The 71629-nt window shown below is 49.9% G+C and overlaps 3 protein-coding genes across 3 annotated transcripts in view; all 3 read right to left on the bottom strand.

Moving 5' to 3' along the window:
• Nucleotides 1–44230: 44230 nt before the first annotated feature.
• Nucleotides 44231–51835, bottom strand: LOC144942207 (dehydrogenase/reductase SDR family member 4-like). The gene is made up of 8 exons (XM_078868963.1): nucleotides 51680–51835; nucleotides 49214–49391; nucleotides 47832–47933; nucleotides 47301–47371; nucleotides 46434–46485; nucleotides 45474–45608; nucleotides 45151–45206; nucleotides 44231–44724 (listed from the first exon to the last, which is right to left on the bottom strand). Exons 1-8 carry the CDS (start codon nucleotides 51763–51765, stop codon nucleotides 44610–44612), a joined length of 795 nt encoding a protein of 264 aa, XP_078725089.1. The 5' UTR covers nucleotides 51766–51835; the 3' UTR covers nucleotides 44231–44609.
• A 6176-nt stretch (nucleotides 51836–58011) lies between these two features.
• AHCY (adenosylhomocysteinase) lies at nucleotides 58012–68319 on the bottom strand. Its single transcript, XM_078868758.1, has 10 exons — nucleotides 68182–68319; nucleotides 65351–65541; nucleotides 64823–64898; nucleotides 63315–63467; nucleotides 62095–62207; nucleotides 60963–61170; nucleotides 60501–60588; nucleotides 60227–60344; nucleotides 59023–59217; nucleotides 58012–58638 (listed from the first exon to the last, which is right to left on the bottom strand). Exons 1-10 carry the CDS (start codon nucleotides 68207–68209, stop codon nucleotides 58507–58509), a joined length of 1302 nt encoding a protein of 433 aa, XP_078724884.1. The 5' UTR covers nucleotides 68210–68319; the 3' UTR covers nucleotides 58012–58506.
• Nucleotides 68320–71595: 3276 nt separating this feature from the next.
• IST1 (IST1 factor associated with ESCRT-III) overlaps nucleotides 71596–71629 on the bottom strand; it is a 9303-nt gene continuing 9269 nt past the window's right edge. Inside the window, exon 9 of the mRNA XM_078868757.1 lies at nucleotides 71596–71629. This exon is cut by the window's right edge and continues 2089 nt beyond it. The gene's annotated coding sequence lies outside the window, so the exon portion shown is untranslated.

The following is a 71629-nucleotide window of genomic DNA, read 5'->3' as shown; positions in this document are numbered from 1 at the left end:
ACAGTGGGTTTTGAGGGATCACGTTGGGGGGGGGGGGGGGGGTTGTGGTGGGATGGCTGGTGCTGGGTGATGGGAGGAGACAAGGGACGCTATGTGACCGTCCGTGTACGAGGGTCAGGATCGCCACCTCTGACATACACAACCTGGGACACATCTTGGGAAGAAGGATCTCTCAAAACCCGAAGAGGGGAGAACTACATGGAAAAGCATTGTCTTGAGCAATACAACCTCAATAAAACTAGGACAGGAGGACATTTGAATTTGCACAAGGGGACAAACAGGGGTTGGAGTCATGTTCTTCGTATGGCTGACATTGATGTAGAGCAAAAACTATATTGTATTGAGGTAGTTGAGCCAGATAATTACGTAAGGAGTAGAGGAGTGGTACATCGGTGTGATGATGCCTCCTTTGAATTTGTGAATCGGACATTGAATTGTCATATGTTCCATAGTCTGTTCAGGCTTTGAGTTAGGGATAGGGCTACAGATTCGCTGCAGAAATATTTTTCAGAGCGTCAGTGTTTGGCACTACATGTAGGGCAGTTCCACATATTAGGCAAACATCACAATTTCAGCATCATCCTAATTTTATATATTTATATTGGTTATTATTATGAAGGTAATTATTGCTTTATAAATTAATTAGATCTAAATCTCTTGGTTGAAATACTTTGTCCAAGGTAAAATAACTGTTCGATTATGGGAATGAGTATCCACGTTTGCCTGAGATCGTGGAACCGCTTTCCAGTGCCGCCGCTCACATCAGGGGACGCAGGAACGACGATGGTTCCTGGTTCCACTGTGGCCAACTAGTTTATTCATGGACATCTCCTCCTCCTCGCCATCCTAAATTGCCACCACCATCACCACCTCCACAACATTGTGCTTGTCGCCCCCTACTCAAGCTGTGCAAACCCCTTGGAAGGCTGGCATTTCCCAAGGAACACAGAACTCTGCCTCACATGTGGTTTCTAGAAGCTCCGCAACAGCCACACTGTGGACTTAGAGTGTCTGGGACACGCCACTGGCGTGTCCCAGACACTCAAAAGCATTGAGACGAGGCGATAATATTAAATACAAACCTTTATTATTAAAACGCAACGCCCTGTAAGGACGAAGGGGAGGTGCTGGTGGGGGTGGGTGGTGATAATCTATATGTAGCGGGCGTATGTGACACAGGAGAAGTTGATGGAGACAACACGTATTTATTACAATTAAATTCAATACAGCAGAGTAACGACTCTAACACTCGAAGAGGTATTCGGCCTCTTCACCCGGTCTATTAGAGGAAGTGTTCCCCAGCTAACGCTCCCCGTTAACTCCTTACTTCCCTCTATCCCAGACCTTAATGTAGGCTAGCTAACCTGGCCCAGCTTCGGCGCAGGTTCCGACCCTCAGCCACACGAGTCTGGCCCTTACAAGGACATCAGACCTCGCTGCTCTGAGGTTGCCCACTGGCTTGCTCTGCAAGGTTTTTACAAGAACAGCGAGTCAGGGTAGTTCCAGGTCTAGCTAGCTGGCCTTCAGTCTTCACTGGCTCTTCATCTTGATCTGTACCCAACGACTGCCTCGAGCTCTCTCGCTCTCCGCCTTATATACCAACATGCCCTCGAGGGCCTGGGCTGTGTGGGATCCCAGCCTCCCTCCCCACACAGCCCCCCAGGGTGGTAACCGTTTGCGGACGTGGATGTAGACACCCCAGTGTAACTGCCCATTTCTCCCCGTTACGTAACACCTCTACATCACCCCCCCCCCCCTGCATAGCTCACAGCCGACCCGGCTGCAACAACATTTTCCAATAAGGAATACAACAAAAACCAGAACCGTATGTGTGCCTCATAACAACAACAATAACACAACAACGACAACAACAACCGAATGCCCCAATAAATAACCCAACCCACCAACATACTCAACATCATGAACATATACAGTGAGGGAAAAAAGTATTTGATCCCCTGTTGATTTTGTACGTTTGCCCACTGACAATGAATTGATCAGTCTATAATTTTAATGGTAGGTTTATTTGAACAGTGAGAGACAGAATAACAACAACAAAATCCAGAAAAACGCATGTCAAAAATGTTATAAATTGATTTGTATTTTAATGAGGGAAATAAGTATTTGACCCCTCTACAAAACATGACTTAGTACTTGGTGGCAAAACCCTTGTTGGCAATCACAGAGGTCAGACGTTTCTTGTAGTTGGCCACCAGGTTTGCATACATCTCAGGAGGGATTTTGTCCCACTCCTCTTTGCAGATCTTTTACAAGTCATTAAGGTTTCGAGGCTGACGTTTTGCAACTCGAAACTTCAGCTCCCTCCACAGATTTTCTGTGGGATTAAGGTCTGGAGACTGGCTAGGCCACTCCAGGACATTAATGTGCTTCTTCTTGAGCCACTCCTTTGTTGCCTTGGCCGTGTGTTTTGGGTCATTGTCATGCTGGAATACCCATCCACGACCCATTTTCAATGCCCTGGCTGAGGGAAGGAGGTTCTCACCCAAGATTTGACGGTACATGGCCCCGTCCATCGTCCCTTTGATGCGGTGAAGTTGTCCTGTCCCCTTAGCAGAAAAACACCCCCAAAGCATAATGTTTCCACCTCCATGTTTGACGGTGGGAATGGTGTTCTTGGGGTCATAGGCAGCATTCTTCCTCCTCCAAACACGGCGAGTTGAGTTAATGCCAAAGAGCTCCATTTTGGTCTCATCTTACCATTCAGATGTTGATTGGCAAACTTCAGACGAGCATGTATATGTGCTTTCTTGAGCAGGGGGACCTTGCGAGCGCTGCAAGATTTCAGTCCTTCACGGCGTAGTGTGTTACTAACTGTTTTCTTGGTGACTATGGTCCAATCTGCCTTGAGATCATTGACAAGATCCTCCCGTGTAGTTATGGGCTGATTCCTCACCGTTCTCATGATCATTGCAACTCCACGAGGTGAGATCTTGCATGGAGCCCCAGGCCGAGGGAGATTGACAGTTAGTTTGTGTTTCTTCCATTTGCGAATAATCGCACCAACTGTTGTCACCTTCTCACCAAGCTGCTTGGCGATGGTCTTGTAGCCCATTCCAGCCTTGTGTAGGTCTACAATCTTGTCCCTGACATCCTTGGAGAGTTCTTTGGTCTTGGCCATGGTGGATAGTTTGGAATCTGATTGATTGATTGCTTCTGTAAACAGGTGTCTTTTATACAGGTGTAATGTTCTCGAAGGAGACGGAGACTTCTTAGAGGCCACACGCTTTTATTCACTAACAGTTACCACATCTTAACACACTGGGGAATGGCCCCTTACCCACAACCTAGGGAGGTACAGCCTCCGGGCTATTCTAACCACACTCCCTACTTAAACCCTCCGGCTCTTTAGCCTAGGGGAGGCTAACCCACGCTGGCACCCCACTCAGCCCGGCCTGTCAAAGGACATCGGCGGCTTGGGGTCCAGGGTCTTCGGGCGGCTTCTTGCTTCAGCTTGAGATGGACTAACTCCCGCTCTCCGGGAGCCGTCTTATATACTCCCTCTCTGAGGGGCGGGGGTTCTGGGGGCCCCCAGCTCTCGCCAGCCCCCTCCCCTCAGAGCGGTTCCAACCGCCTCTTGCCCGACCGGTTCGGACCGGTTCGGACCGGTACCTACCCCTCCCCTAGGTTGTGGCGCGTGTGTCAATCCTGACCACCACATCACCCCCCCCTGTACAGCACGCAGCCGTCCCGGCTGCAACACAATTCACAACCCCAACAATAATTTAAGGAACAGGAACTCGGAAGCGCGAAAATAAAAAAGCAATGCGTGAGCCTCAACGCAACAGTACAACACAACAACAACAACAACAATAATTTTACCCCAACCCGCCTGTACATATGAACACTGTGGACACACCACACCAAGGACCTGGGTCAACCGCACGCCCACACCCCCCACCGAACGCCAGGGGCCCAGGGAGGAGGGGCGGTGTGTATGCGTCGGATCAGGTCTCAAGAGAACCTGGGACACTTCAAGCGAGTCCGTGTGGCGGGTCCATCGTAAGAGTTCAGCGTTCCCTGCGGAGGGTCAGGAGGGGCCAGATGATGGGCGTTCGGCATGTCCCGAGAGGCCGGGGACAAAGCCCGTGAGCCGTCTTCCTGCAGGCCAGGCGGTCGGGCAGCTTCCCGACCTGCAACATCCGAAAGAGTGGCAGGGGGGTGCGGAGCAACACCAGGATCACGAGAACCCTCCCCCGGCATGCCAGACACATCACGCAACCGGCCCCTGCGAGATGAAGATGTGTGAGTGCGCGGTGCGACATAGGGTTTCAGGCGCGAAGGGTGAACGTACCACGAGCGCCATCCGCACGCGACCCTAACACACTGGTCCCGAACGACCCGAACAATGTCCACCGGACCTCGCCAGGGCCTGAGCAATTTGGATGACGTCGACAGCGGCACCTGAGGACAGTGCAGCCACGCCTTATCCCCTACAGACCATTTGTATACTGAAACCCGGCGATCATACAGACGCTCATTCACCCGTTGCCTCGCCCCGGAATTTTCCTGCGCAGCCACCCGCGCCTCGACCAACTTCCGAATATTAAATTGAACGTGGTCGGACAGTTTCGAGCGCGACGCAGCAGCCTTGACCTGCAATTGCACCTCCATGGGGGGGTCAACATCCCTGCCATACATTAAGTAGAAGGGCGAATAGCCCGTGGCCGCATGAGGTGCCAACCGATATGCGGCCAGAACTCCAGGTATACGCAGGTCCCAATCCAACTGTGCCTCATCCACCTGATGGCACAACATTGAAGTAATAGTACGGTGCAGACGCTTGACCATACCATCGGTCTGCGGGAGGTAGGGAGAAGTTCGCACCTTCTGCGTACCCAGAAGGTCACAGACCTCCCGCAGAAGGTTAGACGAAAAGTTTTTTCCCTGGTCGGTCAGCGGGCGTTCCGGGGCGCCCTTATCCAGGACGTAGCCCTGGAGAAACGCCTCCGCAATGGCTACCGCCGACTGGTTGGGGAGGGGCCAGGCCATAGGCCAACGGGTGAAATACTCAACCCCAAACAGCAGGTACTTATTACCCCGAGCGGTGACAGAAAAAGGACCCAGATTGTCAAGTGCCACCAGCTCGTTGACCCGGGACACCCGAATCGACTGAAGGGGCGGGCAGGCCGCCCTAGCCGGGTGTTTCCACCGCGCACACTGCGTACAACTATTTAACAGGTCGGCGACATCGCGCGCCATTCCAGGCCAAAAAAAATCCAATTGCAGTGTGGCGAGCGTTTTGTGAATGCCCAAATGCAGGATGCGTTCGTGCGCCGCCCACACGGCCCTGCCCCGCAGAGCGGTGGGGACGACGATTTTATAACGCCGCGAGCTGGCGTCCCATGACATGAGGAGACCATCACGCAACACGACAGTTCCAATACCCTACTGGCAATTTCCCGCACGCTCAGCACGACGGCGTAACCTAAGGAGGGAAACGTCCTCCATCTGAAACCGTCCCCATTCATCCAGGGGCAGGTCGAGCAGCGAATCGTGAGCGACCAACTCATGCGAGTCATCAATGGGGACAGGCTCCTCGTCGACCACCCCTACCGCCACCGCAATGGGAGAAGCCGGTATAGCCACCGTGGCCGACTTGCATCTCCCAGAGCCCATAAAACACGCACAACCATCTCCCGGAGGAAGGCGCGATAGGCCATCAGCGTTTGAATGTCTCGTACCCTTCCGGTATATTACTGTGAACGTATAGTCCTGTAGGACCTCGAGCCATCGTGACAACTGGCCGGATGGCTGGTCTATTTTTAGCGCATACTGCAGTGCCGCATGATCGGAACGAACCGTAAAATGCCTGCCGTACAGGTACGGACGATATTGTTGTATAAACACGACAATAGCGAGCAGTTCACGGCGAGTAACGCAATAACGTTGTTCTGCCGGAGACAGCACCCTACTGCCGTAGGCAACGACGCATTCGACCCCGTCCACGACCTGCGAGAGCACTGCGCCAATGCCGGTATTGCTGGCGTCAGTGTCCAGAATAAAGGGCAATGCGAAATCGGGGTAGCACAAGGGAGGGGCCCTGACGAGGGCATCGCGAAGCGCCTTGAACGCCCTGTCCTCTGCATCCCCCCAATGGAACTTGGCCCCCTTAGCCGTTAGAGCATGAAGAGGTTTCGCGATCGTCGCAAACCCCTCAACAAACCGGCGGTAATAGGACGCGAAGCCTATAAAGCTGCGGACTTCCCCTACAGACGTGGGCATCGGCCACGTCCTTACACAATCATTTTTGCGGAGTCGGTGGCTATACCCGAACAACTGACAACGTGCCCGAGGTACCGCACCGATTCCTGCAATAGGAAACACTTCTGGGGCTTGAATTTAAGGTTAGCGGTCCGCATCCTAACAAACACAGCCCTCAATCTCTCCAAATGTTCCTCAAACGTGCGACTGAAAATAATCACGTCATCCAAATAGATGAGAACATGAGTCCCACTGCAGCCCAGCGAGGACCAGCTCCATTAACCTCTGGAACGTCGCCGGAGCCGAGTGCAATCCCATGGGTAACCGATTAAATTGATAAAGGCCTTGTGGCGTACGGAACGCGGTTTTCGGTTTAGATGCCTCATCCAAGGGCAGTTGCCAAAATCCAGATAAAAGGTCCAAGGTGGAAAAATACCGCGCCCCCGCCAAGGCATCCAGTGACTCGTCCATGCGAGGGAGCGGATACGCGTCCGCCAGCGAAACTTTGTTAAGTTTTCGAAAATCCACGCAAAATCGCAAACTGCCATCATGCTTCTTCACAAGCACAATCGGTGCACCCCATGGGCTGTTGGAAGGAGCCATAATGTCCGCGGCAAACATGTCATTCACCACCAACCGGACATGTTCTTTCTCCGCCGGGCTCAACCGATACGGATTTTGCCGAATGGGAGCAGAATCGCCCGTATCAATGTGGTGGTTCACTAGATTAGTGCACCTGACATCAAATTTGTGCTTACTAAAACATCGGGAAATTCACGGAGTAACATAATCGCTGGGACTCGGAAAGATTTTCAGCCCCCGAACAGAGAGAATCCATCCAACCATCATCGGTATCAGACTGCGCCACGGACCCAGGCGTATCAACCACATGAGCCACGGCGGAGTCAGTGTGGAGTGGCAACGATGCATGGGCAATCACAGCCCCCTGGTGCACGACCTTTGTCCGCAACCCTGCATTCAACACCTGAATGAAGGGTTGCCCCTCAGAAGGCACAAGCGTTTGTGCTCCCACCAGCTCCAACCCCCGTACGGCCGTGTTGAAAGGAGCCAGCAAAATACCCGACATAGTTTCTGCCCCGAGCGGTTTCCGTAACCGAAGCGGAATTAACATTTGCGCACCTGGCGGAGTTCGTACGGTTTGGGACGCCATAGCCGGAACAGTCGCGCAGGCCGTGCGTAGCCGGGTGGGTGAGGGCAGGAACGACATCCGGCGGCCCGAAGGGAGCTCAATGCAGCCTTTGTCGATTAAAATTTTAATGGGCATTTCTCCGAGGAAGTCCGTGCCCAGCAAACAGGGAACGGCAAGGGTCTCAGAAACCAAAATGGGACCCGTTAATTGAATATCGCCAATACAAATTTGTGCCGTTATTTGCCCGACAATTCCTAAGGAACCCCCATTCGCTGCAAAGCAAGGGACGGAAACTGGAGCGAGCGCCTGACACTTCTGGGGCAGCACATTGTATATGAGGTCCGAAATTATAGTAGCCGAAGCGCCTGTATCGACCAATAATCGAAATTCAACCCCCTCAATGGCGCCGATAATAATCGACGAGCCTGTAGCCGCGGCGACAACCCTGTGGGCCAACTCCGACCACTGAACTGGTCGGAGTGGCCGCCGAACGTCAACCCCCTCCCGGCTCTGACCACTCGACCCAACGCGACTGAGTGATACGAGAACCCGCGGTGTATGAGATGCGGGCAGGGACCGTATGCGTGAGGTGTCGCGACATGCCTGCGGTTCTTGTGGAGCGGCAGGCGAGCGGGCTGACGATGGCGGGCGACCCGGAGCACGGCGACGCGGAGCTGGGCAGCCCGATGCCAGGTGACCCTGCTGGCCGCAATTGTAGCACGTAACGCGGGCCCATGCCCGCGGGGAGCCGTGTCTTCGCCGAGGTTCACCTTGGCGAAGCCGGTCGGCCGCTCTCCAGCTTGCGGCGTGCTGCGATGCGAAGGCCTGGTTATCCAGGACCTCGTCTTCCCGCGCAGCGACATGCGTGGCACACGCCGCCACCTGCCCTTACCGCTGGAGGAGCAGCTCCGTGTGTAGATAATGGGCAGCGCCCAGTGAGGAGAGATTCGCCTCGTCCTTGACGTGAACGGCGATCCGCAACTCCCAAGCCAGCAGCAACATCTTCTTGAGCCAGCGCCATCAGCGCGCTCTGGTAGGCGAGGGGCGTCTCGTCAGCCTCCCTCCTCCTACTTGCGAAGCGATGCCTAGTTTCTGATGGAGGCCCGTACACCAAGGCCATCCGATTGAGGGCATTTTGTAACGTGGAGCGAGCCTTCCGTGGGATGAGGAGGAACGTAGCCAGAGCGACGTCGTCCAACGCAGAAGGCAAGGCTCGGAGAGCGATGTCCGCAGTCCACCCTGCCGTCTCAGCGTTAGCCACAAAACGTCGGGCAAAAGCTGCCCAGTCCCCACCCTTGGCCGCGAAGACTTGCAGAGACGGTAAGCGCTGTTGCAGTCCAGGGATGTAGTCTCCCCCCGAGGCGAGCAGCGGTCCGAGCGTGGAATTTGTAGCGTCGTCCGATGACAAAATGTCCGCCAGAAGCGGCGGTCGCATCTCTGAAGACGCGGCAGCCTCGGGTAGGAGGCCTCCAAGGCCGGAAGTGACGCGCGCCCCCTGGGCCACGTGACTTCCGGGGCAGTTGACATAATTTCCTATGGAAGTGGCGAAACCCCCGGCGGAAGTGACGTCGCTCCCGGCAGCAGCATTCCCGGCGGAAGTGACGTCTCCCCGGCCAGAGATGACGTAAAAATTTAGCGCGGGAATCCCGCGTTTTTCGGCAGGAACGGCTCCCACCCTCTGGCCTGGTCCTCCACTCGCAGCCCCCGCTCCCCCCAGCGTGAGCTCGTTGAGGATGGAGGCAGCGGCATGCAGGAGATCGGCCAGCCGAACGTGGGCCGACTGGATCACCCATCCCGACGATGGCGGACTCCCGGAGGGGCCCGGAGAACGCGAGCCCGCCGCCGCGGACCCGTCCCCCGGAAATGGCGCTCCCGCCTCCTGCTCAGCGTCGGCATCGACCTCCTTGTCCGGGGCCCTGGTGAGCGCCTTCTGTCTGGTCTCCATGTCGGCGAAGTTCATGGCCACTTCTGTCGCCAGTTGTAATGTTCTCGAAGGAGACGGAGACTTCTTAGAGGCCACACGCTTTTATTCACTAACAGTTACCACATCTTAACACACTGGGGAATGGCCCCTTACCCACAACCTAGGGAGGTACAGCCTCCGGGCTATTCTAACCACACTCCCTACTTAAACCCTCCGGCTCTTTAGCCTAGGGGAGGCTAACCCATGCTGGCACCCCACTCAGCCCCGGCCTGTTGAAGGACATCGGCGGCTTGGGGTCCAGGGTCTTCGGGCGGCTTCTTGCTTCAGCTTGAGATGGACTAACTCCCACGCTCCGGGAGCCGTCTTATATACTCCCTCTCTGAGGGGCGGGGGTTCTGGGGGCCCCCAGCTCTCGCCAGCCCCCTCCCCTCAGAGCGGTTCCAACCGCCTCTTGCCCGACTGGTTCGGACCGGTTCAGACCGGTACCTACCCCTCCCCTAGGTTGTGGCGCGTGTGTCAATCCTGACCACCACACAGGTAACAAGCTGAGATTAGGAGCGCACTCCCTTTAAGTGTGTGCTCCTAATCTCAGCTCGTTACCTGTATAAAAGACACCTGGGAGCCAGAAATCTTTCTGATTGAGAGGTGGTCAAATACTTGTTTCCCTCATTAAAATGCAAATCAATTTATAACATTTTTGACATGCTTTTTTCTGGATTTTTGTTGTTGTTATTCGTTCTCTCACTGTTCAAATAAACCTACCATGAAAATTATAGACTGATAATTTCTTTCTAGATTTGAAGCTTTCGTGACTGCAAGGATTCATACTCTTAGGTTTTTTCGGTAAAGTCACATAGGTAAAAAATTAAATTTAAATTAATAAAAGTAATAATAGAAATAAAATAATAAATCACGACGTTTCGGAAGCAACACAAGTCTCCGTCATCAGGTGGGACCGTGACAGCTAGATTTTCTGTATCAAGTGAGGCAAAAAAATTCAAGATACAAGTTCATAAATACAAGATGTTATTAACCATGCAAAAAAGATTTAACTACACATTTTTGGACCATCTAATTTGACAGGTACTATTCTACTTTACCAAGTGTTAACATCCCCAGCGTTTAACAGCACTCTTTTTTTTTGTATTTGGATGGCCACCAACACTGGGTTAAACAACATGTGCATTGTCGCTCTCCTCTAGCACCAGGTGCACCTTTAGCATGTGACCTGTTGTTGTCTTTTAGCCCCGCCCCCCCTCCCCATACGTTCCATTCATTGGCTACGACACTCAGATAAGCTCCTCCCCCCTCCTTAACTTGTATTTATGAACTTGTATCTTGAATTTTTTTGCCTCACTTGATACAGTAAATCTAGCTGTGACAGTCCCACCTGATGACGGAGACTTGTGTTGCCTCCGAAACGTCGTGATTTATTATTTTATTTCTATTACTTTTATTTATTTTAATTAAATTTTTTACCTACGTGACTTTACCGAAAAAACCTAAGAGTATGATAATTTCTTTGTCAGTGGGCAAACGTACAAAATCAGCAGGGGATCAAATACTTTTTTCCCTCACTGTATACAACATTGATGAAAAAGGAAAAGAAACGACATTACCCCCTCCACGTGACCCGTGCCCGCAACCCGACACGCCCGACGCGGGTAGAAGCGGGACATCCGGACAGTCAAGGGGGCCGCCCTGACATGGGCAACCTGGTGGATCTGGTCATTTATTACGAAAAGTGGCATGATTTAGCGCGAGTCCTCTTGGCCGGTCCATCGTACGGGACAGGTCATGGTTGTCCGACGGGCAGGGCTGGTAGCCCTTGAAGGCCCGAACCGGGTTCCCCGGTTCCGCACGTGTCCCGGGAATCCGGCTGCTGACGTTCAGAGGCCATCAATTTCGGGGCACCTGGAAGCAGAACAGTCAGTGGCATGTATCTCGGCCTTGCTGTGCGCTGCGTTGCAGAGCTAGCTGAGTAGATAACCTCGCGTCTCCAATAAACCCTCAGAGCCAGGGTGAACATCTGACTCCGAACATCAGTTATTGAAATTGAACAAGAGGTAAAACTGGTAAGAAAACAGCACCGATACAACATCTGTTAATACCCAGAAACACCAACACAATGAATAAACACCACAGCATCATAACATTGTCTTATGAATGAGACGTTTTGTTATTGCAAGTTTGAATCCACTTACTCGATTACGGGTAACAGTCACAACAAGGTAAAGGCAAGCTGCAGGCTTTATTGTCAACTAGGCCCCGCATTCATCGTAACAATTTAACAGCATTATAAAGGTCCTAACATTATAACAGCATTATAAAGGTCCTTCTAACATTATAGCAACATTGCCAATAGTATAAAAACACAAACGAACTTACAGACAATGCTTCCCAAAGTCCCACAACGGACAACTGCAGCTGGCTTCACGGGGCCGTGATGTGTGCCGCCATCTTGAATTATGTCTGTAATGGCCGACGCCCGCGTGGTTCAGCGGAAATCTAAAATCGCAACTTCCTGGTCACGTGACCACCCCCAGCATCAAAAACAGGAAATTCCTGTGTACACACGCCCCACATCTGCCGTGAGGCAAGACACTTGCGGTGAGGCAGAACAGCATGTGAGGATCAGGCGGCGGCACCCCATTCCCTGAGTCAACGGACACATCACATGCTCGGCCATTAAAGACATGTAGGGAAGTTATGTGGTGCAGTGAAAGGTTTCAGTCGGGAGGGGTGAACATACCAACAACGCTTCCCCCACTTAATCTGAAACACATTGTGGGTGTGCAACCTGTACAACCTCGACCGGTCCTCGCCATGGCCTCAGCAGATTTGGGGACGTTGCCAATGGCGCCTGCGGGGGAGCACGTTGTGCTTCTTGAGGTGGGCTTCCACCCCGACGCATTCGTGTGGGTGGAAAACCACTTGCTGCCGCTTCCCTTGCTGTACATGGGGATCACTCTCCATCCAATCGTGCTTGTGCTCCCACGGGAACGCATGCCGCTGCCTCTTTCAATTGCTGTTCGCAGCAACCCCGAAAATGCCGTTTCTGGCATCCTCGACCTCGTCCTATAGTTCCTCTACCTCAAGAACGTGGACCGTCTCCGTCTGGTCCCACATCAATTATCGCAGTTTAAAATGGAGGCCACGGACTGCGCCACGGAGCTTTTAGCGGTAAACAAGGTACTGTATTTACCGGGTAATTATTCACGCTACCTTTACCCTACCAGGTAATTCTTCTAAGCTACCTTTACCTGACCCTTTACCTTACCCCTTGGCATGTCGAAACATTTACCCTTTACCTTTACCCTTTTACCCGGTAAAAAAGATAATTTACCTTACCTTGCCGAGGCCTACCATTGCGTCTATGCCTTCTTCGTCCATGCGAGGAAAAGCGGCGTCAGCGAGAGCCAGAAGTGCAGTGCGATAGGCGAGAGGAGTTTCCATCTCCCCCTTACGGCGACCGTAAAAGTGGTGTCGACTGGCAAACGGCGGTCCGTAGACCCTGGCCATCAGCTGAAGCGCTGCATGCAGTGTAGAGCGGTCAGACCTCGGAGTCGCCATGAGGGTGGCCAGAGCGTCATCGTTCAGAGTCGCTGGGAGCGCGCGCAGTGCCTCGGCGTCGGTCCATCCCGACATCTCCTGGTGAGCAAGGAACCGCCGTTGAAAAGGCCCCCAGTCGCCTCCTTCTGCTTGAAATGCCATCAACACGGGCAGTCGCTACTGGAACGTCTGCTCTGCTCCCGGCTCCCGATGTTCCCGCGCAGCGCCGCCGTACAGTGAAATGGCGGCCCCTCCCGCAGAGGCCGCGGCGACGTCTGTCGCGTAGAGATGACGTGGCAGGCGGTGATTGGAGACCCTCTCCCACGTGGTGCTCCTGGCCTCCACCACTCGGGGCACTGGTTGGTAAAATGGCGCCAAATTCAACCTGCATCGCGGTGCCCGTGGCGGGAGCCTGCGTTTGGCGCAAATTTCCAAGTCGCGGCGCGATGCTGGCGGAAACCGCCGTTTGGCGCCAAATTTCTCAGCGTTCATCAGCTACCCCTCCTCTGGACTGGGTAATCTCCGCCAGTATGGAGGCGGCGGCGAGCAGCAATTCAGCAAGGCGGGAGTGAGCGTCCTGGAGCCCACCCCCCAACTGCAGCGGTATGTCAGGCGGCCGCGATGGTTGTTGTAGCGTCGGCATCGCCTCAGATTCCCCGTCCGAGGCCTGCTGACTCATCTCCTCATGGTTGCCACTTTGGCCCGGGTCGTGGGCATGAACGGTCTTGCTCGTATCCATCTCGTGCAGACAGGACCACTTCTGACTCCAGTTGTAACGGGCGTATGTGACGCAGGAGAAGTTGATGGAGGCAACACGTATTTATTACAATAAAATTCAATACAGCAGAGTAACGACTCTAACACTCGAAGAGGTATCGGCCTCTTCACCCGGTCTATTAGAGGAAGTGTTCCCCAGCTAACGCTCCCCGTTAACTCCTTACTTCCCTCTATCCCAGACCTTCCTCAATGTAGGCTAGCTTACCTGGCCCAGCTTCGGCGCAGGTTCCAACCCTCAGCCACACGAGTCTGGCCCTTACAAGGACATCAGACCTCGCTGCTCTGAGGTCGCCCACTGGCTTTCCCTGCTCGGCTCTTACAAGAACAGCGAGTCAGGGTTTTTCCAGGTCTAGCTAGCTGGCCTTCAGTCTTCACTGGCTCTTCATCTTGATCTGTACCCAACGACTGCCTCGAGCTCTCTCGCTCTCCGCCTTATATACCAACATGCCCTCGAGGGGCGGGGCTGTGTGGGATCCCAGCCTCCCCCCCCACGCAGCCCCCCAGGGTGGTAACCATTTGCGGACATGGATGTAGACACCCCAGTGTAACTGCCTGTTTCTCCCCAAAACGTAACCCTTCTACATATATATGAAAGGGAAATTTGTGAATACGTGTGTCTGTTCGAAATGTTTAGCATACTTCCCAATATGCAAAACTTGAAATTTGGCATGTGGGTAGCTTCCCGACTGTACACAATGAAAAAAATATAAAAATAGACTTTTGTATTTTTTTTTGCGGGGGGGGGGGGCGGTGGGCGCAATAATGGATATATTTTGCACGGCAAGTCAACGGTGACGTCACATCTGTGATGTCACCCACATGCGAAAGCGTTACACTGTGCCTGCTGACGTCACGTATCCCCGCCCCCAAACCCTCCGCGTAGGCCGTGTATTAATCCAAGACAAGAATCCAAGTCTCGGGTGAAGCCGGGTAGTAAAGCTTGTACTGGTAGGAACTTCCTGGTTACACCAGCCCACAAGGGATTATTGTGTCTGTCCGTCGTGCATCCAAAAATGGGAGGGGTGGGGCTGGGTGGAGAGGGGAGGGTGGGGGGGTGCTGGGTGGGGAGGGTGGGGAGGGGCTGGGTGGGGATGGTGGCGCTGGGTGGAGGGTGGGAGGGGTGGGGCTGGGTGGGGAGGGGCTGGTCACCCCGTGGTGCCCTTATAAAACTCAAACGTTTAACCTACTCACGCCGGCTTGTGCCTGCCCTCAGGCGGCCATATTTGCGGAATACACCATGCCGCTGTGGACCCTGGCCATTGACCGAGCAACCCAACGTTCTTACCAGCTCCCTCCACAGGAATGTGTTTATTAAACCGCGACGCCCTGTAATGAAGAAGGGGAGGTGCTGGTGGGTGGTGATATTAAATACAAACCTTTATTATTAAAACGCGACGCCCCGTGTAGTGAGTTCAAGGAGACGTAGACGACGTAGTCGGAAGCACACTTATTTATTTACACACCGGGGGAATAACAGCTCTTGAAGGGTTAGTGGCCCCTTCACCCGTCTAACAGGGAGACACCACTAGCGCTAATCCCGGCTAGTCTGTTCCCGAGTCCTCCACTAGAGAGCTAGCGGAGGCTAGCTGATCCGGCCCTGGTCACGCTCGGATCTCGGCACCCTTAGCTAACCAGACCGGCTCTTACAAGAGCATCGGCTCTGGGCTCTCAGGGCCACGCCACTGGCTTGCCCTGGTCGGTCCTTAGAAGGACAGCGAGCCAGGGGAGTCCCAGGGCCTATTCTGCTGGCCTTCGATCTTCGCTGGTTAAGCTCTGACACTCTGCCCCGAGCCCACCGGCTCCCCGCCTTATATAGCAATTCCCCCCCGAGAGGTGGGGCTATGGGAGATCACAGCGCCGCCACAGCCCCCCAGGGCTAACCGTTGTGGACGTGGATGTAGGCACCCTTACGTGTGCAGGCGCAAACACCCCTTGTGTGTTTGTTTGCCCTCCCATAACACCCCTACACCTTTAAGGAAGAAGGGGAGGTGCTGGTGGGGGTGGGTTGTGATAATATCACCTTGGAAATCTAAAAATATTTTTGTTTGTGTGCTGACAACTAATATTTCGAAATTTACTTGGTCAGTATTAATATATTTATTATTGTGTCTAAGTTCTTGTCTGCGTGTGAGTCCATGTGCGTGTTAAATCTCGATTTGAAGTTTTCGTGACTGCAGGGATCCATACTCATTGGTTTTTTCGGTAAAGTCACGTAGGTATAAAATAAAATAAATGAGGTTGCGGGCAGAGGCGTAGCTAGGATATTTTGCGCCCGGGGACGAACTATAAAATTGGCGCTCCCCCCCCCCCCCCCCCGTTTAATCACATTTTCCTATTACATCGAATAAGGAATAACAATTAAAATTTTAATGAAATATTGTATTTAAAGAAGCAAATTTATAGAAATTATATTACATGGCTCACTCAATCACTGTCGTAGACTGGTTGACATAGTCTACAAAAGATTACTTTTTTTTTATTTCACTGTCGCAAACTGGTCAATCACGTAATCAAAATCAGTTTTTTTCCAATGTTTCTCTTTCAACGCTCAGAAGAGCAAGATCGCTGAGACGATCTTGTCCCATTGAAGCACGCAAATACGACAAAATAAGTTTCAATTTGCTTAACGACCGCTCACAGCTTACAATTGAAACTGCTATTGTTAATAAAATTTGCAGTGAAATTCGCAAATTCGGAAATATGTTGTCTCAATAAAACACAATAAAACCAAGAAGATCCAAAGGAGTTTCTGGTAGAACTTCATTCCGGTTACTGAGCAGCATTTTGCAATCTCCAATTTCTGTGAAAAGTTCGTGGCCATTGATGTCAGTGTCATAGAAATTTCCAAAATCTGCAATTTCGACGAATTGTATCGATATCTGTGTCGGATAGAAGAGTTTTGACGTCCAGCAGAAATCCAAATTTTGTGTTCAGGTCCTTTAGTCATAAAAACCGTGTTGACATCTCCTGTTGAAGTCGATAAAATACGCTCTTCATAACGCGCACAATTTCTTCTTCTGCTGAAAGTCCTGTATCTCTTGCCAGTTCTCCTGGCATCTTCCGACGTCGTCTAATTCTTCTGTCCACATCGATCCCCCAGGCTGTGCATCTTTTTTTGGCGTTTTCTACAGCAACTTGGCTCAAATCATCACGAAGCTTGACAAATTCATGCTCCAAAAATTCAAGATCAGTTGCTGCTTCCTTGAAATTCATAGTAGGATCCTGTAAGCGCTTCTGAACACGATTAATTTTTCCAAGAATGACATTCCAGAAATGTAATAAAACTATGAAGTTAAAATTTAATACGCATGCCTGTAACTGTTCTGCATCACTTCTGGTTTCAGGCGTCAGAGTTACGGCCTCCGATAATTTGTCTAGCAGCCCTACTAGTTCATCCAGTCCTTCATAGAGAGCTTTAACAGCTTCTGATCATGCACTCCAGCGTGTTTCAGACTCCTGCTTTACTGTGATGGGCACAGCCTTTTTTTATTCTTCCCATCGAATTGTTGAACGAGAGAAAAACAAATATATACTTTCAACTGTTCCAAAAAATGTGACGACAAGTGGATCCTGTTTAGCTGAGTGTACTCTTGCTAAGTTTAAGCTGTGGTTGTCACAGTTGACAAACAATGCTCTGATTTTTGTCACATATTCGTTGTTGAAGGCCGGATATATGCCCAGTCATCACAGCAGCATTGTCATAACATTGTGCCCGACATTCGGCTAGAGGTATGTTGTCAGATTTCAGTCTCTCGACGATGACTCTTTCTAGGCTTGCTGCATCTTTTGCATGTATCTCGATATAACCTAAAAATGATTCTTTGATAGTTACTTTTTTTAGTTTGAAAATCCACATCCACAAATCTTATGACCTGAGAAAATGTAATTACATGACATGTAGGCTGTGTGTGGCGGGATATATAAACTTTTAGGTTGAGGTGTAGATTTGTGCAGTAGTTTCAGGCTGCCGCGCCCGCCGCAATAAGTTATAATGTAACGTTGTAAGCCTCATTTTGGCGCCTCTTTACCTTGGCGCCCGGGGACATATGTACCCCCCTGCCCCCCCCCCTAGCTACGCCTCTGGTTGCGGGCGCAACACAAGCGTCCGTCATCAGGTGGGACAACTACAGCAACAAACAATTCCTGAAGTAGGCAAAAGGGTTGCTGTGACAAGAGGCTATATAGGTAAGAGAGCGGGGAGGAGCCAGGGAGGAGATATAGAGAGGGGGGTGTGGGGTAGGGGAAGTGGAGCGCTGCTAGAGGGATTAGGAGCGAGGCAAAAAATGCAAGGGTGGGGAGGGGAAGTGGGCGGGGCTGGGAGTGGGAGGATTAGGAAACTGGAGATGTGGATGTGAAGGCAGGCCAAAAGCAGTTATGGTTTTACCTGGTTAATAACATCCTTCCAATGATTGCTCAATCTGTATCCATCTTCCCGGTTGAAGTTATGTCTATGTTTATATATCTGGATGGCTTCATGAACAAACCTTTGATAGTTGCCAGAAGGTTTGCAGAGTATCTTGGTCTCAGAAAAAACAATATCATGAGAGCCCATGGCATTATAGCAATGGTCAGCCACGGCGGAGGTATTAGTTCTTCCGTGTTTCAGATCTGACTTGTGCTCACGAAAATGGTCCGAGACATGACATTTCTTTTCCCCATCACCACAGGTACAACAAGTTTGTAGACTCCAGGATATTGCATGTCAGGAATGGCATCCTTCACAGATGGGATTAGATCACGGATTTTGTGTACTGTCCTGAATCGGATCTGGATCTTGTGTTTGTTTAAGATTTTGGAAATCTTTTTGGTAACGCCTGCTATGTATGGTAACGTGATGGTTTTGATTGGCGTCTCAGGGGGTTGTTTCTCCATGGTCGGAGAAACAGCTTTGCGGATAATGCGGTCCGAATATCCATTCATCTTAAGGGCCTGGTGTACGTGTTCCAGTTCACTGGCTAGGTGGTGTTGGTCAGAAATGCAGTGGGCCCTATGGTGTAGTGTTTTGATGAGGGAATTTTTCTGTGCCAGATGGTGGGGGGAATCAGGTTTCAGATAGGAATCACACAGATTTCACGCGTCGGGACAAGGGGGCTCTCTAGTCGGGGCAACGATTGATTGGCATGGTCAATGCAGGGGTGGCCAAACTCGCGCACGCAATGGCGACAGCTGGCACGCAGAGTGGTAGCGGGGGCGGCAGGCACGTCGGTTATCGTCTGGCGTGTACAAGGGGTGGACGTTCGGGTTCTGGTTGACACGGGCGCCTTGGCTACTATCATATCGGAGGTTGTTTTCGAAACGTTGCCTTTTGCGAATCGTTGTGTGGCGCCGGTGGTTAACGTGTGCGTGGCGGCGTACGGGGGAAGTATGGGTATTGTAGGTCAAATAGATTCCCACATTTCATTGGGGGAGATTGAGATACCAGGGCCAGTATTAATTTCGAAAACATTATCGGTTCCCTGCCTTTTGGGCACGGATTTTTTGAGTAGGATGCCCCTACTGATTTTCACCCAACAGGTTTGTGTTCAGATGCCGTCAGGGCGGCGGTTGTTTTTTTTGTATTCCCCGCATCGACGCGAAATACAGGGGTTGTCGGTCCAGGCTCTGGTTAAGGAAACTTTGGAGATTCCGCCCAGTACTCAAGTTTTGGTCCCGCTGCGTTACCGTAGACCAGAGGTCTGCAACCTTTAAGACATAAAGAGCCACTTGGACCCGTTTCCGAAGGAAAAAATAAACTGGGAGCCGCAAAACCATTGCGACATTTAAAACACATATAACACTGCATATATTGTTTCTTACCTTAATGCTATATACAGGATCGTGCAGTCAGCTGTCAATCTGAAGAAAAAAAGGACTTTTTAACTTAACAATGTAAAATATATTTTTGCAAATTAATAGCTAATTAAAATATTTCATTTACCTGGTTAATGGGATTTTTGCTCCTGAACCTCAGTGCACAGTGTCTGCACATCAGGGCTGTAAGACGTCACCTTCATTTTCACACAGGCTTGCAAGCTGTCATCTGTGAGGCGTGATCGATGTTCGTTTTTAATATTGTTCATGTTGGAGAAGACCTGCTCACATACATATGTGGAGCCGAAGATCGACAGGACTCCAAATGCATACTTTTTCATGTTTATATAAGTGTTGGGGATGGCATTCCATGTTTCGAATACAAGTTTGTCCTGTTTGGGAAGGTTTTCAATATCACTCCATTTATGATTCTGAGCCAGAATGGCCTTCTGACGGGCAACATCCTCAAGAGTAGCGGTCAAGCATTTGAACTTGGACACCCATATATCTTTGTCGGCTATATCGGCCAGTTCCATCTCAAGATCAGGTTGACTTACACCTGCAAATGCAGTCATATTCAATAGGGATGGATCGATCGCCAGGGGAGTGACAGGGAAGGATAATGTGGTTTTTTCCTCTCTGAACTCACAGAATCGTTTCCCAAACGAACTTTGCATTGCGGTGATTGCAGACTTGAAATATTCCAAATTTATCGTATCATGACTTTGTTTGAACTCTCTCAAAGAGGGAAATTGAGACAGTGTACCTCTCTGTAAATTTTTGACAAACACTGTCAACTTGCGCTCGAATGCCAAAACCTCCTCCAGCATGTGCAGGGCTGTGCCTCCTTTCCCCTGAAGGGTTGTATTTAGCGTATTTAGATGTGCTGTCATGTCTACCATAAAATGTAATTTTTCCAGCCACTCTGGCTGTTCCAGCTCAGCAAAGGTGAGCTCTTTGCTGCCCAGGAAGGTTTTTACTTCTTCCAAACATGTGACAAAGCGTTTTAGCACCTCGCCTCTGGACAGCCACCGGACCTTGTTGTGGAGCAGGAGGTCAGAATATATGCTTTCCACCTCATCCAATAGCAAACGGAACTGGCGGTGGTTTAAACCCTTTGCCATTATCTTATTAACAATCTGAATGACCACATCCATCACTTTTGTGCATTCCGGGGGAAATGTTTGAGCACACAATGCCTCTTGGTGCAGGATGCAATGAAATGACAGCAGCGTTATACCCAACGCCTTCTGCAGTAGAGCCACAAAGCCCTTCTGTGCTCCTCTCATGCTCGGTGCCCCATCAGTAGCCACTGAGACCAAGTGGTTGGTGTTTATTTTTTTAGCACTTAAAAAGTCCAGGACAGCCTTACAGATATCCTCACCCCTTGTTTGGTCTGTTAGTGGTATCAGCTCAATCAGTTCTTCCTGTGGCCCAAAAGAATTCACATATCGGCAGAACAGCGCTATTTGTTCAATATCACCTTTATCTTTGGACTCATCACAGGCGATGGAGTACGCCACAGCTGAATTAATGTCTTGAATTTGCTGTTTGCTAATGTTTTCTGCCATTTTTAGGGTTCTGTCTTTGACAGTCTTCGTAGAGAGAGGCATGTCTTTGATTTTCTGCACAATTTCATTCTTGTTTTTGAAGTCCATGTATAGATGTTCCGAAATATTAATGAATGCTTCTTTTATATACTCTCCATCTGTGAAGGGCTTCCCGTGCTTGACTATTTCCTGAGCGGCCACAAAACTAGCATATCTTGTGGAATTTGCAAATTTCTCACCACATATTAAGCATACTGGTAAACCAGTCTCGTCAGTAGAGAATGCAAATGATTCTGTCCATGTATCATTAAACACTGTTTTCTTCAGAAATTTTTCTCTTCTTGCCTTTATCCATGGCTGGCCTACCGGGGGGTCGAAAACAGCGACGTAATTAGAAATCACAGGGCCCCATAGCAAAATTTGCTATGCCCACCCCCCTCAAGCTCCAGCCACCCCCCTCCCCTTCCTTTCTCTGCAACCTACTCCAACCAAAAAAAAAGAATGCAATTGAACAGCACATTACACAGCCAATAACAATGCCCCCAATGTGCCATAAAAAAACTAATTACTGCCCCAAAGTGCCAGAGAAAATGACCAATGCCCCCAAATGACCAATGCCCCAAAATGCCATAGAAAATTAATCAGGGCCCCAGTGTACCATAAATCATAATCAGTGCCTGATGTAAATAATAATTAATAATGAGGGCCCAATGTCATCCTCGTCATTATAAAAATAACTTTTTTGTCACTTTTTTTATTTTTTGGTTTGACCCCCTCAGAATTACTCCTCCTCATAGAAATAAACGTTAAATTAACAAGTTACCTTTTTTTGTGTGTGTGTGTGTTCTTCACTCCCGCGCAGTGCTGGCTCAGGCTGGCTCCGGTTCCGTCACTCCTCCCCCTCGCACGCAGGCGGCCTGACGTCACCAGGCACTGTACTAGCGGCGAGGCGGAGCTGAGGAGCGGAGCTGATGGAGGCAGCCATGTTGCGTTACCTAGCAACGGCAACGTTATTGCCTGTCACCGGGCGGGCAGTGTGGAGCGGAGCGGCGACCTGTCAGCAGCGGCAACGCCAGAGCAGGTGTCACAGTGCGCCTCCTCCCCTCGCTAGCATCCGCCCCGGAGCCGCGGTCAAGGTTCAAAAGAGCCGCATGCGGCTCCGGAGCCGTGGGTTGCCGACACCCGCCGTAGACGGTTGGACTTGTCTGACCTGGAGGCAGGTGTCCTCCTTACCCCGCCTAAGGCGGTATCCCGGGGGCTTACATTGGTGGGTGCGTTGACGCTGCTGCGAGGCGGTCAGGAGCCGTTCTTACAAGTCCTCAATGTTGGGGTGGAGCCGGTGGTGGTTCAGGCGGGAACGGTGTTAGCCCATGCGACGTTGACGGGGAGAGATTCCCTCAAGGCCACCGAGGAGGCCGTGGGAGGCGGAGTGGTGCAGACAGGGGGAGAGGATGAAGCATGGATAGAAATGCTGTGTGGGGAAAACCCTAAGTTGTCCATGGAGCAGCGGGCCGAGTTGTGATCCCTCCTACGTGAATATTCGGAGGTGTTCAATAAGAGGAAGTTTGATATTGGGCGCACTTCCCTTCTGCAACACCATATTAACACGGGAACGGCTGCCCCCATTCGACAGAATCCGTATAGGTTAAGCCCGGGGGAATAGGAAATCGTACAACTGGCGGTGGAGGAAATGCTGGCGGCAGATATTATTTCCCCCTTGACCAGTCCCGTGGTGTTGGTAAAAAAGGCTGATGGCATGGTGCGGTTCTGCGTAGACTTCCGCAAGTTGAATAAAGTGTCAGTCGCAGATGTGTACCCACTCCCCCGTATGGACGACTTGTTGGATGCGCTATCGGGGGCCCGATTTTTTCCACCTTAGACCTTTTGTCGGGATTTTGACAACTTCCCCTGGGTGAGTCATTCAAACCAAAAACGGCATTTAGAACACCTCAAGGAATGTACCATTTCAACTGCCTTCCCATGGGCTTACACTCAGCCCCGGGCACCTTCCAGAGGTTGATGAAACTAGTCCTAGCGGGGTTGCAATGGGACTCACGTCTCATTTACCTTGACAAAATTATTGTGTTTGGCCGCACTTTCGAGGAACATTTGCAACGGTTGCATTCCGTGTTGTTGAGGATACGGTCGGCATACCTTAAGTTGAAACCTGCGAAATGCCACCTGTTGCAAACCTCTGTGCGATATCTGGGTCACATCGTGGGCGATTCCGGAATAGCAACGGATCCCGACAAGACGGCGTGTGTGCGCGATTGGCCGACTCCTCAGTCGGTGGGGGAGGTGCACAGTTTTGTCGGTTTCGCGCCCTTTTACCGAAGGTTCATTCCGCAGTTCGCGATGATCGCTAAGCCTCTACATGCTTTAACGGCTAAAGACCAGAAGTTTAGGTGGGGAGAGGAGGAGGCCGCTTTTGTTACACTGCGCAAAAGCCATGCCGACGCACCTCCCCTGGAGTAGCTGGATTTTTTACCTTAGAATACAGATGCCAGTGACACGGGTCTTGGGGCTGTCCTGTCCCAAGTTATGAACGGCGTTGGAAGGGTGGTAGCGTACATGAGCCGCGTCCTGTCATCCGCGGAACGACGTTACTGCCTCACCAGGAGGGAACTCTTGGCCATGGTGCACTTTGTGCAACAGTACAGGCCTTACCTGTACGGTAGGGAATTCGTGGTCCACACGGACCACACGGCCCTTTAATACTCCTTGCGTGTGGATCAACCTTCGGGCCAACTGTCACGTTGGTTGGAGATATTACAGGAATTTTCATTTTGGGTGATTTAACGAAAAGGGTTGTGGCATAGCATTTTCCCGAATGCCGACGGGGGAGGGCTGTGCTTGTTCAACGGGCGCAGGACGATGTAAGCCATGGGGCGCGAAGCCATCCGGTGTAGTGGCGTCAGTGGAGAGCGCAGCACTCATTGGTAACGTTGCGCCGGTAGATGGAACGCTGGGCCTCACGCTTGGCGAATGGGGTCGGTTGCAAATGGATGACGCGTTCTTGTTGCAACGCGTGCGGAGCGGGAATGAACGAACCCTAGCTCGGCGAAGTCCTCAAAGATTGTGCTGAGGGACGGGTTGCTTATGAGATGGGATGAGGGGTTTCAACGCTAAGACCTGGTGGTTCTTGCAGTTTTACGGGGTGCGTTGACTCGAGAGGTACAAGAAACCAATTATTACATCTCGGCGTTCGGAAGACGTTACTGACGTTGCAAAGTGGGGTGTTGTAATGACAGTGCGGGGCAATAGCGGACGGTGGGGCTCCCCGGGACCATGGTTACTAATGGAAGGGTTACCGGGACGATGGTTGCTAATGAGTTAATGAGCATTCATGCGACAGGAGCCAATGGTAGGGAAGGACGAGTTAATAAGCATTCCTTAGACGGGAACCAATTTGATTAAGGCATAGGGTGTGGTCGGGCCCGGCGAGGATAAATAGCAGTGTGAGGGAAGGTTCAGGGCACTGCTTGGTGTGGGGGAACTGCGTCATCGTGATCTGGGTCCGGGCCGTCTTCATCGTCCACGAGTTGTCTTACAAGAAGAAGTTATGTTATCCCAGAATCGTGTCATGTGAAACACCCGTGTGTATATAGTCACTCGTAGTTGCACATTGAGTTATTGGTTTATATTTATTTGATAATAAACAAACAAAAGAGACAACGCCGTCTCTGGAAGCTATATTACATATGTGTCAGTCCATATGTGTGTACGTCGTTGTGTATGTGATGAGTCCATATGTGTGTGAGTCGATGTGTGTGTACATTTATGTGTGTGTGAGTGTGTGGGGAGCGGTAGTGTAGCGGTTAGCGCGCTGCGCTGTGAACCCGGCGACCCGAGTTCGATTCCCGCTCACGGCCAACACCGGTGACGGTTATCAGAACCGGTCCTGGGCCTCCCCTAGGTCGACTCAGCCTAAAATGAGTACCTGGTGTGGTGTGTAAACATCGCCACTAGGGAGACAAAGGCGGCCGGGCGTGGTGTTGGCCACCCACCCCCTCGTGTGCCGTTCCGGCCTTTATAGGTGCTCGCTAACAGCACTTGCCCTTACAGTCTGTTAAGGCTATACGGGGGATCTTTGTCTTTGTGTGTAACTCCATGTGTGTGTATCTAAAGTCGATGTCTGTGTGTGAGTCCATATGTGTGTGTAGACCAGTGTGTGTGAGAGTCGATGTGTGTGTGTCAGTCGATGTGTGTGCGGGGGTCCATGTGTGTGTGTGTGTGTAAGTCCACGTGTGTGTGTCTTAGTCGATATGTGTGTGTATAAGTCCGTATGTAATTGCGTGTGTAAGTCCATGTGTGAGTCGGTGTGTGTAAGTCCATGTGTGAGTCGGTGTGTGTAAGTCCATGTGTGTGTGTGTGTGTGAGTCCATATGTGTGTGTAAATCCATATGTGTGTTTAGGTCCATGCGTGTGTGTGAGTCGATGTGTATTTGTAAGTCGATATGTGTGTGTGTGTCAGTCGATATGTGTGTGTGTTAGTCAATGTGAGAGGCGCAGAGGGTGTTGGAGTCCTTGGGGGGCAGGTCTTGGGAGGCTTCTTGAACGCCGGGCTCCAGTGAGCAGCCAGAGATGTCCTCTTCCTCAACCGGAGAAAGCTGTGGACAAACCGACCCATTAGACACTACACACAACTAAGTACATATACCAGCTCAACTGGGATTACACAGACCAATCAGTACCCCCTACTGGCAGTCAAATGCCGATTTCAGGCCAGGTGCTGAGTCACCTTGTGCCCACAGGGACATCTGTCATTGAGGGTGCCCTTTCAAACGTGTTGAGATGAGATGTGATGTAAAGCACTCTGAGATGCCCCGGTGTACAGAAAGGTGCTAAATCATTCTTATCGTTATCATTGTTTACAGCAATAATGGAATTGTGTCTATAGATAGATAATCTGTATTTGTAAACTGGGACCATGACGGCTTAACGAGATGGTTAGACCAGCTCATCATTATCATCATACACTGAATCGTGTGTGTATGAATATATTATTTACGTTAAACGCAAATTATATACTTGTGTGTGCGACGCATGAGTGCTGTGCGCTCACCTCCAATTCGCTCTGCAGACGCTGCTGCTCTGAGTGTGCGCTCTGCCTGTTGTCGCGGTAGGGCGCCAACTCGGCGTGCAGGTCCACCACCACACGTTCGTACCACTGAATCTCTGCCTGCAGAGATTCCAGCTGCCAATTCCTGTCAATGAGCTGTGTGGGCCACGGGCAAACAGCGGCAAAGAAACACAGAAAAGCATTTTAATGATTGCGTGCGGTTATTGTCTAACATACAGATGCAACAACAGACACATAGAATCGGAATCTTTATTGATAATTGAGCAATGTAATGAGCTATAAAGCTCGTTTACACAGATGTCCATACACCACCTATGACCAAATTACCAGAATGCACCCAATTATCTCAGATCTTGGAAGAAAAGCATGGATGAACTTCAATAGTGCTTGGATGGACGACCACCATCCATACAACCCGAGATAACACCTCTAAAAGCCCACATATATGAATTAACCCAAAAGCTGCATTAAAATCAAAAACAGGGAGGGAGATGCACGTAGCAGAGGGGAGCAGATGGTCTAGTAGTAGATTCCAAGAACATAGGATGAGATGTTACTATCCTTTATGCAAGCACTTCCAAGAGTTCATGAACAGTGAGCCTGGTGAAATTTGGGGAGCGTATCGTCAGTAGTGTACCTTTGGTTCCTAGGGTGTTTCGGCCTTTCACACTATACACCCTCCCCAAAGGCGGCCAGCAAGAGGGTGATCAATCCTATGCTTGCGTCCCATTCCCAATTAGTCATAGGAGTTGCCTTGTTGTTGATAGCCAACATCCCATGGGACTATGCATGGCAGGGGCGTCCTCCTCCCTGAGTCAAGCATTGTTGACCGCATACCTCCTGGCCCTCTCACTTCGGGGCCCAGCTGGGGTCTTTCCTCTTCATCCAGAGCCACTGACTGCTGCCTTCTGCTGCCTCCGATACAGCTCTGATTGCCGAACGCTGGCTCTGGCCCTTAATTCCCAGGTCTCTAAGCAGTCTGGTTGTAGATGTTTCCACAAAACCTCTGCAGCCCACCTCCACTGATCGGCCTTCTGTGTTCCAGCCATGATGCCGTGCTTAGGCAGCTAGATCGGCATAGCGCAGATGTTTTCGCTCATAAGCCTCATCTACTGAGTCCTCCCAGGGTACTGTGAGCTCAATGATGAAGACCTTGAGCGAACGGGACCAGAGCACCATGTCAGGTCTTAGGGTGGTGGTTGCGATCTCCGGAGGAAACACAAGTTGCCGGCCAATGTCAGCTAGCATTTTCCAGTCGCAGGCAAAGCGCAGCTGGTCTCGCTCTAATGGTGTAGAGCCACTCTTCGGTGGTTTAGCCCCTTCGCGGACAAAGGTCGTCCGTAAGGGGTGTGATGCTGCTGGGGTGGTAGGGAGTTGGTGGCAGCTCGCTTGTCCTCCAGGGCGGACGCAAGGTTTTTAAGGACTTGGTTGTGACGCCAAGTGTAGCGTCGTTGGGTGAGGCTTGTTTTACACCCTGTGAGAATGTGCCTGAGGTTGGCTGGCATGGAACAGAGGGCACAGTCCGGATCTTCACCATACCATTGGTGAAGATTAACTGGTGTTGGAAGGACGTCATATGTTGCTCTGATGGAAAAGCTCAACTGCCTCGCTTCCATGGCCCACAGATCCTTCCAGCTGATCTTCCTCTTCTCCACACTGTCCCATCGAGTCCACTGTCCCTGTTTGGCAAGAGAGACTGCCTTGGCCCACCTTGCAGCCTCCTCCTGATGGCGTACTTCCTGCACTACCATCTTCCGCCGCTCTGGTGCAGTGGCCTTACTCCAAGCAGCACGGCTAGTTAGCCCGAGGCCTCCTCTCCCTTGCTGAACATGACCCACAATGTCAGCATGTCTGAGGGCTGCTGTTGCCTCCTGGACTGCTTTTCCTGGCCTCCATTTGCGCCCAGTTGCCAAGGTCGTCGCGTTGTTGCTCACCACTGGGTCTCGAGATTCATTCAGTGTCATCTGGAGCCTGGTTTTTGCACACTTGAATTCCTCTGTTAGACTGGTCAGGGGCAGCTTGAGGACACCATCTCCATAGAGGCCTATGGTGGTAAGGCATCGTGGAACTCCGAGCCACTTCTTTAAGTGGCCTGTGACTCCTCTTTCCATCTTCTCCACTGTTGAGATTGGAACCTCATACACTGCTAGGGGCCACAACACCTGGGGTAGGAGACCAAATTGCAGACACCAGGCCTTTAACTTTCCAGGTAGCTGGGTGTTGTTGATGGACTGTAGGCTACTACTGATGTCTTTGCGCAGCTGTTGCACCTGGTCTTTGTCCTTCAGGCTTGCATCATACCACTTTCCAAGGCTTTTTACCGGCTGCTCAGACACTGTTGGGATTTGGTTATCTCCGATGAAGAATTTCAGGTCAGAGAGTACTCCCTTCACAATCGAGATGCTGCGTGACTTGGATGGTTTAATCTTCATACGGGCCCAGCTGATGTTCTCCTCGAGTTTTCTGAGCAGTCTCCTGGTGCATGGGACAGTGGTGGTCAATGTTGTAATGTCGTCCATGTAGGCTCTGAGTGGAGGGAGGCGGAAACCAGAGTCGACTCGCTGTCCACCAGCAACCCATTTTGAGGATCTGATGATAACCTCCATTGCCATTATGAATGCCAACGGAGAAATGGTACATCCCGCCATTATACCTACATTCAGGCACTGCCATGAGGTGGTGAACTCTGAGGTGGTGAAGCAGAACTGCAGATCCTGGAAGTACAACTTCACCAGGGTTGTGATGGTGTCCGGTATGTGGAAAAATCTGAAGGCAGACCACAGGAGTTCATGGGGCACAGAGCCAAATGCATTGGCGAGGTCGAGGAAGACTACATGGAGGTCCCTTTTCTCCACATTGGCCATTTGGATCTGGTGCCAGATCATGCTGGAATGTTCCAAGCAGCCAGAGAACCCTGATATTCCTGCCTTCTGTACAGATGTATTGACGTACGCATTCTTTTGCAGGTACTCGGCCATCCTCTGGGCAATGACCCTAAAGATTTTACCCTCGACATTCAGTAAGGAGATTGGGCGGAATTGGCTGATGTTCACTGCATCTTTCTCCTTAGGGATCAGGACCCCGCCTGCCCTACGCCACACTTTGGGTATTATCTTCTTTTGCCAAGCTGTTCTCATAAGCCTCCAGAGGAACCTCAGGACGTCTGGTGCGTTCTTATACACTTTGTACGGGACTCCATTTGCCCCCGGGGCTGATGCTGTTCTTGCCCGTCGAACTGTGTTTTCCACCTCTTTCCATGTCGGAGGGCTGGTCCTCCGACAGGAAACACAAGTTGCCGGCCAATGTCAGCTAGCATTTTCCAGTCGCAGGCAAAGCGCAGCTGGTCTCGCTCTAATGGTGTAGAGCCACTCTTCGGTGGTTTAGCCCCTTCGCGGACAAAGGTCGTCCGTAAGGGGTGTGATGCTGCTGGGGTGGTAGGGAGTTGGTGGCAGCTCGCTTGTCCTCCAGGGCGGACGCAAGGTTTTTAAGGACTTGGTTGTGACGCCAAGTGTAGCGTCGTTGGGTGAGGCTTGTTTTACACCCTGTGAGAATGTGCCTGAGGTTGGCTGGCATGGAACAGAGGGCACAGTCCGGATCTTCACCATACCATTGGTGAAGATTAACTGGTGTTGGAAGGACGTCATATGTTGCTCTGATGGAAAAGCTCAACTGCCTCGCTTCCATGGCCCACAGATCCTTCCAGCTGATCTTCCTCTTCTCCACACTGTCCCATCGAGTCCACTGTCCCTGTTTGGCAAGAGAGACTGCCTTGGCCCACCTTGCAGCCTCCTCCTGATGGCGTACTTCCTGCACTACCATCTTCCGCCGCTCTGGTGCAGTGGCCTTACTCCAAGCAGCACGGCTAGTTAGCCCGAGGCCTCCTCTCCCTTGCTGAACATGACCCACAATGTCAGCATGTCTGAGGGCTGCTGTTGCCTCCTGGACTGCTTTTCCTGGCCTCCATTTGCGCCCAGTTGCCAAGGTCGTCGCGTTGTTGCTCACCACTGGGTCTCGAGATTCATTCAGTGTCATCTGGAGCCTGGTTTTTGCACACTTGAATTCCTCTGTTAGACTGGTCAGGGGCAGCTTGAGGACACCATCTCCATAGAGGCCTATGGTGGTAAGGCATCGTGGAACTCCGAGCCACTTCTTTAAGTGGCCTGTGACTCCTCTTTCCATCTTCTCCACTGTTGAGATTGGAACCTCATACACTGCTAGGGGCCACAACACCTGGGGTAGGAGACCAAATTGCAGACACCAGGCCTTTAACTTTCCAGGTAGCTGGGTGTTGTTGATGGACTGTAGGCTACTACTGATGTCTTGGCGCAGCTGTTGCACCTGGTCTTTGTCCTTCAGGCTTGCATCATACCACTTTCCAAGGCTTTTTACCGGCTGCTCAGACACTGTTGGGATTTGGTTATCTCCGATGAAGAATTTCAGGTCAGAGAGTACTCCCTTCACAATCGAGATGCTGCGTGACTTGGATGGTTTAATCTTCATACGGGCCCAGCTGATGTTCTCCTCGAGTTTTCTGAGCAGTCTCCTGGTGCATGGGACAGTGGTGGTCAATGTTGTAATGTCGTCCATGTAGGCTCTGAGTGGAGGGAGGCGGAAACCAGAGTCGACTCGCTGTCCACCAGCAACCCATTTTGAGGATCTGATGATAACCTCCATTGCCATTATGAATGCCAACGGAGAAATGGTACATCCCGCCATTATACCTACATTCAGGCACTGCCATGAGGTGGTGAACTCTGAGGTGGTGAAGCAGAACTGCAGATCCTGGAAGTACAACTTCACCAGGGTTGTGATGGTGTCCGGTATGTGGAAAAATCTGAAGGCAGACCACAGGAGTTCATGGGGCACAGAGCCAAATGCATTGGCGAGGTCGAGGAAGACTACATGGAGGTCCCTTTTCTCCACATTGGCCATTTGGATCTGGTGCCAGATCATGCTGGAATGTTCCAAGCAGCCAGAGAACCCTGATATTCCTGCCTTCTGTACAGATGTATTGACGTACGCATTCTTTTGCAGGTACTCGGCCATCCTCTGGGCAATGACCCTAAAGATTTTACCCTCAACATTCAGTAAGGAGATTGGGCGGAATTGGCTGATGTTCACTGCATCTTTCTCCTTAGGGATCAGGACCCCGCCTGCCCTACGCCACACTTTGGGTATTATCTTCTTTTGCCAAGCTGTTCTCATAAGCCTCCAGAGGAACCTCAGGACGTCTGGTGCGTTCTTATACACTTTGTACGGGACTCCATTTGCCCCCGGGGCTGATGCTGTTCTTGCCCGTCGAACTGTGTTTTCCACCTCTTTCCATGTCGGAGGGCTGGTCTCAATATGATGTTCCGGGGGTTCAATGGGTGGGATATCTAATCGCTTTGAGTCAAAGTTTGTTGTTCTCAGGTGCTCCTCTAGGTCTTTCTTTGTTGTTTTTAGAGCTCCACTTTTTTCCTTCGTGAAGAGACTTTTAAGGAACTTGAAGGGATCTTTATAGAATCGAGTTTTAGTTTGTTTTTTCTTCCTTCTGCGTTTCCGTAGGTTCTCTGCTCTACGGAGGGATGCCAACCGGGTTTTGATGTCAGCCTGAAGTGCCTCTATGCCCTCCTTTTCCACTTCCGAGGCCTTCTTCCACTGTTTCTTAAGCTGTCTCCTTTCTTGAATGAGGCGCTTGATTTCTTGTTTCCTCCTGGAAACTGGTGGGGTTGGAACCTTTCTCCCGCCTTTTGCCTCTTGCACTCCAAAGCTTTCTGCCCCGTACTCATAGATGATGTCCCGCATCCTCTCCAACTTCTTCTCCACTGTGCCTCGAAGTTTCTCGAGGGTCAAGGTAAGGTCAGTATTCACTGTTTCCCACAACTTCTTGTCACTGGCGCCAGGCCACTTCACATACGGTCTCTGCCCTGGTAGTCTCCTCTCGACTGCAGGTCTGGGAGGCTGGGTGAGTTCCACTCCTGTTGTTGGTTCCACCTCCGTTGTTACTTCGGTGCTTGAGTTTACGTCCTCCATGACAGTGGTACTGATGCACTGCAAACTATGGTTTGCGTCCAGTTGCTGTGCTTCATTCGACTGATTTGATCGCTTTCGCAGAAAGTAATCAATGCGAGGCCTCTGTCTCTCTTTACCCAAACACCCCTTCTTCCCCTGGTGGATCCTCAACCCATGGTGTGATGTAACTTTCCTCCAACCACAGACACATACCTGCATCTGTTTGTGGCCCGCTGTTGCAGCGGAACTTGTGACAGTTGCTGTGGTGTTCTCTTGTGCTGTGCTCTCATTACTCGTAGTCGTTTCCGGTCCAGTCGTTACCATGTTGGATGGACGACCACCATCCATACAACCCACATATATGAATTAACCCAAAAGCTGCATTAAAATCTCAGATTAAGATCGCTTTCCAATCAAAAACGGGGAGGGAGATGCACGTAGCAGAGGGGAGCAGATGGTCTAGTAGTAGTAGGTACTTCTACTAGCGGTGGGATGGTGGATCGTAACGTGGTAGTCCCTAAACAGAGGATGCTCAGTAACCCAGTGCGCATCCATACTGTACAACCATCAGTATGAAAAAGAAGTGTATACAGGCAGTCATCAACTTACGGACACCCGACTTCGGAATACCCGACCGACGAACCTGTTTCCATGAAATTTTCGGTTACCATTGACTTAAAACGCAAACTCGCACTTGCAAACTGACCGTGGAACTATTTTGTTCAGTGCAGCGATCCTCCACGAGATGTCATGAGTCATCCTCGTGCTGGGAGTGAATGTGGGTGTGCACACGCACATGTGTGTGTATGTGAAAGTGAGTGTGTGGGGAGCGGCACTGTAGCAGTTTGCGCGCTGCACTACGAACCCAGTTCAATTCTCACTCATGGCCAACACCAGTGACAATTTTCTGAATCGTTCCTGGGCCTCCCCTAGGTCGATTCAGCCTGAAATAAGCACCTAGCGCGGTGTGTAAACATCACCACTTGGGATACACAGGCAGATGGGTGTGGTGCTGGTCACACATCGCCTCGCATGCCGTGCCGGCCTTAATAGTTGCTCGCTAACAGCACTTGTCCCAACAGTCTATTAAGGCTATACGGGGGATTTAACCTTAATTTTAGAACTTTCGTGACTGCAGGAATTATTATTTGGTTCTTTCGGTTAAGTCACGTCTAAAGATAAAATAATAAATTAAATTAAATAATAGAATACGACGTTTCGATTGCAACACAAGCAATCATCATCAGGTATAATGAAATAGCGACATAAAATCTAACCAGAAAACTATAGACAGACATATTAGCAGACAGATATTACCAAGATACATAGCGAGAGTAACACAGGTAACAGAGAGGGGTGATCGTCTCTGTGTGGTGGCCTTAAATAGACAGAGGGGGGGGCGGAGGCAGAGAGAGGGAGGGGGGTAGAGAAAAAATTAGCATATCAATTGGTGCTGCAAGAACGATTACACGGCAAGCAAGCCTGAAAATCAGGAGAAAGACACACTAAAATTAAATAACCTAGTAAAATATCGAAATGTAATGTAATACAACACAGAGGGTCGGTCAACACACAATTAACGCATAGCCTGGTTGATTACGTATTTCAAAGATTGCTAAGTTAGAATTTGAGTGTGAACATTCTAAAGACTTGTTTTCTCTGCCTGTGTCCTCTTTAGAATGTTCACTCAAATTCTAACTTAGCAATCTTTGAAATACGTAATCAACCAGGCTATGCGTTAATTGTGTGTTGACCGACCCTCTGTGTTGTATTACATTACATTTCGATATTTTACTAGGTTATTTAATTTTAGTGTGTCTTTCTCCTGATTTTCAGGCTTGCTTGCCGTGTAATCGTTCTTGCAGCACCAATTGATATGCTAATTTTTTCTCTACCCCCCTCCCTCTCTCTGCCTCCGCCCCCCCCTCTGTCTATTTAAGGCCACCACACAGAGACGATCACCCCTCTCTGTTACCTGTGTTACTCTCGCTATGTATCTTGGTAATATCTGTCTGCTAATATGTCTGTCTATAGTTTTCTGGTTAGATTTTATGTCACTATTTCATTATACCTGATGATGATTGCTTGTGTTGCAATCGAAACGTCGTATTCTATTATTTAATTTAATTTATTATTTTATCTTTAGACGTGACTTAACCGAAAGAACCAAATAATAATATATGGGGGATCTTTGTGACGCCGAATGTTGTGCGCTCACCTTCGCCTCGCTCTGCTGGTGCAGCACTTGCAGATCCTGCAGCTGTGCGTGCAAGCTCTGCAAGTTTTCGTGGGATGGCACCAGCTCAGCGTGCAGATCCGCCACCATGCGCTGGTAGCCCTGAATCCCCGCCTGCAGGGATCCCAGCTGCTTGTTGTTCTCAAAGAGCTGTGTGGGCCACGGGCATAAAGCAGCAGAGGGATACGGCAAAGCATTTTAATGACTGCGTGCAGTTACGATAGAACATTAAGATACAAAAGACATACAGAACCAGTATCTTTATTTTAAATATAGGAATATGAACAGTTATGAAACTCTTTTTCACATATGTCCATACACCATACCACCCGTGACCAAATGACCCAAAAGCACGGTTTAACTTTGATAGTGTTTGGATGGGCGACCACCATCCATACAACCCAAAATAACACCTATAAAAGCCCATATATATGAATCAATTAACCCAAAAGGTGCATTAAAAGGTCAAATTAAGGGATGGGATCGAGATGCACGTAGCAACAGGGAGATTGTCTAGTAATAGTAGGTACTTCTACTAGAGGTGGGATGATGGATTGTAACGTGGTACAGTCCCTAAACAGAGAATGTTCAGTAACCCAGCGCACATCTATACACCAGTGTGAAAAATAAGTATATAGGCAGTCCTCGGCTTACGAATACCAGATTTACGAACATTTGCACTTAAGAACCTGCTTCCATGAAATATATTTTTTTTTTAACATTGACTTTAAACGCGAACTCACGTGCACACAAATAGAGGTGTGGGGCTGCAGCTTAAGCCTCAGGTTACCTGGTGCTGCAGCATGTCGATCTGGCTGCGCATGAAATTCATCTCAGCATCCGCGTGATGAACTGTGTACTGCAGCCGCACCACTTCCTGTGCCGTCGCGGCCTCCTCTGCCTTGGAGACTCCCAGCTCGGCCTTGATGAACTCCATCTTGCCCCTGTCCAACACCACAAGGAGGCAGCATGGCGTCAAGCACGGGCACTCCCACGCTCGCTAACTCGCTCGCTCACTCGCACTGAGAATCCAACACCGAACCGTGGAAGAACTCACACTGCACTGTCCCATATATCTGATCTAATTGTATATTTATGAAGCGAATTCACTCAAAGCATTTGACATAGTTAAAAACAGTGACAGAATGTAATCATTTAGATGGCAGGGGCATACAAGGGTTAAAGAATGAGAGACCGCGACATAGGGTACTTTGGGATCACGAATGGGTAGGGGAGGTAAAGGAAAGAGCGGGGCAAGGGGAGTGAAGAGGAACAGAATGGGCCTTCGAGACGCGGTAAGCTGAAGGCCGCGGTGCGTATGTGCAGATCACCAAATCTCAGTAAAAGCAATTGCATGGTCATGGTGCGACTGGCGCTACAAGCAGATCAGCCTGGGAACTTTTTTCAAACGTGGATTGTATTACAAATTGTTCCGTGATTTTCTACTTTCCCGTATGTCCATCACTCAACCTCAGTCACCCTGTGTTCTGCTTTTCGGAAGCACACGCTCGCACACGCGTGATCTGAACACCTTGGACGTTGCAGGTATTTGTCCTTCTCGTGCCATGACTCCTTGACGTGACTCTACCGCCATCCCACCACCGCTCACCTCTGCCACCTCGCTACGGACCGCCATTCAGTCACTCCCACCCCCGCCGAGCACCCTCCTGAACATGCCCCCCATCTCACCGTCGCTGCCACCTGTGCCTGCGCTACGCACCTGGTGTTGTCGAGCTCTTCCCGGGCACGGCACTTCTCATTCTGCAGCATCCGCTCGCACTCCACCTTGTGCTCGCCTAGCCATGCCTGCATTGCCACCAGTTCTGCCTGAGCCAGCTCCGCACGCTCATGCTGTTGCTCCAGAGAATTGGCTGTCGAAAGGGAAACAAAACCACGGCGATCAAGACAGTATAGCCACCAGCAGCAGCTGGAGAAAGAGCAGCAAGCATCAGGAGGAAGAGTAACAGCAGCGGTAGTAGTAGCAGAGACTAAGGGCTAAGAGGGATTAGGTACCTCAGACCTATTCACCAGCTTGTATTCAAACAGGGTCCAAAATAATAATACATGCACAGGAAGGACTTAGCGAGAGAGCATTTAGTAAACCCAGTGCAGTCCTACCATGTTAACGGAAGTGGTCCACGTGTGAAATGTTGCTAGGACTTAGACTCGATTTTGGTGCATCGTGGTCTACAAAAATGAGTGTTTAATGGGTCCGTGGATTTAGAAAGATTGGGAGCACAGGCCCCTACCCACCGGTCTCCTCGAAGCAAGTGTTGGTCTCCTGCAATCGTTGCTGCAACTCCAGTGCTTCATCCCGCAGGGTGTCCACCTCAGTTTGCTGCACCTCTTGGTTGGCATAGAGGTCACGCACGGTCACACTCAGCTCCACGGCCTCGGCGCCCAGCCGCTCGGCTTCAGTGCCACGCTCTCGTGCCACTTCCTGTGCCACCACCAGGTCGGCCTCAGAGCGCCGCAGCAGCTCGTCACGCTCCTTCAGCTCCTGCGGGCGGAGGACGGGCAGTATCTATGTTACACATAATTACATGTAACTTGAATACATTCGTAATTATTTCCATCGCTCACCCAAAATATTGAGAAAATTAAGTTGGGCAGGACACATTGCTTGAGGGCATGACGGATGGTCAGCCTGGGAATGGAGCAATGGAATCTGATTGTGTGCAGGTACTAAGTGGATTGTTATCATTGCAAGATCGTAAGAGGTTGTGGTGGTGGCTTCAGGGAGGCCTACATCCAGCAATGGATGAACCTTGGCCAATTATGAAAAGAGCTCCAAGGGATTATGTGGCTTATCAAGTATTTTCCAGGACACCAATCAATGGCCCCGAATGACAAGGGAGCTAGAGTGTGGGTAGAAGGGGGGGCTGTTGTGAGAGTGGAGGCCTCACCTTCTGCAGGACCGCGATGTGCACGACGTGAGCGTCGTACTCTGAGTCGGCGTGCGTGTGCGATGCACGATATTCGGCCAGCTCCATGCGTGCCAGATTCAGAGTCTCCTCGTGCTCTTGTCTCAGCTGCTCCTGTAGCCGCTCAGTCCTGAGCGTGAACTCTGCCAGCTCCGATGACGCGGCTTTGGCGTCGTGCACGGAACGCTCCTCGGCCTCCTGCTCACCCCGCCGCGCTGCCTCCAACTCCGCCTGCAGGCTGTTGATGGCCTGCGAGTGCGCCCGTAGCTGCTCACGGACAGATGGGCACAGTGGCACAGGCACGTGTATGTAAAGGTGGGCAGCCCCTCATCATAGACACGTGCAGCATGCAGATGAGGACATACTGACACACGCAGTATGTAGTTGTACAGAGAAATAGAGACAGAGACAGGGGCAGGAGGCACACGAAAAGAAATAGAGAAATGATAAACATACAGAGACATATACACACAAAGACACAAGCAAGTCACATGTAAAAATTTGGACACATGTACGGAAAGTCACAGTGCACATGGAGAGACTTGTACATAGCCACAGGAACAACATGTACAGGGAGACAACGTAAGCATGCAGAGACACGGGGATCGAGTACAGAGACGCACATGTGCCCATATAGGTGGCACGCACGCAGACGGATGCACACACATGCAATGGATGCTTTTCAAGATGAAAACAGAAGTTTAGATTATTTTGCGAACAATACGACCATGGGTAAACACCCATGGTCGTAGTCAACATACCACAATCACGTTTAAAGAGAATATAAAATATTTCGAATAATAAAATAAATTCCTAAAATATAACCATGATATATCAACAATTTGTAAGCATGCATACAACGTGGAAACGCTCTTCATCATAAGATTATGAAGAAATTCCGAGCACCCAAATAATCGTCTTCAAATGGAGTCAATATCCAGAACAACTCACAATGCCATGTTGGTCATGGGGATGTGTTTTACTATACTTCCCCATGCTGGTCAGCCCAATACAGGTGTATTAATCAGTAAAACATACTACATGCACATTGTGGGGAGATTCCATGATACCAAAATATTATTCGTTGGGTTTTTTTGTGCACTCATTGGCGACCAGGCTGAGACCACCAACTCATTACGCTCGGGAACCCGGTTAAATCACTGTGGTTGGGCAGCTGTAATCTGGATTTGATCCTGCATCTCAGCAGTGCCGGCACAGCATCTCTGACCCCTGGGGCACCCAGCCACCTCCCATAATGCACTTATTTAATGGCCCATTTCCTTGTCGTTCAGATTGCACTCTGAATAAAAACTCAACACATTCATCAAAAACAATGCACTCAATAGGGCAGAACATCTAAAAGGCGACGTTTCAGGCAATGGTCCCTCTTTACAGCAGAGAACTCAAAGCAATATCCATTGCAGTCTTATTGACGAATATGTTGAGGTTTTGTTATCCCTGCTTGTGCGCCACGGAGCTTCACAACGAGAACACGTTTAATTTTAGCCGTGCTCCGTGCAACAAGGGGACGGGGGGGGGGGGGCGGCGGCCACGGTACCTCCTCAGCACGGTGGATCTCTAGTTGGTGCAGCATCTTGTGGAGGCTCTTATCCTTCTGGCTCAGTGCACCACGCAGGGTGTTGAAGTGCGCTCGTGCCCTGCCCAGATTGGACCGCAGGTTCGACACCTCCTGGGACAGCTGGTGCATTTCGTTCTCCGGCATTGGCAACTGCGACGGGAGCAAGGGCACATGGCATGGGCACGTTAGCTCCTCCCAGTGTAAATCCTGCCTTCATTCGCATCGTGACAGACGCCATTTGACACGGATGGTGGAGACAACACCATGGCACATGGCAAGTGAAGTGCCTTATACGCAGGGAGACACATAGGACAGATACGCTGACACCCACACACTCACGCAAGGCAACACCACGATTCCTCAGCCTAAACACAGTGGTAGAACGCGCAGCAGCGTTGGTCTCAGAAATGCACCCACCGCCATCTCTGTTTACATTCGCTCAGCCAATGAGAGTGACGAACGCTCTGGGGCAACCAGCAACTAACCCCCACGATTCAATTATGACGATGTATGGTTACGAGTACATATAAAAAAAGTTTTGATAATTTTGTCAGTGTTATTACAATCTTTGTTATTCAGTTTTATCACAGTACGCTCTGAGCCACGCAGCGCTCTCCAGTTTTTAAAAGACGCCCTGGTTCGCCGACGTGTTTGCTCTTCCTTGGTCTCTCTTTGCCTTGTTTTCATATTTTTAGTGAGCATCTTAGCCCCAAAATGTCTGGAAAGAGGCCTGCAAGTGTTAGTGCTGGAAATGAGACCAACAGGTCAAGGGAAAGTATCAATTAGAATGGTAACATGCAAAGTGATGAGGTCGGTCGAGGTGGGTGAGCATCAGGCGAGTACATTGCATAATACTTATTGATATAAAAAATATATATTTGTTTTGATACAATGTTTACCATCTGTTTTATTACTATAATTAAATTGCGCTGATACTGACACCCCAATGAAGCCCTCATTTATTGTTCATAAGAGACGACGCTGTTGGGAAGGCATCCCCATATGTACAATGGTATAATAACCCTTCAAGCGCTGATTCGATGAATGCCTTTTATTATGATGAATGCCCACTTCTCCACCTACGCATCTTGAGCGCTAAGCGAGGACTGCCTGTATTAATTCCATACAGGTTTCCAGCGGTGGCCTCCACTCCAGCCAAGCTTTGTCTCCGCTTTCTTGCCAAGTACAACTCTGCCATCAAAACGCACCTCCACTGTTGACAAATTCAGTGTCTCCTGTGTTGCTTTCAACTGTGGTATGCTGAAGGATCTCATTGATGCTCTTGCCGACCCAGAGAAATAAACACAGGCCACCTCGCAGCGACAAGAAGTCCATGCGTTGATGACGTAACAATTAATCACATAGGCATTGCGCGACCTGTATTATTCATAATAAAGGTTTTTGGGTTAGATCGCGTTATTATAATTGTGTCACAACCCTCCACCACCCGACACAGCCAATCAGTAAAAAATGTGTCACGTTAACAAAACGCCAATTAGTTACTTCTTCAGCCCACCGGTTTGTTTGAAGAGTGAATCCACAACATTTAGCATTTGAGTACGACGTTTCACTGGTAATTACATCCAGCATCTTTGGGCGATTTGCCAGAATAGTGAAGCCACCCATCTGCTTCCCGTCTTAAATAGTGCAGGATGACGTCATCATTGTTGAACCCCATCAGGTTTCGAGATCAGAGGCGGAGGTGTGGGGGGGTATTGTAATTATATAATAGATTAGTAATCATATTATTTGGGTCGGCATCCTTTTTCCTGATGACGACCGCTTGTGTTGCGATAGAAACGTCGTAGTTTTTTGTTATTTTTGTTATTTTCTTTGAACGTATCTACGTGACTTTATCGAAAGACCCAAAGAATATGAATTCTTGCAGTCACGAAAGCTTTAAGGGGCCGTCCATAAATGACGTCACGCCCCTGGGGGGGGGGAGGATCAGACATTTGTGACGATGTGTTGACGAGGGGGGAGGGGGGGTTTGAGAAATGTGACGTCACATCAAAACGAGCAACTTTAAATAAATATGAATTAAATATAATTGTTATAACACTCATTTTGATCAATTTTTATTATTAACTATGTGACGTCATATTTGAGGGGGGTCTGACTTTTTGTGACGCTGTGTTACGAGGGGCGGGGGGTAAAAAAATCGCCCAAAATCGCGTGACGTCATTTATGGACGGCCCCTAAGCCAAGATTAGTAAGGTAATTACCAGCGAAACGTCGTACTCAAATACTAAATGTTGTGGATTCACTCTTCAAACAAACCGGTGGGCTGAAGAAGTAACTAATTGGCGTTTTGTTAACGTGACAAATTTTTTACTGATTGGCCGTGTCGGGTGGTGGAGGGTTGCGACACATAATAACGCGATCTGACCCAAAAACCGATATGAATGACGTAACAGACATTACAGTGGTGACGTAATTGGCTCCACCCTATGTGGGCGGAGCCAACCCTAAATGGGCGGAGTCTATGGCTCGTCCTTATCGCGTCACCAAATACCACGTGACACCCAGGCACAGCTGCTGGACGATGGCAGTTGGCCCGAGATGCTGTCACCATGGCAACGCAAACAAGGACCACCTTGCCAAGAGAAAGCTCCTTCAGACTAAAATCCTTGATGAAACTCAATCTGTGATATTAAACTATGAACCTCCTTACCTACGTATCAAGCGTTCAATTTTTAAAGTGAAACTTAAATAACAAAAAAAATCTATATATTATTTTTTCTCGATGTGATCACGGTATTTAATTCGTATAACTCCGATACCGCTGAAAGGCAAGAGGTGGCGCCACTCACCTCCACTGTTGACGAATTCGAAGTCTCCAGCGTCGCTTGCAACTGCTGCGCTCTCTTGAAGAACCTCATAGTTCCTGTTGGGGGCGCAAGAGATAGAAGCAGCCGCTCAGCTCGCTCGCCCTGTCGGAGTGACGTCAAAGCCGGAGATGACGTCATTGGCCCCGCCTACCGTGGGCGGAGCCAGATCACGTGAACCCCCAAGGCACCCGCGGGTACCAGCCCTCTATGTAGCAGAAACGAATAATTGACGATAATTCATGATGTATTGAGTACTTTATTCATTGTTTTGTCACAAATCAAACATCGAGCATAGCAACAAATATCGTGCAACACTCGCACGCGACTTGGTCCTGAGAAGGGCACCTCCCTTACCGACCTCACCTCGCCCTCCTCACCCCTCACTTCGTCCTCCTCACCCCGTTCTCACCACTCGCCTCATCCTCCTCAACCCTCACCTCGCTCCTGACACGGCCACGCCCATGGCAACCTCACTAGAGCACGACACCGACTTAGCAACACATTCCTGCGGAGGGAGCTGGTAGGAACGTTGGGTTGCTCGGTCAATGGCCAGGGTCAACGGCGGCGTGGTGTATTCCGCAAATATGGGCGACTGTGAGGGCGGGCACAAGCCGGCGTGAGTAGGCTAAACGTTGAGTTTTATAAGGGCACCACAGGGTGACCAGCCCCTCCCCACTCAGCCCCACCCCCTCCCACCCTCCCCACCTATCCCCTCCCCTCTCCACCCAGCCCCACCCCTCCCATTTTTGGATGCACGACGGACGGACAAAATAATCCCCTGTGGGCTGGTGTAACCAGGAGGTTCCTACCAGTATTAACCTCATTTATACCTCCACGTTTAACGGCCTCGTTCTAATCGTTATATCGTGACGGCCAAGACGCTGGATGTCTGTGGGAAAGAGCTTCATAGCTCATCGGATTCCTCCAGTGTACAAATAAATAAATATTCCGGTTCTGATCGCTTTACGGCGCCGAAAGTGGCGTTCAAAATTCGCGTCCCCGTGCCACGACTACGACGCCCTCTGTTGGACGCTGTGTGTCATCAACATTGTTGCCTGTGACGATACAGGTAGTCCTCTACTTACGATGGAGATGCGTTACGACGACCCCCATCGTAAGTCAAAAAATTGTAAGTCGAAGATGGCCTAGCCTACCCAGGAGTCTTAAAGAATGGGGATAATTTAGCAAAACAGAGCAATTTACAGTGGCGTACTGTAAAAACTATATACTGTATGTATTTATTAATTACAATACTGTATTGCACAGTAAAAAAAAGGTAAATTATGAGCCTACCTATATGAACTGCAATTTAATAGAAAGTTTTTTTCAGGAAACAATCCTATCTGCATCACACAAGGCGTGAGATGCGTAACATCCCGGCAGCGTCCCAACGTACAGCATCGTACCTCGTACGCTGCTGCGTTTGCCTGCCGCGCGAAATTCAAAATATTTAACAATTTTGTCGTATCGCCATCGTAAGATCGAAATATCGTAAGTCGGACCATCGTAACTCGGGGACTATCTGTATTACTCAACACAACGTTGTGTGTGATTACACTCAACACAACATTGTGTGTAATCAACAGTGTTTTAATTATACTCATTAAAATGTGTGTAATCAACATTGTTGCGTGTAATTACACAACAACATTCTGATTACACTCAACACAACTTGGTTGCGTGTGATTACTCAACACAACGTTGTTGTGTGATTACATTCAACACAACGTTGTGTGTAATCAACATTGTTGTAATTACGCTCAATAAAACGTTGTGTAATCAACATTGTTGCGTGTAATTACACTCAATACAACATTGTTGTGTGGAATCAACATTGTTGTATAATTACTCAACGCAATGTTGTGCGTAATCACTCACACATGTTGAGTGATTACACACTCGACATGTGTATCTGTCACAGTAGTGCGTTCGCCGTTTGTCGCGGAGGTTTGCGGTTCTAATCCAGCGGCCGCCCTGTTTAATGCTACAGGCGTGTTCACCGCAAAGACACCACGTGCCGTCTGCTTCCGAGCGGATGTTGAAGGTCCCAGCGTAATGGACCAGATTTTAATAAAATTGCCCGCAAATTACTCAGTTGGAATATACTGTGCATAGCAATCATCGCTGGGAAATCCTGGCAGGACTCTCCTGAAAAGTCATGAGACTCAGTGTGGCTATCCTGGGTAAAACTGACCACCCACGCCCCTCATATAACTTGCTGGCCTGAAAAAGTGCTCTAACAGCACTTGCTTGCCCCACAAACTGTTAAACGCCATGTGGAGGGACTGCGTCTTCGTTCGAGTCTGTTACTGTGTAACCTGATACAAAATAATGGCGCCACGGTGGTGAGATGTTAACTCCCTCACCTAGTTTACAGGAGGTCGTGGGTTCGATCCGGACCGTGACACCTGAATATTTGGAGTTTGCATGTCTCTCTCCCTCCCCGTGGTTGCGAGGATTGTTCTCCAGGTTATCTGGTTTTTCCCTCTACATTTAGAAACATGCGTTTAGAGTATTTTTCTGCAATACATTTCTACAAGATAAGCCACTCTGTTGAACTATCATTTGTGGCCAGATTGCTTCTAAAAAGAGTTATATAAGTCATTTACCTGGTGAAATAAAAAGTTATAGTTTGAATAATTACCACGGGAATGCTTTACCCACACGCCCTTGAGGCAACGTGCAGAACGCGGCATGCAGTGGAGTCAGCCGGGTGGTGCAGGGAGGAGCTGCTACCACAGAGAGACGGGTGAAGCGTCCCGATTGCAGGGTGCTGGTAAATGGGGTGCACTGTGCAGGAAGCGAGCTAAGTCTACGGAGCAGAGGGCTGGGTTGCAGGCTGTATTGTGCAGGGTGCAGTGAGATTGGATACGTTGTGAAGAAAGCATCATGCAGGATGCTTTGTGCACTGCGCAGGATGTAGGGTGCATCATGTGGAGAGCAGGGTGGAGACGGTAGATTGTATCGCGCAGGGTGTAGGCTGCGTTGTGCAGGGCGCTAGAGGCGCGAGATTCCCCCTCCATCCACCACCATCGTCTGCCCCGTGATGTAGCCGGCATCCCGGGAGCACAGGAACGAGACGAGGGACGCCACCTCCTCGGGGGAGCCAGCCCTGCAAAGTCAAACCCAACGCCATCTCCACTGCTGGACAGTCACGCAGCTAATCGAGTGTGCAGGCCATGCAACTGCACAGGAGCGCACAGAGGCCCATGCAGGCACCGGGCCACGAGGCCAGGAGGTAGCAGGGCAAGTTGGGACAGCGGGCTCCATTATCACCCCTTGCAACCAGGGCCCAAGCCAACCACGCTTTACCACCAAGTCCCAGATGCACGCAGACACTCATAGACTAGTGTCGTGCTCGGTCATGTATAGCTATTGAGTGTGCAGGACGTGCAACTGCCTCGGTGCTTGGGCCCACTGCCCCCCAAGGCAGTGGGTGGGAATTCCAATTTACCATTATGGGTAATAAGAATAAGGTCGTCAGGCCTCGGTTTAGGGATGAGAGTTGTGTAGATCTCAGCCGGACGTTAAGACTCACCTGGGAATGGCGGTAACTTTTCTGAACATCTCCATCATCTTCTCATCCTTTACCAGCTACACGCACCGCACACACCAAAATGTGACTGCACACCACGTCCGCACTGGCCACACCACCACAGCCACCTTCGCCACACTGTGATCACATCATGTTACAACACTATATCACAAAGACAAAGATCCCCCATGGAACCTACATGGATTGTTGGAGCAAGTGGTGTTAGCGAGTCTGCACCTCCCCGGTCAAGCTTGCACGTCCCTGGGCGAGTCTACACATTCCCAGGCAAGTCTGCACCTCCCGTGTAAGTTCTGGGAGTCACTCACGCCGGCGCTGAAGCCGGTCTCGATGAGCCCGGGCGCCACGTTGTTCACGCGGATGTTCATGGCGGCAAGCGACCGCGACAGGGCTTTGGTGAGGCCCAGCAGAGCCGTCTTGCTCACGCAGTAGGGGCCTATGTCCTGCACGCGGCACCACCGAGCGAGCCCCCTGTTAGCGAGCACCGATTAAAAGTCGGCACCGCAACCCTCAAAGGGATGGCCAGTGAGCGTGGTGGGGATGGTGATCTTGGTGAGCATGGTACGGTAAGCATTGTGGGAGTGGGTGAGCGTGGTAAGGTCCTTGCTCGTGGTGAGGGTGGGTAAGCTTGGTCAAGGTGGTGAAGGAGATGATTGTGGTGAGGGTGGTGAGCACGAAGGTGCATACCTCCAGTTTTACAAGAATTGGGGGGTAGCAGACCCCTACTTCCATATTTCGATGTTATGCTGCCGATGCTAAATCACTTGGCAAACCTTTAGAGTTGGCAGCGTCTTAATTACCACCACCATCGTTTATCATTGTCATCCTCTAATGTCCAACCACTGCTAAAAGGGAGCAAGGAATCGATCGAGAGGGTCCTTACCCCCCTGCCAGGGGAATGCAGCTTGGGACCCCCGAGTAGGTCATGCGATGTTAACGACCTTGCCTGGAATGCAGGAGGTCGTGGGTTCGCTCCCGACCCTGACACCTGTGTTATGTTTGGAGTTGGCATGTTTTTAATCTGCATGGTCACGCGGATTTTTCTCCGGGTCCTCCAGTTTTTTCCCTCCACATTTAGAATCAACGTGTTTAGAATATTCGGCCGCGATACATTTCCACGTGATAAGCCACTTAATTGAGCTATCTTTGGTGGCTAGATAGGTTCTGAAAAAGCCGTATAGCTCAATGGGCCTTACCTGGTAAAATAACAATTGTTCATGGTTTTTATTTTAACCTGGCCTTGAGCCCTGAAGCCTTGACCCCCTTACCTCGTTTGGGAAGTAAGCGGTGACAGACGAGATGAATACAACCGCACCTTCCCTAAACCACACGACCGGGGGGGGGGGGGAGGTGGTGGGGGGGAGGAGGTGGGGAGGTGCTGATATGAGAGACCCCCCTGGTTAATCTGCCAGCTATACGCAGCAGGTGCCAGGTGTATGCCGCGAGTGGTTGGCGGTGCCCGCTCCGTGTGCGTCATCTCACGCCATGCCACACGGAATCCATCCTTAAACACCGATGCGTGCTTTTGCCGACATCTTCGATTTGTCACGTGATGACGCATTTGCTTTTGCACTGATTTCTATTTGCTTCATTTGCTATGATTTCACTTTATTTGTTTTGTTGTTGTCATTTTGGTGATGCAGGTCAGTCCACTCTTGCAAACGAGACTCAGTTTGTTCCCTTGAGTTCTCACCACGTGAAGCCAGGGGTCGGCATCATGCGGTTCCGGAGCCGCATGCAGCTCTTTGAGGACTGCAGTGTGGCTCTTGAGATTCTAAATCAATGTTTCTTGTTATTTTGCTTGCTGACCCTTGACCATGGAAGTCCAGTTCACCATGGAAGTCCAGTTTACCATGGGCGGAGGTTATCAACCTTTGGCTCCGGAGATTCATGTGGCTCATTAACAACTGTTTCATGACATTATTTATTAAGGACCACCATCTCGTATGCACATACATTGCAGTTCTTGAAATATTTTGTTTTTTACCGAATTCGAAAAAAATGGCCCTTGTCTTTTTTGGTTGCCGAATCCTAGGTTAAGCAAATCAACTTGATACGACTCTATTCCCTCCCTCGCTCCCCCCCAATCCCCCTCATTTCTCCCCCAACTCCTCTTTCCCACGCCCGTCACTCACCCTCGTTCCTTCATGTGAGGAGCGGCCTCCTTCACCAAGAGGAACGGGGCTTTTAAATTCACATCCAGCACCTGTGCGGTCACATATAAAATAACAAATTATCACGTCAGCCAATTAATTAATACATACATTTACTACTTAAATTAACCAATAAAATAGCCCAGCAATTAACCAATTAACCCACCAACCCGTCAGAATATTTTAGTATGACAATATTTATTCATACAGATGTCCAATAACTGCACCTAAGAGGACGCATGGGATTGTGAAAATCACTGCCGACTGACTATGAATAGTAGAAATAATAATGAAAATAAGAATAGGCAATAAAATATGATTAGATACAATTTGCATGAAATCAAGTCTGCATTAACCACACGTACTTGTGGCAAAACATGCAAACAAACATACTCAGATAATAATGCACAAATTGTCTTTGAAACTGATTGGCCTACACCAGAGACCGCCTTCTTCATGGGCTTGCAGTGTTCGCCTTTTAGCGTTCTCGGGTCGAACTCTGGAGCCTCTAACCTTATCCCAGATCTCCGCGGTGGCGTTGAGGAGGGGTCCGACGTACGGGTTCACTGCCGCGTTGAGCACGAGGATGTCCAGCCCTCCTAGCTTGCTCACAGTCTGCAAGGGCGCACACATTCATGATGGCATTTACACGGTTGCATAGCCAGGACAAAGTACATCTTTCACAACTATTCTGTGGATAAGTTACAACCGAATTGCGCAACTCACGGAGTGGCGTGTGCGTTTCGGCAAAAGATGTGAATGACTGATTATTGCCGATTAATTATTGTCATTATGACTGATGTCTACTGATGAATAACCGATGATAATCATTACGGATCATTTTAGATGTAGGTATGGTAGTTGATTGGATTTATATATGTAGCCAATTGTGCTAATCGGAGGTGATTACGATAGATAAGTGATGATTGTGATGATGGTGATGACGAATGATTGGCGATATATTAATTTGCTTCGCGAACTTGTACATAACACTTGTTTTGCTTATTTTATATTGAGCAATACTTTTGTAGCCTCCTTTATCGGCCCGGGTCAAACATTTTCTGCAATCCATTTTAATTGGTTGTTAACATTTTTACATGTGAAACGCATCAGAATATATGCACATTGCGAGGTGTAGTCCCCGTGCAAAACACTATCCAACCAATCGTGACGTATAGCTTTCAAACTATTTATGAAATATTATTTCTGTTGCAGCAGTACAAGTTTAATGAGTTCCATTGGTGAACCCGGGCCTCACTGCACCCCGGGTTCCCAGATACCCTCATGATCACTGTGTACCACACACTCACTGATCCTAAATCAGCTCAAGGCTCCCGTTAATCACGTGAATTATGTGTGGCTACCCCCACTCTGAATGCCTCCCCTCTCCCTGACGCCCTCCATGCAGCTCACTTCTGCTTGCTCATCCCTTCCCTCTTTTCTCTCTCTTCCCTCCCCTCTCATCATCACCACCCTCTCATCTCCGACATCTCGGCACGGTCATTCCTTCTCCCCCTCCTACTCCCTCTCCTACTCCCCTTCCTGCACCGGTGCTCTTCTTTCGCTCTCCCTGCTGCTCATCTTGAGCCGTGCCCTCTTCTTCGTCTGCCTTGAGGACTTCTTTCCCGGCATCCCTTACATTTCCCGCTGATCTTTCCTGCCTGTCTGCTGCCCTTTTTGCGCAATCGACTCCACTCCCTACGCCGTGGTATGGGGCCACAGGTACAAAGTTTCATTGAATGTGTGTTTGTAATATTTTTTAAATTTCAACCTTGAAGTTTGAGTTTGCTATGAAGATGCGCGTCAGCGGTGGGCATGGTAACTGCTGCTGGAACCTCCCGTCGTGGCAGGCAGGGGTCACGCTCATTGTGCAAAGTTCAGGGTCATGGCCCCACCTCTTTGATGAGCCTTGTGCGCTGAGCGGCATCCCCCACGTGGCACACGATGCCCGTGACGTTCAGGCCCTCGGCGTTGAGCTCCTCGGCAGCGTGGGCCACGTGTTCCTCGGTACGACTGCTCACGACCACGTGGGCGCCATGCTGGGCCAACCTGCGCGCTATGGCCAGCCCGATCCTGGACGCAGCACACATCATATGTTCGTGCAGTTAACTCATCTTTTTCACTGATTACAGTGATCGTATTCGTTCGCTCATTGATTCATTCACCAGAGGGTTGGGAGGTCCTGAAATCTGATCCTGTTTTTATCTCTTAAGAAACAAAAATAAATATCGATACAAAATATAGGTTAAAACAAGTTTTTCAATGTTCACACTTTTATTTGTACACAAAAATAGAGAATAAATTATATTTCACTCGATATTTATCGCAATGTTGCTCGGATGGTTTGGATGTCGGGATTATCGGCGTAAAGCACTATACTATTCTAGATCACAAGTTACACGTGTGGATAATTTTCCTTTATCAACGTACCCTATATCGCTATAATTAGATCAATCGTTTCATGGAAACTTTGTGCCAAAATCATTGCCGGAGCAAGCGTTGCAACCTCCAAGATGAACAGTGATGCGTGGAGGAACAACACTCACAGCACCGAGGGCAGTACCGTGCGGTTGGGGAGCACAGTTGGTGCCAGTCATCTCAATCAACCCGTAACACCTGGGTCTGTCTCTGGGCCTCTTTCCAGCAGCGAGCCTTCCACAATTCACGTAGCCTCAAAGTGCACCTAGCCTGGCACGTCGCCACCACTTGTTGTCTGTAGTATGAATTCAACCCCGTTTACACAAAGTTGACCTTGCAAACCTTGTCTACGATAACCCCTCCCGCGTCACCCAGCCTGACCCCCATAGAACCACCCTGAGCAGTATTGATATTAAAGCCCCTTTGACCGCTTAGGTCATGGGCAGGGTTTGGCAACCAAAACAACAAGAGCCTTTTTTTCGAATTCGGTAAAAAAAACCCTCAATATTTCAAGCGCCGCAATGCATATGAATACAAGACGGTCCTTAATGAGTAACATCACGAAGCAGTCCTTAAAGAGCTGCCTGCGACTCAGGATCCGAGCCGCAGGTTACAGACCCCTGATCATGGAGGTTTGTTGACCACACATCACCACCCTGGTCAGTGCGAGTTGGTGGAGTGCAGCGGAACCCAAGACCAACTCGCCACTGATCTTGGTCGTGGCCAGGAATGGAACCCAGGGGGGCCAGGTTTGTAACGCAGCAGTGCGCGAACCACTTCATCACCATTCCTGCCCCGATCCCTCGGAACGCACTGGATCACATCATCGCTCAGAAGTTGAGCAGCTGTTGAGTCTGGATCGTGCTTTGCCGATGGGTGATCAAACAGCACGCAGTGGGTGTTTTGTAGGCGTTCCGTGTGTCATCCAGCAGTGGACGAACCGGGCTGTTCATGCTCATTCGCCCACCCCTACTCCCCTTTTACCCCTCCCCAGTTAAGGAATCGTTTCCCCCATTATCATCACTGCTCTAAGATTTCACTGGAACGCAATTGATATTTAGATCTCACTCCTGTGTTTTCGAGTTGTAATAACATCTTTGGTTTTTTCGGTAAAGTCACGTAGGTAAAACAATAAACTAAAATAAATTAAGCTGACTTCTTATCTCGTCTGTTAAAAACTCTTAACAGATAAGTGAAATTCCTCCCCGTAGAGGGCATTATTAAGAGGGCATTATTAATGCCCTCTTCTTTTATTTTAGTGATTGTTTTACCTACGTGACTTTACCGAAAAAACAAAGAGTAATCCTTGCAGTCACGAAAGCTTCAAATCTAGAATTGTAATAACATGTCCTACTGCTCGTTGTTCGGCACAATGCCCGACGGGAGCTTCTCCAGTAACTAAAATCAGTTCACTTCTCGTCTTGTCTAATTACTACTCGCACTGGCTGGCCATTGTGCGTTTTGTCCATCTCGTGAAGTTCAGTCTAGTTCCGAGATATCTTCCAGCACGCGGTGGGGCGAAACTTCGGACATGATGCCAGAACAACACGCGGTGGAACAACCCTAAATAAACAAATCGATCAGAACTTGTACAGAACTGCGTGAACCGATGCATCAGCTGTACTATCACTCGATGCATCCGCACTCGACCTTGCCTAGTACAGGCAGTCCCCGAAATAAAACGTCGGACTTGCAATCACACGCACTTACGAATGTTCAATCGCCTTAAGATGTAATGTTTAACCATCCGAACGTTCAGGCATACTTACTTGTTCGAGTCCCAGCATCCAACGACTGAACCGTTCGACTCAAAGTACGTGAAAGTAAAACTAAAAATGTTTTCATTCTTTTCATGTTACCTTTACTGCATTAGGTTCTCACCTGGAGACAGGGACCGCATCCACCACCAACACCACCAACACCCCCAACCGCTCGGCACTCACCCGTATGTGGAGCCCGTGACCACGGCTATTTTGCCGGCGAGCGGCTGATGTCTGGCAGGGCCACCATCTGCAGCAGCAGCAGCCATCTGAACCCAGCCACGTCGCGAGGGCGCAATTGGGAGAGGCGCACGTGGTTTATAGTTGAGTCGGATGAGTCGTGAGTGAGAGGCTGAGAGAGGGCGAGGGTTGTATAGCGAGGGCTGGGATGAGGGTGGTGGATCGGAGGAGAAAGTGGGGTTATGACTGCATTGTGTGGGTGGTGGGGGGAGGTGGGTGAACGAGGAAGGTCGAAGGTCAGTGGGAGATGGGCAAGGCGGGCGGGTGGGAGTGTAGGGGGCGGGTTGAATGGCCGTACGGGTGAGTGAAGTGATGGTTCGATTGGTTGTGCATGGGGAGTGGGGTTGGTGGAGTGATGTGGTACAGGAGGATATGGAGCTGAGCGGGCTTGCCAATGACTGGTACCAGCGGTGTCAAGAAGGGCCTCTGTGGAGGAGGAGGCTCGTGAAGGACGCTGCTGCTACTGGGCAGGTGGAGGCAGTCGCCCTCCAATAACGGAGGGCAGAGGAGCGACGCTCACAACAACGAGCGAAGCGAATAAAACGCAGCAAGTTGGCACAGGTGGTGCATCTCGGTCAACCCGTAACACCTGGGACTTTCCCCGTGACCTGCCAGCGGGTTAAAGTGCACCTAGCCTGGCACAAGCGCCGTGGTGATGTCACCGCCACTTAGTGGTGAATGACGGCTGTTGTTGTAGGGGATGGTACGGGGAAGGTGGTGGGGGAAACCCATAAACAGCGGTGGCTATAATGTAGGCATTGTCCTTGAATCTGATTGGTTTCCACCACAGACAACCCCTTTTATTATCGCTTTATCTCACCAGTGCTGGTGGACCAAAGGGCGAATAGTCCCAAGGACGATGCAAACGCCAAAACATTCACAGCACGGGTTAAGACGTTATAACTACGGGGACCCTTTTTTTCTGTATCAAGTTGATGAAAAAAAGTTTTTTAAATGCTTTAACGCCTCTTACAAGGCATTAAACCTGCATTGACCACACATCACCTGTGGTAAAGCATGCAGGCAGCTGTTGTAGAGATTGAAACGATCTGATTTGGATTCAGTGGTCTGAGGCTGCCTTCTTGCATTACCCACGCAGTGCGATGTTGTCATCTTATTCAGGGCACTATGGGAGAACCATCGTGCCCTGAATACGGTACTACGGTGTGCAGTAATACCCCGGTTAAAGTTGGGGATGCGTCCCTGAAAGGTGCGACGACGAACGTCGGGACGACGAACGTCGGAACGACGTAAATACAAAGCGACGTACGGGGTAGTCGGTGGTGGAGGCGAAGACCGCTGCGACAGATGCCAGAAAGGACGGACGATGCTATCGGCGACGTTAAGTGTGGGAGTCGAGTCGATGCAAATCAGACAGCGGTATAAATAACGTGGCCATGGAGTCAACATTGGGCTGGACCAAATCTTCCAGGGGGTCTGGGGTCCCCCCCCCCCCAGAAAAAAATATAAATTTTAAAACTAATTTCCTGCCTAAAATATTCACTAACACATGGGATGGACTTTTTATTAATGTTTTACAATAATGACTAATAGTGTATTGTTATTACATTGCTCAGTTTTTTCTCTTTTTTATCATTGTTTAACCACAATAATATAAACTGAAATCTATTTTATAGCAATATATTGAGAGGGACATCTTCTTGATTATTTCGGTAAAGTCACGTAGAAGGGAAATAATAAAATAATAATAAAATTTTTTTTTACCATTTTGAGGATATTTGAATATTGGGGGGGATGTGTCCCACTCAATATCTATTATAATTACGGCCTTGACGTGGCGACGTATTTGCGAAACAACGTAAAAGGAGGAGTCGTACACCGGGGTCTCACAGTATCTAAATCAGCACGAGACGTAAATCAAGCGACTTCTGTGTGGCCTTTTCTCGTGAAGAATCTGAATATTTATTTATACTGGAGTAATCCGATGAGCTATTAAGCTCTTTTTTTCCCAGATGTCTAGTAGAGAGTGGGGACAAGTGAACCAGTGTTAAGTTTTGATTTAAATCTTTCGTAACTGCAGGGATTCATATTCTTGGTTCTTTCGGTAAAGTCACATAGAAGGGAAATAATAAAATAATACAAATATTAAACAATTAAAATTATCACGACGTTTCCACTGCAACATAAGCAATCATCATCAGGTGTGAAATCCACAGCAAGAAAATTTGAAAACCGCCACTTTTTTCAAATTGGGAAGTTGGCAAAAATATTTTCCCCCCAAAACAGTCACAAGGATAATGAGACGATAGCTGCTACAATCGGCTGATAAACCTTTCCCACTTCTCGAGATAATCACGACACAACTCCAGGCAGTTGGGTCCCACCCAGAGGTCCACACTCGGGTGAACCAGACGATGCAAGGTGATGCTAACTGGGCTTGAGAGCACACAATCGATCGTGATCGTAAGGCGCGTGGCCTGGGAGTGTTGCAAAATCTGGTTGAATGAACTTGAAGCACGGAATTCGTTTCTTAAGTTTGCCTCATTATTAACCTGCGTATGCCCTCTATAATGAACGTGTTCCTTTTTGTGTCTAAGGATTCGTTCGCTCTTGGAGGGAGGCGCCAGGAGGAGGAACTTTCCCTCTGATTAGCACGGTTGGCTACGTACGGTGCGAAAGAAGTCCAACATACATACGAACCACATACGGACGGGAAGGCAGCAGCGGCCACGCGGTGAGCCGGCGCTACCAACAATTGCCCAAGCTCTGCGGCCCTCTATAAAGGTGTTATACTGTTAGGAACCTCCTGGTTACACCAGCTCACAGGGGATTATTGTGTCCGTCCGTCGTGCAGGGAGGGGCTGGGTGGGGAGGGGAGGGTGGGGAGGGTGGGGCTGGGTGGGGAGGGTGGAAAGGGGCTGGGTGGGGAGGGTGGGGAGGGGCTGGGTGGGGAGGGTGGGGCTGGGTGGGGGGTGGGAGGGGTGGGGCTGGGTGGGGAGGGGCTGGTCACCCCGTGGTGCCCTTATAAAACTCAACGTTTAACCTACTCACGCCGGCTTGTGCCCGCCCTCACAGTCGGGCATATTTGCGGAATACACCACGCCGCCGTTGACCCTGGCCATTGACCGAGCAACCCAACGTTCCTACCAGCTCCCTCTGCAGGAATGTGTTCGGCTAATCGACTGTTTACCTTGTGGGAGGAAACCCGATCACCCGCAGAAAACCCTACGCATGCGAGGGGGCAACACTCTATGCCAGTGGTTCTCAACCTTTTTTTGACTCGTACCCCTGGTTAAATTTAGTTTCAACCGAGTATCTCCTTGCCTGACCCAACATGGTTTTGAGAAATAAATATACGAAGAATGAACATCAATAGTTTAATTATTGTCCGTTTTGTGAGATATCCTAACTAGCGAGCTTAGTATCTGCAAGCCAATTAATAAAAATGTAACGGACGTTCTTCACGCAGGACGCAATTTGTTCACCCTCGCAACGTTCCTTTTGGAAACCAGATAGTTTACGATAAATGAGTTTAGAAAGGTCTTTTATATCTACACTATATGGTTTTTTTCCGTAAAGTCACGTAGGTAAAAAATCAAATCAAATAAATGAAAACTAAATTAAATCACGACGTTTCGGGCGCAACACAAGTGTCCTTCTTGTGTTGCGCCTGAAACGTCGTGATTTAATTTAGATGTAATTTATTTTAATTTTTATCTACGTGACTTTAACGAAAAAACCAGAGTATGAATCCTTGCAGTGACGAAAGCTTCAAATCTCGTCTTTTATATCATCCTCGGTTACCATATGGCATTAATTTGTATCGTCGTTATTTTATATTGGCAGATTCATACGTGATTACTCACCAGTGACTCATGTATGATATTATTTCACACAATTAACCGCACGTACCCCAAGGGGTACTCCCGGTCGAGAACCAACTGCTCGACCCCATACACACGGTGCAGGTGGAGCCCACCTTTTGCTGTACTGCCGTCTCCTGGCGAGCCAAGGTATGTGCACGTCCTCGTTGCCCACGGGAAGGGAGTTTCAAGAAATGTGTGTGGTGATCGAACGACCCTCGCTGACGCCTCCACTGCTGAATTGCAAGCCACGTGCACAGCCACCACCGCCCGACGTGCATCTCCCCACGCTGCTTTGCGCAAACTTTTTAGTTTGTGTGACATTTGGTTGTTAATGTGGCCCTGCTGATCCATGTGTCATTACAGCGAGATGCTAAAGTCAAAGGTGCAGGCCTGCAATTGCGCTTACGCCACTGCTGGCGGAAGGGAGTGGCCTCTATTTGGGTATTTTGCCAAATCTTCCACACCGAGCAGACGTGCGAGAAGAATGTCGGAGTACCCACCACACTTCACCCACCACACACGACCTGCCTTTTTGGCCGTGGTGTACCCATTTATATCGCTGGACGGAGACTTGATGACTTTAAGAAACTTGCCAATTATTTCACCTCCCACCCCAGGAGATGAAATCGAACCTGTAACGTCAGGATTCCAAGACATTCGTTTATCAATGTAACCCTTTGGGCATTCCGTGGGCATTCGTTATTCAATGTTGGCCTACGGGTGTTCTGATTTCCCATGTAACCCGATGGAGATTCATTTTCCCATGTTAGTCTCTGGGCATTCGTTTCTCGTCATCCCTTTTAGTCTGTCCACACTTTTTGCAACGATGATGTTATTTACCAAAGAAATCCTCAAAAAGTCTCACTGTTGGGGCAAGTGCTGTTAGTGAGCGCCTATTGAAGCTGGCATGGGTGCACAGCTGGGTGGTGTAATACCACGCCTGGCCGCCTTTGTATCCCCAGTGCTTTTGTTTACACACCTCACGAAGTACTCTATTAAGTCGACCTCGACAGGAACCAAATTATGGTGGCTGGATTCATAGCGCAGCACACGAACACCACCACGCCATCGCTTACAACTTACCACACGCACGCAAAAAAGACAGATTCCCTCGTAGAGCCTTAAGACTGTTGGGGCAAATGCTGTTAGATGGCACCTATGATGGTCGACACAGCTCACGAGGGGGTGGGTCGCCAGCACCACACCCGGCCACCTTTGTCTCCCAGTGGCGATGTTTCCACACTGCACCAGATACTCGAGGCAGAGTAGACCTAGGAGAGGCCTAGGACTGGTTCAGATAATCATCACTGGTGTTGGCCGCGAGTGTACTAACTGCTACACCACCGCTCCCCACCACGCACACACAAATGGTTCGGTCACGGCCGTCTTTTATTCAATCTTTAGTTGCCTAAAAATGTCCAACATCACCGATTACAAACCAATTCATCAGCAGCATTAACTGCAGCAAACATGAGGCTTCTGAAATGAGATTGATGCCCGTGTGGAGAAACCAACAAAGCCCGTGTGGGGTGATTGTTCAATTACATTGGGACTCCTGATCTAGTGGTGTCGAATTTCCCCATTGCTATGGACGAGTAACAGTTCGTCCATAGGACGAACACTGATGATGGTCCTACAAAGCGGAACTCATTTTTATCGACCTGCAGATACTTTTAACGATGATGGGCCAAGTGAGATCCCAAAATAGATCTTCTAACACAGAGGTTGCGTTTTATCCGTCTGCAAATTGTAAATGATCGATTCTCATAAACAAGATGGAATTCTGATTTAAAGCTTTCGTGACTGCAGATAATTCATATTCTTGGTTCTTTCGAAAGAACTAAGTATATAAGATGGAATTTGTGCATCGTAAGTACACGGATACATTTTAAATCAAATGATTCCTTACTCCTTTTGAGCACATTGGCCAGGCAGGAGCAACTGGGTTTGGTCGAAATCTGCACGAGATTTTTTTCAAGCCACATTAAATAAAAACCTGTGAAGTTTGCGACGTAAACCATGTCAATTAAATGCAGTGAATGTACCGGATAACCACTGATAGGAATGTAACAGCTGTGACAAACCACTCGGCCGCTCTGTGGGTGGCCTCATGTATGCATCAAAGTACCTGTTATGTTTTAATGATGGATTTTTAACACTCAACCACCCGAGAATCATTGTGAGCAACTCTCTCTCCGTCTGACCACATTGTGTATGCGGGTCACTGTGCTGTTGCATCGGGAGAGGGGATGAGCTTGGTGCATTGTTATCGTTGCTGCTATAGGGCACGACATGATCAAGGCCGGATTGGGCCAAATGGAAATTGGGCATTTTCTCTGTGAAATAGACACCAGGTTGAGCCATCGGATATTAAGCAGCACTTAAAAGCCGATGGGGATAACGCAAACCCATCGAACAGCTGAAATCTCGTAGCTTGGCTGTGTCAGGCTGTCTCCTGTGAGGTTTGAAGTTTCGTTTCGGAGACAAAAAGAAATGTAAAGTGACTTTCAGGAGCACCGCCATCGCACTCGAGTGATGTCCCGGCATCAGTGGCTGCTGTGCTTTGAGAAGTCGCCACAGCGACGTCACGAGAGTGCTCCGGTGGCGACGTCGAGGGTCAGAATCGAGATGACGGCCGCGCGCGCATTCGGTCTCGTCTTTCGGTTACAATTTCTGACAATTAAACCGTTGGCAATCGAGTTCAAGATTTCTCTTTTTGTTTACGAGTTTCACTTTTTTTACCATTTAAACCTCACGAACACAGCCACAAGTGGGGAGGGGGGGGCAATGCAAGTTGCGTGCAGAATGAAACGTCTCAAACTCTGGGAACCGGCAGCTTATAGGAAACAAATGCCAAGTTGTCGTTAGGTCTAGTCCAACCCTGGGCAGGGCAGGGCAGGATGGGGGGTTTGGGGCGAGAGAGCGGGATACAGGGCACAGCTTTCAATATCGGTAGTGGTCAGGCTTGAAGGGCCCTTCACGTGGAATGCCGAGGTAGGAAGCCTGATCGTCCGAGAGCTTGGTGAGCTTCACGCCCAGCTGGTGCAGGTGAGCCTCCGCCACGGCTTCATCCAGCTGTGCCGGGGGGGGAAACGGGTCGGAGAGAGGAGATGGTGGTGGGGGGTGGGAGGTGGGAAATGATGGAATACAGAGGTCAGGGACGCACACACACACGACCACACAGGTACACATGGACACATCAACTAAAACACATTTAGACAGAGGAATATAGACACATGAACAGACGCACGCAGACACACATATGGACACATACAAACGGAAAGGCAAGCAGACACACAATCTGATGCCATGTATCACGAGCCGTGGGAGTCGATATTCGTAAACAAATCGATGCATTATCACTCTTACAAGTGAGTAAATACACATGCAAACGAGTAAACGAGCACGAGCGAGTGAACAAATGAGTGACCGACCAGGTGAGCAACAAAAGGGAGCTACCTTCTTGGGCAGGAAGTAGACGCCGAGGGGGTACTTGTCGGTGTGCTTCCACAGCTCAATCTGTGCCAGCACCTGGTTGGTGAAGGAGTTGCTCATCACAAAGCTCGGGTGGCCCATGGCGCAGCCCAGGTTCACAAGCCGCCCCTCTGCTAGCAGGATCACGTGACGCCCGTTCTTCAAGCGGTAGCGGTCAACCTGTGGGGTGGGGGGGCAGAGACGGAAGGAAGTGGGGGGGGCAAAGAGGTCGTATTAGTTGGGAGGATACATTTTTGTGCCTTGTACAATATGTAAAGTGCAGCGGAGTGCCTCCATTTACCCCACCGAGCTATATAGCTCTTTTTTAGAAGTGATCTGGCGACAAAATGATAGCTCATTGAAGTGGCTTATGTGTAAATTCATTGCAGGCAAATACTCTGAGCACATGTTCATTCTAAATGTGGAGGGAATACCTGGAGGACCAGGAGAGAAAAATCCACACGACCATGGGGAGAGACACGCAAACTACAAATATACAGGCATAAAGGTTGGGATCTAATCCACGATCTTCTGTATACCAGGCAAGGTAGTTAACATCTCGCCACCATTAATCGCAGGTAGCGCGGTGCTTAGCTTACTACGCTGTGAAACCAGCCAGTAAAGTTTGATTACTGGCCACGGCTAACGTCAGTGGCGAGTGAGATCTGAACCAATCCTTGCCGCAACCCCCCCACCCCCACTCTGACCCCTTACCCCCCCACTCCTTGACCAATCCAAGTAAGCAAAAGTGACAGAAGTGACTGAGTGGGGCAAAATTAGAAACAGTGTTGGGAGGTCAAAATAGTCCCTGCCGCCAGCAATCTAGTAATGCGCTAAGACAGCGACAAATACATATCATGTCCGGGCCATTACCAAGTGGTAGGCATCACATGACTGCAGGATGTTCGAGTGGCGACCCACCGCGTGGATTTTTCTGGGTCCAGTTTTTTCCCCCCACATTTATAATCAACGTGCGTTCAGGGTATTTGGCTGCTATAAATTCTCATGCGATAAGCCGCTTCGTTGCACTATTATTTGTGGCCAGGTGGCTTCTGAAAAAGAGCTAAAAAGCTCAGTGGGCCTTACCTGGTAAAATAAAAAAAATTGTTTAAATAGTTTAAAAGTCATTGGCCATATGAAACAAAGTCACGGGTCACGTCCGGCCCGCAGATCGCAGGTGGGCCCCTACCTGTGGCTTGACGTTGATCTTCGCGGCCGCGTGGTCGTTGAGCCACTTGACGTCCAGCTCGCAATCAAAGTGACCGATATTGCACACAATGGAGTCCTCCTTCATCTGCTCAAAATGCCTGCAAGACACGGGAACAACAAGAATGCGAGCCCACACGGTCAGATATAGCGCACGAACGACGACAACGGCGGCCAATCACCGCTGACCGATGGCGATATCGCCATGCCGCCTGTGCCAGGCTAGGTGCACAAATGAAGCCACCGGGAGCCCCCACCTGCCCGTGATGATGTCCTTGCATCCGGTCGTCGTCACGAAGATGTTGGCCTCCTTGCAGGCCTCGTCCATCGTCGTCACCTCGTAGCCTGCGGCGGAGAGAGACGGAGTGAGAACAAACATGGCGGTGTCGGTGATATTGATGTCACCAATGCTGGTGTCAGTGTTACTCCTTTCTCGGGGGCCAGATGGGTCACGTCGTCAAAGGCTGTGGCACAGTGATGGCATCGACATGGATGGCGGTGGTAACGGTGGCTGTCGCGACGGTGGCTGTCACTATCATGGTGTTAGTGATAATGGTTGCGGTCACAATGGAACTGGTCGCGATGATGGCAGAAGTGGCGGTAGTGACGGTCATGATGATGTTGGCGGTCGCGGCAATGACAATTCGTGACGGTGTCGGTAATGACGTTGGCAGCTGGGGTGGTGGTGGTGAGGGTGGTGATAGTGGCGGCGCACTCACCCTCCATGGCGGCCTGCAGCGCGTTGATGGGGTCGATCTCGGTGATGATGACACGTGCCCCGAACGCACGCAGCGACTGCGCGGAGCCCTTGCCCACGTCGCCGTAGCCGGCCACCACTGCCACCTTTCCTGCGATCATCACGTCCGTGGCGCGCTTGATGCCGTCGATCAGCGACTCGCGGCACCCGTACAGGTTGTCGAACTTGCTCTGTTCCGTGCGACAGGGGAGGGGGAAGGGAGGAGGGGGTGAGTAGTGGAGGAAGGATCGTGGGCACGGGAAGAAACGGGATCAGGGCACGGACAAGAACGAGGAATGTCGCATATCATCATCGTCATCATCATCACCCGCCATGATCATTCCACTGCCGGATGAAGTCTTGCCAGACCATCGTCATCTCTCACGATCCCGCGAAGTAACATTAGATCTCGTGCCTGTACACGCAAGCCAATTGCATTGCTCCATCTCTGTGGAGGACGTACTTTTAGACAGCGCGTTCCCACCCACTCTGACGCGCCATAGTCTCATGCCCCACGGCAAGCTGCCTTTGTCGTCACACGGTGGTGATTTTAAGCCACTGTGCACAATTTTCCATGGGTGTGGCGACCCAGAGCCGTGTTTTTTTTGGAGTTGTGGTTCATGACTTTGGAACAGTTCACAAAAAGTCTGCGCCAAGCCGTATGGACTCCGTAGCCAAAATCGATAGTTGTCCACAAATACAAATAAACATCTGCCCCTACTTAATCACGATCGATATTTTTAAACATTCTTTCGTCTTTTTTCCTCCCATTTTATCAGATTATGTAATGGCCACCGATTATGTAATGGGCATCGAGCCCTACCTACGTAGACTCGCACAGGACTGTAAACTTAATACACAAACATGCACGGAGACTTACAAAGAGACTCTTAGATTTACAATCAACTGCAGAATTACACACAGACTCCGACTTGCAGAGACCCATAGACTTGTGAAGAAACCCACAAATCTTGGTGGATTTACATGGACCAGCAGCGGAAATGGGGGGGGAGGGAGGTGGGTCGTTGGGGGTGGGGGGAGTCGGATGATCGGCTGGCAGTGGGGGAGATCCGTCATGGGTGGGGGTAGAGGGGGATGGGCGCTGGGGACGTTACCTTGGTGACGGAGTCGTTGACGTTGATGGCTGGGATCTTGAGCTCATTGTTCTTGAGCATCTTGTAGAGGTTGTGCACGCCCGTGGTCGTCTCCTCAGACACGCCACGGATGCCTGCCAAGTCGCACGTAACGGGCAAGCGGACGAGTGAGCAGGGGAGTGGGCAGGCGAGTGAATGGGTGAGCTGACGAGTGGGCGGGTAAGCGGGCGAGAGGGTGGGTGGAAGGGTGAATGACTGGGTGAGCGGGAGAATGAGTCTGTGAGCGAGTGAGTGGACAGGTGAGCAGGAGAGTGGATGGGTGAGTGGATGTATAAGTGGGCGAGTCAATGAGGGGTCAGAGACACCGAGACAGCACTGCTGAGGAGAAGGGCTAGAATCCAGGTTCCCGCTGCTCGTGATGAAACAGGCTCCAGTGAAGTTAATTGATTATTTCAGCTCAGACACCAATGGCCACACAGAAAACGATAGCATTATCTTTGGTTTTGCGCTTCATTTGACCGAATTCCAGCTCTGAGAATGACCGTCATGAGATTAATATGTTTCCCTCTAGTAGGGGAAGTGGGAAAGTGCTGCCCCTTAGTGTAGAGATCAGGTGACTGGCCATCAAGCCGATGTCATTTCAGACCGGGCACAAAAATAGCAACGTCATCAAAACATGCACATCATGTTGGGAATCCTGTTGTGTTTTTCTGCCGATGACACCAATCTGCGTGCACACTCATTTGTTCCGGCTGTTGCATGGCCCTCTTGAGCTGGAGAGGATACTTGCATTCGGTGAAGAGGCGAGTTGGCAAAGTGGGTGAAGAGGCAAGTGAACGAAACACAAGAAATTAATAATGTGCAAATGAGCGAGCGAGGGAGCAAGTGGGCGGACATGAAAGTGGGCAGATAAGTAATCGGATGGGCTAGCGAGTGGGCAAGTGAACAAGCGAGCTAATAACAGAGCACAAGAGCAAATCGCGCAAGTGAATAGATGAACACAGGAGAGAACAAACGAGTGACCAGGAAGGTGACCGAACGAGCAGATGAACACGAGTGTGGGCCAGCAACCCGAAGAAGGGTGATCGAGCGGGTGAGTGAGCGAGCGAACGACTTACCGAATAAAAGAATGGGCGGGCATTTCATTTGGCGAGCAAATGGATGAGTGAGTGAGTGAATGAGCGGCGGGGCAGCAAGTGGGCGATACGGTTGGGTGAGCCATCCTGTTGGACGCGACGCACCTTTCAGCAGTTCGGGGTGCTTTGTGTGCACGAGGTTGGTGAGGTCCCCTCCGTCGTCCAGGATCATGTTGAGCGGCTTCCCGTCGGGGAAGACGAGCGTCTGCTCGATGCACCACACGTACTCCTCGTCCGTCTCGCCCTTCCACGCGAACACTGCGGCACACGCACGCCCCTCGTCAATGACGGGGGGAAACCCGAGGGGGGGGGGCTCCATATAATGGACAACAGGTCAGGGAAGACGTCTGCGAGGGCGCGCATGCAGGTTACGCCACGCTGACCGGCCTATGTGACGCTTGTGACTTCGTTCGCGGAAAGGGAAAACGACGACGGACAGCTGTCTGCGCAAGACCCGGTATAAATTTAACGAGTGGGCTTTCGTGACCAATATGTTACGATTCGCAGGTACATTTTTGGGTCCGAGTGCGCAATAAAAATGCCGATGTGTGTCGTACACCCTCCGCCACCTGACAGACAAATGAATAAAGTCAGGTGATCAAATGCACGATTTTCATTGCGAGTTTGTTGACGCGACAACTTTATTTGGCTGTGTCGGGTAGAGGAGAGTATACGACATATGCGGCGATCCGACCAAAACATTAATTATGATTAATTTGTTTATATATTGGAATTTTTTAAAATGTTTTTGGATGAGGAATCTGATCTGCTGGGTGTTTCGTTAAATATTCTAGAAGGGCTACAAGAGCTGAGATTTCTACAACCAACCAAACGGACAAAATGTGCCCAAGAGTATGTCCACCATCGATATGGGGAGATGAAATCGGCAACTCCTCTAATGTTAAACAAACTTGTGCAAGCGCTACGAGCAAGCACCTATTAAAGCCAGCATGGGACACAAGATGGTGTAGGAATCCAAGACCTTTAAATAATAAATATAATCATGTTTTCCTAACATTGGTCACTACAAAGGTCTACCCTGTAACCCTGACCCTAGTAAATCATAGATAGATCGCCAACATTCAGCTCTGTGCAATCAATCGGCAGCCAGCGCTGACACGGGGAGAGATCAAGAACCAATCTGATCGGCAAGGAGGAGAGATGCATAGTCATGGTGACACACACAGCCGCCACACTGTCCCGCCTGGACAAACACAGCCGACGGGCCACCCTTGACATCATGACCCCCTTACCACCTGTGGCCACCGTGCTATCACATGACGAGCTGATGTGTGTGCGTGTTGGGCGGTGCGTGTTGGGCGGTGCGTGTCAACTGGGTGGTGCGAGTCTGTCCCATGCGGTGTGTCCGTGCTGGGCGGTGCGTCCATTCCGTGCGGTGTGTCCGTGGTGGGTGGTGTGTGTGATGGGGGCGGCGTGTCCATGCCAGATGTTGTTTCCATGCTGAGCGGTGTGTCTCTCCAGTGTGGCGTGTTCAATCGGGGTGGTGTGCGCGATCAGGGCGGTGTGTCCATGCCAGTTGATGTCTGATCCAGTGTGTCAGATCGGGGCAATTTTTGTGTGTGCGTGCGTCACACAAGTGACGTTGCGCACACCAGGGATGCCGGCCTTGGCGATGGCAGCGGCAGCGTGGTCCTGCGTGGAGAAGATGTTGCAGCTCGACCACATCACCTGCGGGTGGAAGCATCAGGGAGGGTGACGGGGGCGGTAAGGGAGGGATGAGCAGGTGATCAATCAGACGTGTGCACAAAGACAAGAGTACACACGTGAACAGAAGCGCTTGTACACAACAATTTGTGTGTTTGCGAGCACACTGATAAATGGCGCGGTGGTGTACTGGTTCATGTGCTGTGCTACAAACCCAGACACCTGGGTTCGATTCCAGACCATGGTTGACATCCAGTGTCAAGTGATATCTGAACCCGGTGTGTTGTGCAAACATCAGCGCTGTGGAGGCAAAGGTTGGGTGCCGTGGTAGCCACACCACGTTCTCGTGCGCCATGCCAACCATATCAGGACTCCAGCACTTGCCCCAACAGCCCGGGATACCTCAACCCACCAAGGTCTCCGTCGTTTATCCGCGTGTGTGTGCATGCGTGCCTGTCTGCACGAGCACCACCCACCTTGGCACCCAGCTCCACAAGCGTCTCGATTAGAACGGCCGTCTGCACCGTCATGTGGAGGCAGCCAGAGATGCGGGCGCCGGTCAGCGGCTTGGACTTGCCGTACATCTGGCGCATCTTCATGAGGCCCGGCATCTCATTCTCAGCGATGTCGAGGGCCTTGCGTCCCCACTCCGCCAGGGAAATGTCCGCTGTGAGGCGAGGGGATGGGCGGTGGACGGCGGGTCATTAAGTCTTGCATGGCATTAGGGCAGGGGTTGGTAACCTTCGGCTCCGGAGCTGCACGTGGCTCTTTGGCTTCCTCTTTGGGGCTCTTTGGCTGACCCCTTGCGGGTAGCCGTTAAAAAAACAGTATTCTTAAGCATAATTTAACGTAATGATAACTTATGAAATATGGCAGGCAGTGGTGTTGACGACAAAATAGTAGTCAAAATGTATTGTTAACGAAGGGGGAGAAAAAACTAAAATGGATGCAGTTTATTCCATCACCTCTTTGTTAAGTCAGAATTATTTGCCATCTGCTGTATACGTGCTGTGTTTGCGTAGAATTAGCTCTGCGTTTGATGCGGCTCTCGAACTATTTTGGTCAAAGACAGAAGCCAAAAAAATTGCCTCTTCTTCTTTGAAAGGTTGCCGACCCCATGCACGAGAGCAACGCATTCAAAATGTTAATCAAGGTGTTGCCAAATTCATCAAGACGCCACCTACCTCCAGGCGTGTGGCGAGGACATACATTATTTGGTGACGCTGCCGCATTGGCAGAAGAGCAAAAAACAACATTCATATTCATCAAAACGGACGCCTTAAAATATATATAACAGGTGATGCTTTTGGGCAATGGTCCTTGTGCTTCGAAGAAGGGTAACTGCCCAAAACGTCACCTATATAAAATAATGTAGGGCCATGCAGTGTTGTTGACAAAGGTGTTGAGTGTTTAACTTGGAGTGGCGTCACGATATCATTGTCAACTCACGAAGATGCCACCGGTAATCGTATCAAGATATCATCACCTACCTGTCAAACCCTTATAAACTTATGACATACCAATTCAGACCTTATTGGTCACCCGGTGCCCTTATACATCTCAAAGTTCATCCTACAAAGCCCCATCACAAGGGAAAAACAAACATACATTTTTTTCCAAATTAAAAGGTACCTTAAAACTCAATTTCCCTGTACAAGAATACAGGTAAACCGCATGGGTTGACAGGTATGTCATCAACTTATCACGCGTCAATGGATTTACTCACCAAATTAAACTTAACTCGGCAGTGTCACTTATCAACTCAAGAGGCCACGGATCCACGTTACTCGTCAAATGGACATTTGATTCTGCGAGTTTATTCAGGAAAGTCTTTAGAGTCTTGTGTAACTTTTACAGGAGGTTCCTGCCAAGTGTTATAAAGGCGTTGTTTTACATAAAGACATCACTTATATTCACGGTGTCACGATGCAATGCATAGCTCACAAATCTGGCTGTCGTCTGATGATGCCGATTGCAATTACTGGCAAAACGTCGTACGTACTCAGATTGTAAATGTGGGAATACTCTCCAACACACCGGTGTGCTGTACTAGTCACGAATTGGCACGTTCTGTTTACGTGACAATCTTTACAAATTGGCCGTGTCGGGTGGTGGCGGGGTTAACGACAATTACAGCTTTGCCAAGTACGCAGCAAGTTAAAAGTTTCGCCCGCGTGCGAGCGAAATTCACAAAGCGCCGCCCGGCACGCGCAGCCGAATCGCCGAAAGGGGTTGGTGGCTCACGAAGAGATTGCGATTCCAGCCGGTGCGAGGCGAAGCGGGGAACCGGCCAGGCGCCCTTGTCTGTGCGTGGCCGTGGGGTTTTTTTTTCTCAGCACCCCACTCAGATTCCAGCCCGCACATCGGAGCGAAAAAAAACACTCGGCCACATTAGCATTTAACACAAATAAAGCGGCGAATTGGTCCAACGTCCCACAGTAGCAAGCAGCACCCTCACCGACAACTTTGTTCGCGAGACTCCGACCCGATGCCCTGCACAATATGTAACAATGCATAATAATAACAACACTGCGTAACTGGAACAGGAGATATATTCTTGGTTCTTTCGGTAAAGTCACGTAGAAGGGAAATAATAAATATATTTTTAAAAAAATTATTCTCACGACGTTTCGACTGCAACACAAGCAATCATCAGGTGTGAAATCCACAGCAAGACATTTAAAAAAAAAATTCAAATGTTCTTTCTGTGGATTTCACACCTGGTGATGATTGCTTGTGTTGCAGTCGAAACGTCATGAGAATTTGTATTGGTTTATTTTTTATTATTTCCCTTCTACGTGACTTTACCCAAAGAACCAATAATATGAATCCCTGCAGTCACGAAAACTTTAAATCAAAATTTGGAACAGATGTTTTACTGACAGCTGCTGTCATCGCACTGCGCTCCCAGCGTCTCCAGGCACTTCACCTGAAGCCGTCACCGATGTCGCGTCAAATTGCCGCGACCGACGAGGCGTGGCCCTCCTCATCCAGCAGTGGATCGACCCGAAGCGCTGCGCGTGGTGTGGAGAGCGCGGCTCTGCCACAGGAGTTTACACCAAAACCCTGGCGCGCCGTCCCATCAATGGAGCGCAATTCTTTGCAAATGTAGGCATAGCAACTGTGCACTTGAGGCATAACGTCACACACGCACAGCCCCCAATCATTCCTCAGCCCTCACCGTGGGCTAATTTCACCATACTTCACCACGCCGGTCATTCATTGCATTATGACCGCGCAGAGTGAACGGCTGACGCTTCCGACTGACATCCGAACTCGAACGCCGAATCCGCTTCCCACGACGTACCAACTTTGTAGTTCGGCTTCTGAGACATTGTTGCTTGTTGCGTGTTGCCTGTTGCGTTGTTGCTGTCACTGCTGCCGGACTTGAGCTGCCTGCCACGTCTGTGCCGAGGTCTGAACTGAAAGGGGCGCGCGTTGTCGAGCTCAGCGCTTTTATACGCGCGGTGCGGCTTTAATTAATTATTTAGTGGCGCGTCACTCGCGCGCCATTGGCTCAGACGGTGCGATGTGATGAATATTCATGCGGGGGGCGTGTCCTGGAGTCTTATGAATATTCATTAGTAGGGCGTGTGCTAGGGTATTATGAATATTAATTAGATTATTTGAATACGCTGTGGCTCATTGGCTGGCAGTGTTCCCGGCGACCACGGCTATACGGGGGGTGAGTTCTCATGAATATTAATTAGGCTTGAAGGGGGGGAGCCGTGATGGGACATTTTTATTTTTGTGGGCGTTAAACGAAACGCGTTTCACGTGTCTGTGTTCAGGACCAATGTCTCGTGGTCCACGTGCATCGCGGCTCTTGACACATTGAGGGTTTTTTTTGGCTGAATTCTTTTTTTAAATGTCTCTTTTTATTTAGTTTTCCGACCCCTGGCGTCGTTATGTGAATGCAGTAGAGTTACTTTAATGGATGTACCTGTGAAATCACGTTCCCGATGCGGTTCCTGATCGCGTCAATACGCAAACGTTGCTCAAGATGTGATGCAATCACAGACCATTATCGATGCCCTTTATTCAAATGTGGAGCGGTGTGACGCGCGGTGGTGCACTGCGCTGACCATTCTTGACCTAAGTTCGATTCCCGGCCACGCGGCGAGCGTAAGTCATGTTGGGCCACTGAGCGGCGTGGTGAAGTATGGTCAAACAACGCCGTGGCCGCCACGGCGGAGTGGGGAGGCGTCATTTAGCAGTGGATTGACAAAGTGCTGTTTAGTAATGAGCAGTTTTGTGCCGTAGTTGTGTAACCCAGATGTGAGCACGATGACCCGGAATCAATTAGCGATGATCAGAATAAGAATATTTGTACAGCCACTGTGCCAGTCCCACTGCTGGATGATGACCTCACAACTCCGTGCTGTGATACAGCGCCGTACTGTATCAATGTGTCACGGTGCATGACAAGTTGTGTTCACATCAGTGTCTCGCTCGCCACGTGTTCATCGTCATTAGCGGCCGAGCCAGTCGCGGAGATTCCACGTTACTATGACGGTAGCCTGGCCACAGGACAACATCGCTGGCCAGATCCGATATGCTCAAAATCTGGCCACAGTTTCTCATGTATTTGTAGAGGGCTCGTCATATGACCGCTGGTAAGTGCGATAGGATTGTGGTCTGTTGCATAAGATCCAGGGTGATCTGGTGGGAGCGGTGGTGGAGCAGATAGCGCGCTACGCTACGAACCTGGCGACTCGAGTTCGATTCTGAACCGGTCCTGGGCATCTCCTAGGCCGACTCGGCCTCGAATGAGTACCTGGTGCGATGTGTAAACATCGCCATGAGGGAGACAAAGGCGGCCGGGCGTGGTGCTGACCACCAACCCCGGTCGTGTGCCGTCCCGGTCCTGCTGTTGTAACTTGCTGACCCGTCCACACTGGACGTCTGTGCAAAAGAGCTTCATGGCTCATCGGATTCCTCCAGCCGAAATATTCTGATTCGGAGATGCTCACTGACGGCACTTGCCCCTAACAGTGTCACGGCGAGAATGGGGGAAGTTTGTCTCCACGTGCGGTAACGATTTAAATGAGCTGTGCAACACTGTTACCACGTCACGTGTAGATTCTCGGATTTAGATCATTCACGTTTCTGATATAACGCGACGCATCGAATCGGTGCGCGTACAACTCCAGACGGACAAGAGCGGATAATACAAACATCGGAAGAGAACTTAATCCAGCTCCCTGGAGAAGCGCGTGCAGCGAAACGTTGGACACCGTGCTAAAAAAACAACACGCGGTGCAGAGAAGCGAACGCTGAAACGTCGATACAGCAACACGCGCGCACACAAGAGACCCGTCCAAAGGACGGCCGGTGGCGTGATAAGGGCCGTGGCTATCAGGCTAACATCGGCACAGGGACGGGGACAAGGGGGTAAATGTGGTGGACAGACACCCCCGGACTTTGCACCCAGTTCAGTGGGCAGCTGTGTAATGGTGGGTTGTCCACGGTATGCGTTAGAACTTCACCACCACATCACCCTGAACGGGATGACTTCGTCGGGATCTCGGAAGCTCAGGAGTGTTGAGTGAGGTTCGTACTTGGATCGGGTAGACTGCCGAGGAATACCGGGGGTTGTAAATGTGTAGGTTTCGGCTGCGGGGTGTACCAGAATGTGGCAGTATAGAATTGTATTTCCTGTGCACCAGCACCAACCACCTATGACTAAGGCTACACTATTTCCGGGAGTTTGTTACTCAATGGCTACTCTGTGCAAATATTCCTACGGTGCCCTGGTCATGCAGCCTGATGATCAGAAAATATTTTTAACATGTAATTCTAGTCTGGCCCCATGGTATAAAGTGCAGTCTCCAGCTCTTATGCACTGTCATCTCTCTGGTCTACGCGTGTGCAAATAAGAACTGCATTGCCCAAAACACCACCGATATATTGTGCCTTTTAAGGTATCGTTGTTGACGAATGTGTTATTTGTGCGAGTGCACCGCTTGCCAACGCAACGTCAGCCAATTAAAATTTCGGGAAGGCTCAACTGGACGCATGGTGAGCGGTCGTCCCCACCAATGTTCGCATAACCGCATCTATTCAATTACTAACCCTTTCCCTGTGGCCTTTGACACTACCTACTTGCTCACAGCCCCCACCTAATCCGCTGCCAGCCCCACCGACTATAAGGTAGAGCAATGAGATCGGCTCGTCTTGAAAGAGGTAGATTCATTGCTGCACCAAGTATTCTTTCGGACGGCTGATGTTAGATGCAGAGCAACAACGACAATTGCGCATTCAGTTTGGCAAGTCAGAAAACCGCATCAGGAGCAGCGGCGTATCGCTGCGATGTCTCCTTTGTATTTGTGGATCGGGCATTGCATCGTTATATGTTGTATGGTCCGTTCTGGATGACCACAGTTGCACACTGGAAAGTTTTCAATTTTCCATTTGTGCCTCAGGTATCCGCATATGTCATGGTTTGTTTGGATGTGATTTAGGGTGGACCGTGATCTTCATAGAAGATCAAACCCAGGGATTTTCTGCGTTGGGTCTTTCACATGGTGCTTTTGAGTTATTTTGAACGCCATTCAGCTCTCCAGGCATCATGGGGGTTGGTGGCAGTTCAGATAGGCCTTCATCCAGGAGTGGATACACCATGGCTGACGATATATGCTTGTGCGAGTGCAGTCATTTCAAATTGAAAACCCATCGACAGGGCTGTGTCTTACACAATAAATTCACGGAAGACAATAAATTTCATCCCAAGAATAAGAGTTTATTAATTTACA

Source organism: Lampetra fluviatilis, chromosome 26, assembly GCF_964198595.1.
Source record: "Lampetra fluviatilis chromosome 26, kcLamFluv1.1, whole genome shotgun sequence".
NCBI classification, from domain to species: Eukaryota; Metazoa; Chordata; class Hyperoartia; order Petromyzontiformes; family Petromyzontidae; genus Lampetra; species Lampetra fluviatilis.
The sequence above is the reverse complement of the archived record's forward strand: the minus strand, read 5'-3'. Positions and strand labels throughout refer to the sequence as shown.

Excerpts from the sequence above, each read along its gene's own strand:
- LOC144942207 (XM_078868963.1), bottom strand. The coding sequence starts at position 51,765 with ATGGCTGCTGCTGCTGCAGATGGTGGCCCTGCCAGACATCAGCCGCTC. Across the intron at positions 45,609-46,433 it reads CCGCTTACTTCCCAAACGAG|GACATAGGCCCCTACTGCGT; the intron begins GTAAGGGGGTCA and ends TGCCGCGTGCAG. Across the intron at positions 44,725-45,150 it reads AAAGTTACCGCCATTCCCAG|GGCTGGCTCCCCCGAGGAGG; the intron begins GTGAGTCTTAAC and ends TTGACTTTGCAG.
- AHCY (XM_078868758.1), bottom strand. The coding sequence starts at position 68,209 with ATGTCTCAGAAGCCGAACTACAAAGTTG. Across the intron at positions 61,171-62,094 it reads TCAACGACTCCGTCACCAAG|AGCAAGTTCGACAACCTGTA; the intron begins GTAACGTCCCCA and ends CGCACGGAACAG. Across the intron at positions 59,218-60,226 it reads AGATCAACGTCAAGCCACAG|GTTGACCGCTACCGCTTGAA; the intron begins GTAGGGGCCCAC and ends CCCACCCCACAG.